This window comes from Myripristis murdjan, chromosome 23 (genome assembly GCF_902150065.1).
Source record: "Myripristis murdjan chromosome 23, fMyrMur1.1, whole genome shotgun sequence".
NCBI lineage: Eukaryota > Metazoa > Chordata > Actinopteri > Holocentriformes > Holocentridae > Myripristis > Myripristis murdjan.
The window spans coordinates 16,262,400-16,313,449 of record NC_044002.1 but is presented as its reverse complement, the minus strand read 5'-3'; the positions used below and the strand labels follow the sequence as shown (position 1 = coordinate 16,313,449).

The 51,050-nt window shown below is 42.3% G+C and overlaps 3 protein-coding genes across 3 annotated transcripts; all 3 read left to right on the top strand.

Moving 5' to 3' along the window:
• The first annotated feature begins 1,323 nt into the window (after positions 1-1,323).
• On the top strand, positions 1,324-19,463 carry pparaa (peroxisome proliferator-activated receptor alpha a). The gene is made up of 8 exons (XM_030045963.1): positions 1,324-1,465; positions 7,520-7,763; positions 9,948-10,102; positions 15,423-15,561; positions 17,810-18,009; positions 18,137-18,403; positions 18,850-19,093; positions 19,219-19,463. Exons 2-8 carry the CDS (start codon positions 7,574-7,576, stop codon positions 19,461-19,463), a joined length of 1,440 nt encoding a protein of 479 aa, XP_029901823.1. The 5' UTR covers positions 1,324-1,465; positions 7,520-7,573.
• Positions 19,464-22,271: 2,808 nt separating this feature from the next.
• cdpf1 (cysteine rich DPF motif domain containing 1) lies at positions 22,272-25,404 on the top strand. The gene is made up of 4 exons (XM_030046025.1): positions 22,272-22,452; positions 22,633-22,744; positions 23,261-23,470; positions 23,912-25,404. Exons 1-3 carry the CDS (start codon positions 22,334-22,336, stop codon positions 23,387-23,389), a joined length of 360 nt encoding a protein of 119 aa, XP_029901885.1. The 5' UTR covers positions 22,272-22,333; the 3' UTR covers positions 23,390-23,470; positions 23,912-25,404.
• A 1,790-nt stretch (positions 25,405-27,194) lies between these two features.
• On the top strand, positions 27,195-29,155 carry LOC115355285 (cyclin-dependent kinase inhibitor 1B-like). Its single transcript, XM_030046024.1, has 3 exons — positions 27,195-27,913; positions 28,449-28,614; positions 29,083-29,155. The coding sequence occupies exons 1-2, from the start codon at positions 27,490-27,492 to the stop codon at positions 28,601-28,603; spliced, it is 579 nt and encodes a 192-aa protein (XP_029901884.1). The 5' UTR covers positions 27,195-27,489; the 3' UTR covers positions 28,604-28,614; positions 29,083-29,155.
• Positions 29,156-51,050: the final 21,895 nt, after the last annotated feature.

Below are 51,050 nucleotides of genomic sequence, written 5' to 3'. Positions count from 1 at the left end.
GATTTGACTGTAAGCCTGCAGGGAGGCTTGTTGCTCTACAGAAGATGGGCTGAACCTGAACCTCTGTCTGCACCATCTCTGCATGAAACCTTCTCAAAGTACAGCGCAGGGTCTGACAGGCATTTGCGCAGCCTGCAAAGTGAACAGAGCAACTCACTGGTGAACAAACGTCTGGATAAAATACTTATGTCTGCATGGTGCAGCTGAAGAAATGCATTTCCAAATGATTCACCACCTGGATCAATATTTCTAAATGCATTCGGTCCAGTTTATAAAAATGTTTTCATTTTGTCAATCAAAGCCTCACCCATCTGCGCTATCCCTTAGACACTATCCTAATATGCTTTAATTATGTCCTGTCAATCATTTTGTGAGAGAAGTTGCAGCTTAGATGCTATACTATTTTAGAATTAAGATTTTTATTTTACATGCAGGGACACTAAGAGAGGCAGAGGAGTGGGGTCATTCAGGCTTTGAGGCAGTTCACATGTGGACTGTGCAGGAGGGACTGTAGCCTCATAAGGAAGAAGTCCATACATTGAGTGTACAACCTGCCAGAGCTTAAAATAGCCCCTGGACTATTCCACGTGCATTCACCTTCCTAATGTGCAGATGATGTACCTGTGTTCAGCCCCAAACTTACACAAAAGATCAAATTTGGACTAACAGCCGTAGTCCTACATAATTTGATATAATATTTAAACATGACAGTCACGTGATCACAGGTGTGCTTTTGTTGGGCTTTATAAAATATAAAATATAGATATTCTTAAAATCATGAGGTTGTAAAATGACTATTAAACATACCTCTGAATGTCTGATTGTCAATTTAAAAAATAATTTAAAAAAATAAGTCACAGCTCTTAGGGCACTTGTCCGCGTTTATTGCCAATGCGAAAAATTAATTATTAAAAAATTAAAGCATACGTCTCCTCCAAACAGACATCAGGCTATGTGGACTCTCTAGCGGCTGATTGATCAGTTTTATAATGGCTTGGAAACAGCCAATCAGTGTGAGTTTTACTGGCCAATTCTGATTTTTTTTTTTTTTTTTTTTTTTTTTTTTTTTGTAAATGGTGGTGGTGGTTTTGTGGGTTGGTCTATGAAGCATAACAATAACCGAGCCGGCAGGAAGTGAGCGCGAGCCGCCGGGACAGCCGACAGTTCAAACCGGGAGGGGGTGGTCGGGGGGGGGCAAGCCTGTTCCAGATCCCTGTGTTCCCATTGGTCCGCAGCATAGGTGTGTCAGGAGGTGTGCGCGCCCCGCTCGCTGTCCATCACGACGTTATTTCCTGCAGGGAATGAGCAGCAGAGTTTGACAGCACGGAGTGAGGCAACGCATCACGTTTTCACGGTGCTGAGGCTGTGCCGGAGCGTCCCGGGACGGCACAGCAGACCTGAGAGGCAGCCTTCCATCCCAGCAACATCACATCACCCGGAAATGCTCCCGACTGCAGCCGCAGAGGTAATTACTGCCTCCTTATTTCCCAAAGCTGTGTTGTTATGCAATTGGGATTAGAAAACATTACGGGAATTTCTTAAAAAACAAAAAACAAACAACAAAAAAAAACTTTCCCATTTTGTTGTGGGATGGGAACAAACTTTTATTCCTCACTCCTGACCTCCACTGATGTTCCTCTGTCCGTCCACAAAGGAAAAGTGTGTGAGGGCTCCTGCAAGGCTACGCTTTATTTGTGTTGTTGCTGTTTTGTGGTGCAACATGTGGCTGCTGACCACTACTTGGGTTATTTCTGTCCAAACAAGTGAAGGGTGTGAAAGCATTGTTCATTGTTCTCAGTCAGAGGGAGCCTCATTTGAACTTCCTGGCTAGACCTCACCTGTTTTTGTAATAAACTGTGATGCAGAAATACACACACACACACATACACTCAGCAAAGTGTGATGAGAACAAAAGCTTTCTTTGCCCACTGTTTCCATTCAGCCTGTAAATAGGCTAAGTTTACATTTGTCTGCCAGTGCAGCAGTAATCTGCATCCTAACTGACACCGAGTGCCAGAGATGGTGCCAGAGATTTTGCCTGATGCTGTAACTAAATATAATAATAACACCAAGTGGAATCTGTGCTGAGCAGGAGTGTGGAGGTTTGGTTTGGAGGGAGGAGGAGGAGGAGGAGGAGGGTGGTTGTTCTACTTAAGTCTCTGTGTTGTACATGGATAATAGCCGTTCCATTTGACGCACACCTGTTGTGCCTCAGCAGATTTTGGGCTGGAGGACAGGATAGGAAGAACATTGTGGTGGAAAGATCAGAGGTCTCTGAAAGGTCAAACAGCTGAGCCTGATTCAGCGGCAAGCACAGCCGACAGGGGGTAAAGACGCACTGTTCAGACATCCAGCTCTCAGATACACAAGGATAAGGAGGCCTGCCAGTGGGGCTGTAACTAATCATTATTTTCATTGTCTGTTTACCTATTGATTACATTTTACATAATTATTGCATCTATAAATGGATGAAGATGCACAGTGGAAGGCGGCATAGTCAAATGTGAAGTCTTAATTTACATAATTAGTCTCAAAAGCAGCCAAAAAACCCAAAGTATTAATTTTATAATGATATGAATGGAGAAAATAAAGCAAATTTGAGCATATTAACATGTTAACAGCAATGTTTGGGATTTGCACATAAAACGGTGAAGTTTTTATCAAAATTATAGTTTGCTATTGCATTTCTGACACTGATCTAAATGATTAATGGTTGCAGCGCTCCCTGCAAGACAGCTCTTGGATCTTTAATGAAAGATGAAAGCGAAGCTAAAACAAAAACTAATATCAGCATCAGTTCCCATGATTGTTTTTGACTGTTTAAGACATTACTGAAGCTGGTGAGTAATTCATTCTCTGTCCTGGTTTGACCTGAAAAGCAGGCGGGCAAGTTTTTTGTTTTTTTCTTTTTTTTCTTTTCCCTGATTGTGAGTCTGTTTTATCCCTCATTGCTTTGCTTTGTTGACTGTGGCCGCCATCCCCCCAGCACAGCTCTTGTTTCCTCTTTTCCTGTGACCCAAAGACAAACCCTCTGTCTGGGATTATAGTTCCTCTGGGAATTATAACACAGTGTCATGTGAGGTGATGGGGAGACGCCAGCCGTATTTGGAGCATGTAAGAAACCAAGGGAGGAAAAGTCAATATACCTCGCAGATCTTTGCAAGAGGAGGTAGCCAGGAAAGCAAGAAGTGAGGGTGATATTTACTTGGACACCACTAGAATCTAAAGTCTGTCTTTGAAATCCTGACACACTCATACAGCAAAGCCATGATATTTTTAAGGTACGGCTGTGGTTAACAGATGAAATCAGTAGGGGTGTGTTCTATAGGAGCCTATTGTATAGTATTATATAGGGGCCATCCACATTGTCCATGATCAGATTACAGACCAGGTGGATCCAGACAGAAGCTGTGACCCCCCCACTGATTTCACCTGTTAAACAACATTTCAAGTGAGAGGGAGACAGAGGCTACTTTTGCACATGTGTCAATGCGACTTCTATCATTCGATCATGCCAGAACACAAGTCTGGATGCATGAGGATCCAATTTTGCTCGCATTGCCGTAAGATCTTAAAAAAATCAGATAGAGAAGTGGTTATACTTGTAATCACATTTTTCCTATTTTGGATGCAGTCTAGGCAAAAATAATATTCAGAGAGAGAGGAAGAGGGCGGGAAATAGTAATGCGGATCCAGATTTAGATAAATAAAACCATAGGAAATGCATAACAGACATGTTCAGTGTCGATACACGGCAGCTTGATTTAGACTAAGATCTCAAAAATCCTGTTAAAGTGACAGCTGTGGCTGCAGATGCACGGGAGGAGATGGGTTAAAGAAAGGTTTGAGGCACAGACACAAGGCTTAATATTTTGTTGGCTCAATATATTGTGGTTCAAACTCTATTTAGCCTGTTGTGAGTTGCCCTAAGTACCCTCTGCGAGTGTAATCCTCAGCAAGGGCAAGAGGTTGTCAGAGGACAGATGTCATGCGTCAGAGCAGAGCTTGGCAGACCAGTCAGACAACAGCTGTGTGGTTCTGCATGGTCCCAAGTTCCCATAGATCCTCAGCCGAGCCCTCCTCCTTACAAACACAGCAAACAAGCTGCTTTAAAACACACACTCAAGCCGTACAGGAACAAACACGCACGCACATTTAAACACACACGCACAGGTCTGTCCCCCCCACCAACATTACACAATATTAGCCCATTGTCAGGACTTGTCCTCTGAAATCCTGCAATACATCAACAAGATAAACAAGAACAAGCACGTTCTGCATTGATCACGTCCCCGCTGCTCTCTTGTACCAGAGTCGGCGCTGTGCATGCTGTTTACCTGGAAAGATAAAGATAAAAAAGCCACTTTACCTAATGCACCATGTTCTTTCTGACCATTAGCAAAATTTTAAAGATATAGATTGCATGCTTTCAGTCAAAGTGCAAATCACCCAATCTCATATCAGCCAGCATTTCTCTCTAACGCAGCTTTACAGATGTGGGCAGCTGTGTAAACTCACATTTTGAGCTGAACATGGCCTCCGCGATGGCTTCAAGTGTCTTTGTGTGTTAGATCGGAAATGTGCCATCAATTTCTGCTCAAATGGGCCAAAAACTTTGGAGCAGCTTCAACACAGATACAGTTACATTGCAACACAGTATCATCGTCTGAATGACATGTTTCTTCAGGAGGGTTGCTGTGACCACAGGGATGTGATCTTTACAGATTTTTGGACACATACCTCACATTCATTTATCAGAGGACACATTCTTGTTTCCCTGCCCTGCATTTTTGTGTACTCGATTACATCTGGATTAATTGAATACTTTTCAGCAGCGTTGTTAATGGCCAAAAGGCACTTTGTTAAGCTGCCATCTGACAACACAGCAAATCATCGGTCCACAGTACGGCAACAAGAACATCTGCCGCTGCGGGTTACTGGAAGTCGGAGAGAGTGTTATAGAACATGAGTATTTGCCGTGGTGCTGTGATGTGTCATGATGGCTCCAGCAGATGTTTTCTACCCCACTGTGAGCAGCTGGGAGTTTGACCAAGCTCCCTCCCACACATAAGATCCATACTGAGATAGACGGACAGGCACTGAAGGCAGAACGAGGGACAGATAGACAGAGAGACAGACAGGCAGGTAGAGAACAAGACAGGTAGAAGGAGAGATAAGCAGTCATATTGCGAGACAGGGGAAAAGACAGACAGAAACATGCAACGACACAGGTGATACATAGACTTAAGGGGGATGGACAAAATATCATAAACACCTTATATTAGAATAGGATCCAATACAATAACCCTGCAGTAAATACCAGTTTTCTGAAGCTCAGAATGCTCAGTTTTAGTCGAAACTGTGCCCCATATGTGTTGATTCATCTCTACGGTCATTTTTGATCAGCGAATGTTCAGCGAATATCCTTTTATACTCGCAATTTGCATAGTTGGCACATGTTGCCATGATTTTTGTCTGATGTTGTCTTTAAAACGCACAAAAATGGCGCTTGTTAGTCCTCTTAACGCTGACACATACTGCTAATTGGTATTCAGCTGCTTTTGTAATCACGATTGAGCTGCTGGAAACTTAATGTCCTTTTCATGTGGCGTTTCTGTTATTTTGTCCACCCCCTGTGAACAACAGTAACACAGGCAGCTGCACAAGTGACTCATTTCTCAGAATAGTCTCTAAAGTCGGCTTTTATCAATCTGATGTTTATTGCAGGGCTGTTGCATTCTTCTGTGTTACACTACAAGGTGTTTCTGTTATTTTTTACCACCGCCCGTACATTGTCATACATTGATTTTAGACTTTGTGGTCTTCAGTACCGCAACTCACCGTGTTTCTCCCCACCTCTCTGTTTGAACGTTATCCAGTAGAGGGAAAGTGAGGTCAGGACCCAGAAGCTATTCATCATACAGTGTAAACACTTGCAGAGCTTGGTGTGTGAGCTCATTGGGTTTTTTCAGTCTGTCATTATAGACTCTCTGGAGCGTCAGGATACACTGATAAATCCGAGTCAGACCTTTGTAGTGAAGTGGGAATGTGTACTTTGGTTGGTCTCAGCAAGAGACAGGTTTGTATTTAGTCAGTGAACGATAACCTTGGTAAGAATGCCCTGGTGTTGACTCTGTGGGCAGGGCTCACTCACTTCACCATCACCTGTATGACATCAGCTGAACAGGCCTGCTGCTCAATGGTGCTGACAGCTCAAGATTTATGCCCATTGCATAAAAGCTGCCTCTACTGTACAAGAAATCCCCTGTCACAGCCTTTGGTTTCAGGTGAGGACTACTGTTAATTCTTGTTTCTGCAGTTTTTAAAACCACAGTCAGTTTATTTAGCGTCCCAGCGTGTTATTAATCATCAATGGGAGGGGGCACAAGGCATCTTGGAGCTTGTCCCACACCTGGGCTTTTGCTTCTGTGTCAATGTCAGCTGCAGTCTTTTTGGCCCGCCATCCAAGTCCCAGAAGTCCTCCTTCTTCAGCTCGACAGCCTCCGCTACAGCCAGCTGGTTGTTTGGCTGCCACCATGCCAGGCATGACCGCCTCTTTTTTTTGGCCACATTGCCTAGCTGCTTCTTCCAAGATAAGGTTTTTTAACAGGGACCATTCTGAGTCCACGTCCACGACTTCCTCTGGGACACAGGAGGGTCTCGCTCGGAAGTGAGAGTTGAAATGGTTCCAGACAGAGTCCTCTACCCAGCCTCCCCTCATTACATGTTTAGGTTCACCGTGTCTGTCCAGCAGCCGTCTCTGCCGCCTAGTCGAAGTCGCCACCAGATGGTGATCAATTGACAGCCCAGCCCCTCTCCTCACCCGTGTCCCGGACATATGGTGTCAGCTCCAATGAAATAACTATAAAGTGGATGGCTGCTCTTGGCCCAAGGTCTCCTCTGCCTGTGCACACTTTAGGGACTCTGTGTGTTCGAACATTGATGGCACAAAATTCACCACCCAAATTATGCCCCTCTTGGTTTTGCAGTTCTTGCCAATATAAGTGCAGGGACTATGAATTTGCTTTGAGGAGACCTCTATTGACCTTATGCAGTCTACCCATTTCTGCCATTGTGTTTGTACTTCTGGTTGCTGGATTTGATTGCAAAAATACAAGCGAGTGTGGATAATCCCAAACAAGAATAAATTAATAGATTAATTAAACAATGCATCATATGGACAGCATTCATGTTGCTTATAAATATACCTTTGATAGGCCCCTACCTGCCAACTCCAAGAAGATTGGGTAATCTAAACTGTCACCCAGCCACCTTGGAAATCCTTGAAAAATGGAAATTGGCTTTCCCATCAATATACAAATGCTCAAATGAAAAGGTTTAGAAAATCATGACTTTGAAAGCTTCCTGTAGTGACTGGTCTGAAAGTGAAGCTGGTTTTATCTACATGCTACACTCCCTGTTTCACTTATTGTTGATCTCTTCATGCTCACTCCCTTGTTTTATTCTTCTAACTCGCCTTTCCCATCCCTCATGTTCTGCCTCCCTGTCGCCGCCCCAGTCTGGTGAGTGAGGGGTTGTTCGCCCCCTCCGGTCCAGGCTCTGGTCCTCCACCATGGTAGACATGCCAGGGGATCTATACAGCCCTCCCTCCCCACTGGGGGACTCCCTCCTGGGCAGCCCACTGTGTGGAGACCTGATGGAGGGTTTGGAGGATATCTCCCATTCCATCGGGGACGGCACGCTGGGATCCTTTGATTTCTCCGAATACCAGAGCACCGGGTCCGAGAGCTCCATCACTCTTGGTGAGTACAATAGGTAAGAAAGGGACAACTGAGTGGATCTGTGATTAGAAACACCATTTTGTATCTGACGTATTCATCACAGGTTCGATGAAACAGCCATGTGTCTCATTACAGCGAGCCACAAGATAACAAATCCTTGCTTACTCTCGTTTTTTAGTCACTTAAGCATCAGCTGTTCAATAGAGAAGAAAAGGCCATGTGATAACATTGTGACTGCGTGGGTGTAATGTGTGGTCAAGATCTACGTCATACGTCCTTCCCTATCTCTTTGTCATTTCCCTGTCATTTCTCTCATTTTGCTGCTACTGTTTACACTGTGTGTGTGTAGTTAATATTAGCGTCACTTCCTTGTTCCATCAAATGGCCTTGCTAGTGAATTCAGAAGAAAGCTATAGTCCTGATTTCACCTGGTAAGATTTACTTGAGGATTCACTTCCAACATAATTTTAGAGTAGTGTTCCCACTTAAAATTCTGTTAAAAATGGCAGAAGACAGAAAAAAAACTCATAATCTCAAAAATAAACATAAAGAAGTCCAGAGCTGCTACTGCAATTATTTGGGTAGATGGTAAAAACTGGAATCCTCAGGTTTTATCATGTACATGCTGTGTTTTTAAAAGAGACACACAAATAATATGAGGTACAGGATCATAAATATTGAAGATTCAGATATTTAACAGCCAGTTCAACACACTCCTGCTCAAAATCCTGCTCCTGCTCCACATGCCGGTGTTTACTTTGGTCTCATTTAGAAACGACTGCTGACAGGTAATTCTAATCTTTCTCTCATATTGCTGCAACCTCCTGACCTCTCGGGCTCCAGTCTGCGATTTATGCTTTTGCTCGAGGACTGTGTGTCTCTGTGATGACAGAAGATTAGATGCAACTCGCTCTCTTTCTCCATTTTTCTCCTAAATGAAATACCATCTCCACATTCCTGAGCGCTACTTGACAAAACACTCATGCCTCCTGTAATTTAAGAGAGATGAATCAACTAAAATTCCAAGTCTGCATGAGTCAATTATGCAACAACCTCGGGTCAGAGGACCGTCTGCCAGAATCCCTCAGGACATCTGGTGAATTGCACTGGCTGTCCAGGGAATTTATCCTGACACCATAAGCTCTGCATGTTCTTTCAAAGCGCAAATGAAAAATCTTTTTTGAGTAAGGTTGTATCTCACTGATCACATGTTTGTTTGATGGGAGTTCAAAACTATTTCTGAATTTAAGTATTTTCTGCTTGTCTGTCATATCATGTAGTTTGACACGTCTTGCCAATCACTTTGAATTCACCGTCTGAGCCATATAATCAAAGTGGAATATTGCATATTGAAACATTTTCTGTGGGTTTTTTTCCTGATATTTTTTCTAGAAAGGCCTTCTGTTCACTGGCATGATAATATGCTATGAAAATTAAAAGACTATTAATTCACCCAGGGTCTGTATTAGTGCTAGTGAATGCTGGACTAAATAAAAAAATCTCCTTGCCAGGGAAAAATAGAAACTGAGATAGCAAAATCCTAACTCCTTCTCAATGCCGAATATCCTTTAGTTGCATCTCTACTCTCACATAATTGTGAATTTTACAGATATGCTCATATCAACTGACCAGTAAGCCTGGATACCTACTATTTTTTTTTTTTTAGGTAATGAAGAGAAATCCCACACACTGTCCCACTTATAACTTTACTGTAGGAGATAACCTTCAATCCAGTAGGGATCTTCCTCAAAGTGGATTTAGACAAATCCTACAATAAAGGTGGGTACAGGTGTGAAAAATTATTCTCTCATTTTTCCCCCTGCTGGGAAACAGGGGGAGATGGGCTATACATTCCTGTGTGCATAATTTGAAATCTAGTTTTTTGGATCACCATGGAATTTGGTGACAGCATTCATGTTGCCTACAGGAAGAAACCTGTCAATTTTTTTGACCCTATGACCTTTCCTCTAGTGCCCCCAGCAGGCCCAGCGGGGTATCTGCGTTGAAAATATCCGGCTTGTTTATTTTAAAGTCGATTATTCTTTTAAAAGCAACATCATTTCTTTTGTGCTATTTTATCAGCGTACGTGTTCGCGCTTTTGAAAAGGTGGATGTCTAAATTTGGATCAAAGCTCTTCAAAGTCTGCCCCTGCTCTCAGAGGGCTCACTGTATTCTCCTCTCCCGCTGCATGTTGTGTGGTGCAGACTCCTTGACCCCGGCCTCCAGTCCCTCGTCGGGGGTGTATGGAGCAGCGCCAGGCCCTGAGGAGAGCTTCAGCCCCCTCACCCTGGAGTGCAGAGTGTGCTCGGACAAGGCTTCAGGCTTCCACTACGGGGTGCATGCCTGCGAGGGCTGCAAGGTGAGTGATTGGAGACGAGAGCTGGCAAAGTGCAGTCACACATTCTACGTGCTGTGCGTGCGCACTCGTACCTGTATGTTTGCACACGCGCTCGAAGGTTGACGTGTTCACTTGTTGGCTTAGTGCAGGACAAGACCTTTATCTGTGTGTGTGTGTGTGTGTGTGTGTGTGTGTGATCATACACACAGATAAAGGTCATACTAAGATGCTGCTTTATGCACAGAGTGTTGCAGTCAAATAGCTCTGATGGAATGTCATGCCCCATCTCGGCTATCCATCAAGACTGATGATTGTTTGTGCTGCAGAGGGAGAGGCTGGTTCTGAGTTGTTGGCCCTGGTGCCATCTCATGTGGCTGTGCAAGTGGAACAGAACTGAACACACACACACACACACACACACACACGCACACACACATACTCACGCACACGCACACACAAATGTACACATGCATGCACGTACATACACTCATGCATATTTGGCTCATGCAGGCGCCTGACGCTGCAGCCAGTGGAAAGTTTCTGAGGCATGCAGCCAGGTCATGTGAGGTGGGGGACGTGGTGGCCTCACTTGACTTATCACCTCTCTCCGGCTTGGCACTGGGCCGTCTTTGGCTGATGTTTACACCTACACACACACACACACACACACAGAAGCATACACACACAAAGCCTATTTTTGGCACAGACAACTGTTGTGTTAATGCTTAAATATCACCGTCTTACGGAGTCAGCTTTGTGAGGGATGATTATCATTCTAATTATCAAAACTTGGCCGCCCTTTTCCATACCACATATCTTATCTGGCACACCTGCACAATTTAATTCAAATTTACAGTGCAATTCCATCTTTATTATCCAATATGGGACAATAAAAATGGTTTGCAGTATATAATATAATATTTAATCCCTTTTTCAAATGTTTCCATCTCTACAGAGGCTGATGCCACAGGCCTGAAATCATTTAGTTCCACTGGATGGTTCTTTTCGGTAATGGGAACAGCAGTTGCATGTTTTCAGGCCCAAGACGCTCTCTGTAGCTGAATCGATTTCCTAAAAATGTAGCGACTTACAGTGAGACCTGTGGGAAGCGCCGTCCCGCAGACATTATCTAGACCCGGGCTCTTTGAGACATTTTTCTGCTCCATTTTTCTGCTGAGACAATTTCAGTCCCAGCTGTGGTCTTCCTGTGATTTACAGTCATTTCAGAGTGACGGCAAAGATGCTCAGAACTATTCGATTCGTTGGCCAGTTGTGTCTGAGTTTGAATTATTTAGGGCTCATCGCCGCTCTGGGTGTCGGGTCATGTGAACCTGTCGCAGCTTTCATCTCCCCCTCCGAGCCGATCACAGGTTGTTGCTGCTAAACTGAGACTCTATCTCCTCTTTCTATTTTTGCTCGTCTTTTTAAACTTCTGACCTTTCCAGTTTCACAGCCACTGCACCCTTGAAATACGGCGTTTGTTTTCTCCAAGAACAAGCGATAAATGATCCATAAGCCTGGAGCGTGTTGCTGAGATAGTTAATTATTTTTAGTTCTGTCCAAGGGAATCTGAATTCTCAATATCCAGATGTTTTTAGGGTTATAAATGGGTGTTCACAGTGGTTAAATTTGGAGAGGAAAGAGGTCAGAGGAAAGAGGAAGGAGCATGCATGTGATGTTAGGTGGATTGAGGATAAAGATGTTTCATTGGCTGCTGGTGTTCTTCCTCCTTCTGTGATGTTTTTTTGCATAATCACTCCCTTGCCCCTCAGGCTCCAGCTGGAGAGAATCGGGGTGAATTTTTCTCTCTTCTGGTCAGGCGCTTTTGTCTTTTTCTCCTTTGTGATCTATAGGGAATGAGGAAGATTGAGGCTAACATTTCGCAATTATCATTTCCCCATCCAGATCTGCTGCTGATTGTACAACTCCTGGTATTTGCAGTGTGTGTCTGTGCATTCGTGAGCACCGACACAGTGACTCAGCTCGCATAAGAGCCCCAATGCATGTTTTATTTATTAGAATGACTACAAAAATATACAGGAACTCGTCTTGCAAAGCCAAGCGGCTGCCTGACTTGGCACGCGGCCCCAGACCACCGCCTTCGCTATCACGTGTCGGGCGATGGCACAACACCATTGGGCGCAGCACACGTGAGAGGTGTGTTTTGACAGGGCTCCGCTCTCGAACTCACTGACTGAGGATGGTTGCGCCAGAATGGAAAAATCCTGCTTGTGATAGGTGGAAGTCACATTTCTCAGTTTCGAGTTTCCATGCCTGACAGACTCCGTGTGTATCAGTTTCAGGAGCGGGAATGTGAATGGGAGTCTGGTGTGATGCTGTGGTGTCAGATCTGTGTGATGGTATGACACATCAGCATACTTCATCACTGTTTCAGGCTTGTAAATGGAGTTTATGGTAAGCCATGGAATCCTGAAAACTTTATTCCACAGCGGGGCTGAGCAATTAAACGAAATACTGAAATCGCTGTTTGGCCGAGTGCAATATCCAAATCGCAGGAGCTGCAATTTTTCTTTATAAAAGTAGAATGTATGACAAAATAGGGCCTCATAAATGAAATAATGTGTTGCTGCAGAGATGCCGTGGTCTGCAAATTGTACTCTCCAGATATAAGAAAACATGTTTGTTTGATTCAGACCCCAGCAAATCATCACGTCATCATGTTTTTTTTTTTGTTTTTTTTTTAATTGAAAATGAAAGTTATGATGCATAAAAAACATTCCCACCAACATTGTGAATCAGATGTTTTACCATATAATTCGGCCCTATTCCAGACAGGGAAATTTAATACATTCTTTGTACGTGTCATGGAATATCATGGCCTTTTGTCTGCCTCAATATAAAAAAAAAAAAAACAGTAACTAGTTATTCATCAAATGTAATATTATTTTCCACTGTGTTCACATTCTGTTCACCGCACAATAAAACAGAATAATAAACTTTCATAATCAGACCTCTGAATCAGAAGTGTTTAATATTTTGGTTAAGTTAAAAAAAAATGTCCTGGAAATTAGGGCTGTGCCCGACTCACAATTTCCAGAGTCACTCAGAGTCGGCATTTCAATACAACAAATTGACTATTTGTGCCCCCCCTCCCAACACACACACACACACACATCTTCCCCACTCTGACAATATCCGTTTGGCTGTTTTCGTCAGCACTGGCTAGCGGTCCTTATTTTTCCTCCACCAGCTCAGTGGGCGGCATCAGCTTTTGGCACTTGCATGTGACGTGTTTTCATGTTGATTGCGGGCAGAGGGGCGTCAGTACTTTCCTCCGCAATTCTCCAGATAATTAATCCAACTGCGCATCCACCAGTTCTAAAAAAAAAAATTATATTTTTCCATTCCCTAGTGCAATGTATTCCCAGTGCATTTTTAAGAGAATGCTTCTTGTGTTATTGTCCCATTACAAAGCCTTTAAGTCTTTAAAAAAAAAAAAAAAAATCCAACTGCCTAACTTAAAGAATCTCAATCTCACACGGATGATTTGACTCGACTCTCAGGGGTAGCCCTAACAGAAATTCAACATTTCAGTCACAGAGAGTCATTGAAACATCAGGAATTTTTTTATTTTATTTTTTTTTTAAAAGAGAGAATAAAGGCAGGGGATGACGTGCAACCCAGGACGCTGCGATCAGGACAAGGGGAACCTGCTCTACCAGGAAATTTGACATTTAACGTAGAGCGGGAACCCAGTAGTGATTAGAGGAAGTCTTCAGTCATGTAAAGCTCACAGGTTTGAACACCACAACAATCAGTGTGTCTTATTGAAGTGCCCCTGAGCAAATCACTGTCTGAATAATAGATTCCTCAATCGAAATCTGTGCCACTGTTTGCCACTGACATTCCCTGTTTGCCCTGAAGGCAGCAACGCACCATAAATCTGTTTACTTACCTCTCTGGTCTTACAACGTATGTCTCACAGCTTTATATCACAGGAAAATACGATTTGCTGGATGCATCTTCACACTCATCGACATGCAAAGACATGCAAGCTGTGCACTCATACATCTGTTTTTTTTTTTCCCTTTTGCTTCAGCTCTGTTGTCGTGTCGGTGATGACTATCAGATGGCACTGCACTGCTTGCTTTGGCCTTCAGAGTTTTTCCCTTCGCCATTTTCACGAAGATTACACTCAGCCGTGCCCACAAAACTACAGTTTCTGGTGAAAGAACACGAAAAGATGATCCATGAATTTTCCACGTCAGCTAGATTGATGTGTGACACGTAGCCCCTAACCACATGTCATAACTGCTCTCGTCGCGAGTGGAAGCCAAGGCCTCTGCCTCTGTAAACGCTCACAGAGTCGAGGAGTGAGTCAGACATATTGCGCAGCCATGTGGACAGAAATATATTGCAGGAAAGTTCAACGCGCCCATTTGTCAGCGAGAGGTGAGGAATGTCCTGACAGAAATCCCAAGTGTTGAACGCCGTCCAGTGATGTATGTGTACGTGTGTGTCTCATGCGCTGGCCATTGTGGGCTTGCTGTGCAGTATCTGTGTGTGTCTGTGTGTGTGTGTGTGTGTGCATGTGTGTGTGTGTGTGCATGTGTGTGTGTGCGTGGGATGCCTTACAAATGTCCTGTCCAGTTCTTCCTCCACAAGGTCAGCCTTTGTACCTTGAAGCGCATCTCCCTTTTGGAATAGATGTCATTCCATTGTGGGCCGCAAACCAAAATGTAATGTGACACCCGTGCCACCTATAGTTAAACTGCATGTGCTCATGGTATTGTAAGGCGCTGTGGACCAAGGTGTATGACAGATGACATGCACAAAGAGACAATAGTGACAATTGTGATCAGATTTTGCCGGTGGATACAAGATCGCCTCGCTTGAGCTGAAGCATCAGGATGCTACAGTTTATTTTTGCAGCCCTCTTTGCACATGAGCCTTCAGATCAGACTTTTTTTTCTAAATAAAATAAGCTTCAAATGGACTCTCCAGTCATATCTCTGCCATTTGGGTGTGCTAAACTGTATGAAAAATGTTTAAACGAAAGGATGGAATCACACACAGTTGCATGCAAAGTTAATTTCCTTTTTTATGCAACAAAAAATATTTTCAAACAATGATTAATAATGACATAAAAAGGAGTAATAGCTGCATAGAATCAATAGCAATAACAAGAAAGAAAAGAGAACTTAAAGGGACATCATGTCAGGGCAGTCAGAGCAATTTTCTGTGGTTTTCAAAGTGGACTTACTTACTTGCTTACAGGCCGCAGTTTGACTCCTGTGGATTTTCCTGCTCTGGTTGTATTTCATCTGGTTTAATGTTTCACTTTGAGACAGCGTTTTCTAACTCTCTCTGCCTCGACCAGGGTTTCTTCAGGAGAACCATCCGGCTGAAGCTGGAGTATGATAAATGTGAGCGCAACTGCAAAATCCAAAAGAAGAACCGCAACAAGTGCCAGTACTGCCGCTTCCACAAGTGCCTCGCCGTGGGAATGTCCCACAACGGTAACTCCTCTGTTTTCACAATCAAAGACTCAATCAATCAATCGGTCCGTCTTTATGTATATAGTGCAATGTCATGCAGCGGCTGTAGCCCGGTGTGCTGCACATGACCAAAGGACTATGCACCAAAAACAAAAGCAAGTGATAGTGTGCAAAGGCACGAAAAAGCAAAACAACAAATAAAAATAATAAAATTCGGGATGTATGATATTCGATTTTATGTGATATACGACCCTTTCCACCTCTTTTGGCTGATAGCCGATATACAGACATATTTTTTTCCACCTTATTGCAGAGAACATCAAGTCTCTCCTGCAGTGGAATTAACATTTTAGTATGCCTGCTCTTATTTTGAAGGCCCACTGCAAGATGCACACCTAAAACACAGTGCTTTTCAAAATGTGAATGTTCCCTGGGCAAAATAAGGAAACGACTTCAACTTTGGTTATGTAAAACTTGCCATATTTATTTTTATTTTATTAATAATACGCTCTTTCAAACAAAACCGTAAGATTCACCCAAATCAAACAGGCTTGCATGATGCTCTCCCCGAGGCAATCACGACAACAGCCACCACCACAGATTGGCACGGCATAGCGGCAGAGATTTTCATTTTGGGCCAATACCGATATTTCATTTTAAAGCTGATATTGGACGATACCAACGACATGTCGATATTATCATGCATCCCTAAATAAAATCTTAAAATAAATCCCAAAACTGATGGGGAACCGATGCAGTGACTGTAGAATAGATGTTTTATGTGCCGGTCTTCGTTGTAGCCGGCCAACAGCTTCTTTAGGCAGACCAAACAAGAGAGCATTGCAACAGTCCAGCCTCGAGGTTATGAAAGCATGCGTAGGTTTTTCTGTGTCAGCCTGAAAAATAATGTGTATTTATGCTGCAAATCCCCGTCAGCGCTTTATCTTTATTTTTCTCCTTTGCAATTCTGATTCTGTGCTCGCATTGCTTTCGCGTTATGCGACTGAGGAAATCAAGCTAAAAGGCGAAAATGCGAACTGATTTTGTTCTAATTCAAATTATCGCTTTAAATGAGTATATTTAGAGAATTGCTGTAATCATATCACAAATACAGTGGCCATTAAGTCATAAAAGAAGTAATGACACGGTGACATAGTAGCTTTTAAATGACATGTACAGTAGTTACATAAACCTTGGCTCGCAGTCCCGGTTGTCCTCATTTGACACAGCAGCCACGAGGTTTTATCATGAAATGTGTGTGTTGTAGTTAAGGGTTTGTGTGTTATCAAAGTCATTATTAGCCCGCACAACAACAGTGAGCGTATCCTTGTGTCACCTTCAGTGGCAGTAGGCCAGCCTGTTTATATTGCTCGGGGTTTTTGCAGAACGCTGTCCTGAAACAGCCTGCTTGACAGTGAGAAAGCGCAGGCCTGTGTAAACCCACATCTGGTGTGTTATCTGTAATGAATGCCAAAGGGGGTCAGTGGGTTTGTTGAGGTGGCCTCAAACTGCACATACATCAGAGTCAAACAACTCGGAGCCAAGTGGAAGATGTTGTGTTTTCATGAGAGTGGAGGGAAAGAGCAGAATAAATGCATATGCATGTGCGCCTCGAATCCATGCGTTTGTGTGCAAACACACACACACACTCAGACCGGCTGCCGAGAGGGTTGTCTTTTGTCAGTAACACATACCCACCACATAGCTGTTTATTATGCATGGGAGCAGACCTATATTTCCATATGAACTTTCACTTCAACATGAGATAGAAGCTATTTGAAAATGTATTCGACATTTTACAGCCTTAAGCAAAAATATTGGAGGCTGAAATAAGATGGGTTAGAGCTGAGTGCTGTATCGATATTTTGTCAGTACTGTGATAAGATACTAGATATCAGATTTTGGATATTGCAGTAACATGATGCAGCATAAGTGTCAATCTTTCTGGTTTTAAAGGCCTGCGTTTGAGTAAAATGATGCAATTTTCTGAACTTATTTACCTCTTCTAGTTGTAGCTCTTGTAGCCTCAACCTGCAGGTCATCATATCCACATTACTAATGACTGTTTATCAAAAATCTGTTTTATCAAAAATATCGTTAGTCATCCCTACAATATCCTTACAATATCAAGCTATTCACTCAAAGATTATGTTGCCCACCCTTAATCTGTGTTGCTAAAATGCTGAGTTATAAACTTTAAATATGTGTTTCTTACAATGAATGTAATTAATTTTCATTTCTTGGTCCATCCACCCACACCCACCTGCAGCCATCCGGTTCGGTCGGATGCCCCAGTCGGAGAAGCTGAAGCTGAAGGCGGAGAGGCAGATGGGGGAGAGAGAAGTGGTGAGCCCCACGCTGGCTGACCACAAGATCCTGGTCAAGCAGATCCACGAGGCCTACATAAAAAACTTCAGCATGAACAAGGCGAAAGCACGGCTCATACTCACCGGAAAAACCAGCAAGCCGGTAAAAGAAGGGGGTCATGGAGGGTCACCTCTAGCTCAATATGTCTAATATGAAATCAATGAAACGTGAAGGCCTGATAAGCCCAAATATAAGCCCACATACCAAAACCCCCTCAATCTCTCCACAGCCTTTTATCATTCATGACATGGAGACGTTCCAGCTGGCGGAGAGGACCTTCGCGGCCCACCTGGTAGATGGCGGCTGTCTGTGGCCCGAGGGAGGCCTCCATGCTGGGGAACTGGCTCTCGCTGTGGGGCCCGGGGAGCTCCAGGACAGGGAGGCGGAGGCCCGGCTCTTCCATTGCTGCCAGAGCACCTCGGTGGAGACGGTCACGGAGCTGACGGAGTTTGCCAAGGCTGTGCCAGGCTTCCAGAGCCTGGATCTGAATGATCAGGTGACGTCAGATGAGGGGACTGAGTTTATTCAGTCTTTTATACTTCAGTTTTTCTGTCATTGCATGTGAGAAGGTGCGGATTGCATGCTTAATTTGTGTGCAGTGCAATAAAAATGCAGTGGAGAAAAAAGTATGGATTAATTAATAGGTTTGTAGAGAGAAAGAATAATCACTGATTTTCTACAATGATACAGTATGTTCTTACTTTAAAGGAACAATTCACACAAAATATATGAAAAAAAAGATATTCATCCAGATTAGATTTTTGGTTTTCCAATCATCACTATAGAATTGGGGTGGATTGGTATTCCTTTGTGGCGCTTAAACCACCACAACCCAAAAATTCACATATATTTTTTTTAAAAACCAAGCGTTTTGGCCATGCACCGGCCTACTTACCTGCCTCAGATCTTGACTTCTTCTTCCTCTCCCTGCCCTGCACGTAGGTGACTCTGTTGAAGTACGGTGTATACGAGGCCCTCTTCACCCTCCTGGCGTCCTGCATGAACAAAGATGGCCTCCTGGTGGCCCATGGTGGGGGCTTCATCACCCGAGAGTTCCTCAAGAGCCTCCGGCGGCCTTTTAGTGACATGATGGAGCCCAAGTTCCAGTTTGCCACGCGCTTCAACTCCCTGGAGCTGGACGACAGTGACCTGGCTCTGTTTGTGGCCACCATTATCTGCTGCGGAGGTAACCGGTGGTTTCAGGGAGAATACTAAACGAATGGTCGATGATAGATGGAGTCTTCCCTCTTCTCCTTGCCCTCCCTCCCACTCACTGATCTCCATCTGTGCCCTCACCCTCCTCCTTTTCAGACCGTCCAGGCCTGGTGGATGTGCCTCCAGTCGAGCGGCTCCAGGAGAGCATCGTCCAGGCCCTGCGGCTCCACCTGCTGGCCAACCACCCAGACAACACCTTCCTCTTCCCCAGGCTGCTGCAGAAACTGGCCGACCTCCGCGAGCTAGTCACCGAGCACGCTCAGTTGGTGCAGGAAATCAACACGATGGAAGACACATCGCTCCACCCGCTCCTGCAAGAGATATACAGGGACATGTACTGAGAAGTTACCACATGGACATACACAGATATGCAGAGACATGTGTTTAAAAAAAAATCACCAATGGTTACTGTGTAGCAGGTATTTAGTATAAGCTGGGTGTACATAAACATTTACTGATACTATTATGGATATCAATGTACTGTATGTAGCTTATTGTGTGGTGTCAGTGGGTGCACATGATGTTTTCTGCAGGAGTTTTTCTTGAATGAGTGGAAATGCGATAGTAGGAGGTGTTAAGACCACGTGACACTAAAATGCTCCTTTGGAACAAAACATAAGTCAAATTCTTTTAGGGGGAACGGCAGCTCCTGCAGACCATGTGGCCCATCAAACCACTTCACACTTTTTGAAACACATGCACAGAGACGTTACAGCATTTCAGATGCAATCATGTATAATTCAAGTTCCCAAATGGTGTGGGTCAAGAATTCTCCGACATGAACAAATAGTCCTTGAACAGAGGCAAATGGGGGTAATTGCAAACATGCATATATTTTACTATTTGTGTAGACAATCAAGATTCGTGTACTGTAAGTGATTCCTGCAGTCATGCAGCGACATCCGATATTCACAGTGCCTGTGAGCAATATTGCACTCAGCAGTTAATCCCCTCGCTAATGGCACACAAACTGATATGTGAGCTCTTAGCATTGAGAGGGTGTGACTAAAATTAAGCAAGTAAGAGCAGTCGTGGTAGCTCTCCGTTCCCCTAATGAAGAAGGTAGAAAATGACCTCCTAAACATCCCTATCTCCCATAATTTCTCAACCTTGATCATACACTATAATTTTATTAACTCTGCTAACAGGGTGAATTCAGGTAAAAGCCATTGTCCCTTATTGATTTCCCTTATTACATCTATAGATTCTGCAAAAGGGACTGCAACTCAAGATCACCGATATGTCCCTTATATTTTGTAGATTCAGTGTTTATGATCAGTTGAAAGGTCTTTGGGTATGGTTAATATGGCTGTCATTCCTTTTCAAATCCACGTGTGCCTTGTCAAATGTAAAATTTTCTGTGGCTTGTTTGAGGTCACTGGGTTGAAACATCCAACAGCAGTCAGGAGACGCACCATAACTCCTCACTGTGGCTGAGTTTCTGCTGTTTTTACCACCGTGTGAGTTTATGTTAATCACACAGATACAGATTTAGAGTAGCTTTCTCACCATACGGGTAGCTGTATAAACATTTCATGTATTGGACCAGGGAATGTACCCGCATAGTATTGAATACTGCCTGCTTTGTTATTCAAAGTGCTGGCCGGTCATGAGATCTGGAATGAAGTGAAATACTTCAACCACAGCCAGGAACAGTCGCTTAAAAACTGTTTTGGCCGTCCGTCATCTCTTCGTTTTCCTCCTTCCTCGTACTAAAGACAATCAAAAGCCATTGTTGTATTTCACATTTTACCTTATGTAACCATATTTGATGTTTTGTTTTTTAGCGAAAGGCCACAGAGTGCAATAACATGTTTTTTTTTTTTTTGTTTTTTTTTTTTTTTTACAAATCCTGCTGATAATACTCAAACACAAAAATGTTGTTTTTTCCAGGAAAAGGCCAGTATTGAAGGACTTATTTTGACCACAAACACGTCTTTGACTATTAAGCTAGTTCATGCTTTGTTTTGTACATATACTAAGAATGTGGTGGCCAGATTGAAAGGGTATCAGGACACAAACACTGCAGTCTCTCACAAAGGTCAGCCGGGGCGTCTCATGTACTGTATTTGGGTAAACAGATTGTGCCTTTAATGAAGTACTAAAATACCATCTTGCTATCATGAAATTGGTGACATTTTTTTTTTATTACATAAGCAATATACAGCAAACAATTGTCCAGTATCCATTTCAATAAATTCAGGCAGCTCAGTGTTATATGGTAGCCTATAATAAAATGACCAGTTTAACTAAGTCATATTTGTATTGAATTAATTCAATGGCATGCATTATGATGCCATTCTAGCCTATTCAGCTCATCTGGGCACTCAAATGTAATTAATCACTTATTATCTGAGGATTTGACTGTTTTATAGTCACTGTGCATCTCTGATATGTTTATTGGATTGCCATTTTTTCTGATATGAAAACATCTGTCAGCATGCATATGTCTTTAGGAACATAAACATGACTTATCGTATGATTATACCTCTCCTCTGACGTGGGTTTTCAGGTACAGTGCTTGCTTGAAAAAATGTTTGAAAGGATCATTCATTTTCTCTAATGAAATAAAAATAGTAACTTTGGTGAGTTTTGGTGAATGCAATATCTCAGTATCTCTCCTGTTAGCTTTTGGGTCAATCTGACTCCATTCAATGTTGAATGTCTCTAAATTCATACATAAAAACTTTTTCTTGCTTCATATTTAATGACTTTTTAAGGGGACAAGTGGGTAAACATAAAAATAACATGTCCTGCACACATTTGGTATGAATCAGTGCAGCAGTGCCAGAACCACTGATAATTCATATGACATGTGGGGGCAAAAAACTTGATTCTCATAAGAGCTTTGATGCATAAGAGGTGTGAGTGTAGGTTATGTTTTATTTAAAGCGCTATTCAATAGTCAACAAGACATAAAGTACCTGACACAAACTTGTGTAACAATTATTATTATGATAATTATCTGGAGGTTTAAATTGCTGGGATCAAATGGACCTCGACTGCTACAAAAAAAAAAAAGTTTTTAAATTTGAAAGCAATAATAGGAAGAATATTTCTTTTTGTAGCAGCCTCAACTTGCATAGTGGTTTTGAGCTGTTGCTCCCCCGATCCAGTAGGTGGCGGTAGAGCTTCATAAATATAGGCTACCCTGCAGATGGAGTCGACATAAAACCAGGAACAGCCAACTTGCTGCTCCTGTTGTTGCACGATGGAGCAAACTACACAAGATTATGAACCCCCTCAAAAGATATTCACCTGTAATTTATGTGGTTTAGCCACCCCGTTCACCTACTACGGCCAGAAACCTCCCAACACCAGAGCCATCGTGTAAGTCCTGATAAAATTAGCCTGTTGCTACCAAGTGTTTGTAGCGCTCTCCGGCTAGCTATGCTAATGCTAACGCCGTGAGGTAGCGTGTGTAAACGATTTTTGGAGATTATTTTGACGTTTTAGGCATGGAAACGTGATTGTGGACTGTTTTTCGTCTCCTCTCCTGTTGTGCGGCAGGCTGCTGGAGGAGTGTTTTGTCACCAGGGACCCGTTCAATCCAGACAAGGAGAAGTTTCTGGTTTTAGGGTCAAACTGCAGCCTGTGCAGCAACACCGTGTGTGTCGGAGCGGTAAGATGTCCTACAGCTGCACACTGTCCTCCACAGAGTTACTTCATGACTCCATATTACCGTCCAGTGCATGATTAAGGTCCACAAGCATTGCTGTTGTCATCCTGCTCTTGGGAAAATGACATCATGCTTGATAAGGGGTGTGTGTGTGTGTAGGAGGATGAGGGACATGCATGAGTGTGTGTGCGTGCCTGCTTGCAAGTGCTCCACTTGCTGTGTGATGGCATTTTATCTAGAGTACACAAGCTCCCGAGATAATAAAAAAGTAGGAACAGAGGAACGGCATTTAGGAGCATGATTGCCGATAATAAATGAGTATGCCCATCCTGGCTTTGAAAATCAAAATGTGACATTTGTGATGATGTCAAAGTCAGCATACCTGCACTGAGTTTCATAACCCTGATTTCTTGAAATCAGTTAGTCCATTTGGTAATTGTTGAAATACAGAGTGAGAAATTCAACTTTTTGGTATGTAACTTTATAACAGTAGCTGGACTTTGCTGCTTCTGTGTGCAGGACTGCAGTCTTTTCTACACCAAGAGGTTCTGCATGCCATGTGTGAACAAGCACCTGGACCAGTTCCCTCATCAGATTCAGACTGAGCTGGCCAAGAAGAAGCAGAGCTCCAAGGCTGCCGTCCCCTGACACCCGGGCCACACGTCTAACCCGGGTCCCCAGCTCACCACCAGAGGCCCACATGTACTGGTGATGGTGCTGTAAGAGACGGTCAGTGTCAAATGTGTTTGTGTTTCTTGCCAATACGTTTATGATACCCAACATTGTGCACAACATTTTGGAAAAAACACTATACCTCACCAGTATGCATGGCACGGTGCTCTTACCGTAATCAGCACGTAAAACATAAGCTGCACTTTTTACCGAAATAACTTTCCCCAGAGACTAGGAGCCTTTTGAGGAACTCACTGCATTTCCACCGCTGAGACCAGGAGCTAAATGAAGTTCTGGGGTCATTATTTTACACCCTTTCCAAAAGTATAAGAGCTTTGGGGGTGGGGCTTACAGCTACACCTAATGCTGGCTGCTGATGGTGTAGAATTGTTGCGTTTGTAAGGCAAAGTCGGCTAATGCAATGGTACAAAAAGACATTGTGTTAATGTTGTCACAGTGAGACAAAATCTAATTTTTTTTTCCCAACATGTTTTTCAGATGAAACGGGCGGACACACTGATCTGCAGGCTGCAGCGACTGATGTGTCTACCTCTGTTTTCTCTCATGTGCCAGCGGACAGTTTGCCTAATCTTTGCGGGGTTTTTGACTGCAGTGGAAAGGCAGACATCAACGGGCTGAAGCAATCTCCTAGTTCTGTGAAAGGTAGCCCCTGGGGCTGAGAGTTGCGGGTGCCTTGGCTGTAAACACGGCTATAGAAGAGGCTGTGCTTATGGGTGAATATAGGGTCAGCCATGGAAAATGAGCACCAGCCACAAGCCAAAGATGCAGATAAATGTTTCTGGCTGATCAGTTCGGCTGCTCTACAAGCCCGCCAGGTTGCATTTGTTGTGCTGTAAGGTTTTGCAGAAGCGAGCGGCAGATGTCACTTTTGTGCCGGGATCACCTGTTGGGCCTTGGTTGCCGGCCCAGAATAAATTTCCGACTTGTGGCAATTAAAATGTCTCCCATTGAGCAAAATGATGTCATGTGTACGGGTGATTGCACTCTAGCACTAAATTTGACAAATTTCTCTAATAGTAATATTTTTAGAAGTTGGCAAAATGTCAAAGGACTGGGCTTTGCTACTACAAGATCGTCTGGGAAGTACTGTACAGGACTTTTATTATGGGATGAATTTGGCTTTTCCCTATATTAATTTCTGGCTGTGATTTCAAACAAACATTGTGTAATCATAAGCATCTGGTAATAAAATCACTATATGTGCAGCTCTTTTCCAACCAAAGTGGAAGTAAATTACACAATGTGAGGAACAAAACAAACACCAATAAACAATCTGCAACAATAAAGAGAAGACTTTGACTGTCGACACCCATAGCTCATTAAGCCCTCCTCAACAACAACAAAAATCATGACTCCCAAAACCAAACTAATAATACAGTGAGTTTAAAATTACACGAGTTCAATACAAGCTTGTAAAATGATATTTCAGTTGTGATGTAAAAGAAGATAGAGTTAATGTCTTTCCCTCAGGCTGGCAGCTCACCCAGACTGCAGATAAGTGACATAAGAGAATATTGTGACCAAGCAGACTGATTTTTTTTTTTCTTTCTACCCCAAAAACTCACGGACTTGCACACAGGCTGTCTTCAAATTAGATGTGTGTACTTTCCACCAATACATACTGATTTGTTAAAAGTGATGTGATCTTTTCCAGAGTGCATTGTTGCTCACTAATTCTGTTTTTCTATGTGCCTCATCTTACAAAGCTATAAAATCACATGGACTGTGACCTTTCTGCATTTTTGTGACTGTTAGACCAGGACTAAATGCATTACACACCATTGTATGGTTCTTGTTTTTTTTTGTTTTTTTTTAACAGACTATATCAGCTCTGTTTTATCTCAGTATGGATGCATTTTACTACTCAACATTTTCTCCTTTTTTTCATTTTGTAATTTCTGGAAGATTGTACCATGCCATACACCCAGAACACCCAGCCAATAAAAATAAAAACAACCGACCAAACAAGATGAAGGCTTTGTGTTTTCTGTGATGAATTATGTAGTTTGTTCAGTTTCCAAGTGTGTGGATGCTGGTTTGTTGTAGAAAAATGAACAGCAGCCTATGAGGCCATTCCCCTTTCTGCACAGTCAGTAAAATGAGCTCTGATATCTCCAACTGTGCCGACTGTGTGCAGACAGCAGCAGGAATAATGTGAAGGAGAGGGGCAGCCTAGACTCCTGACACACACTTAAACCCACGAGCATTATCCTTTAAGCTTCTCTTATGCATGTGAGCTAAAGCAAATGTTATTTTTTTCCCCCCATTTTTGTCAAGTTCATCTAATCGGTTTGATCACCACACGATCTGAGACATGGGATCCCTCCACGGAGCCCTGCATGTAGTGCGCAGTAATGTAAATGCATTATACATTAAGTGCAATCCCAGCATCAGCATTGATACCACAGATGTCCTCGCTCTATTTATCACGAGACGCTTGACTCTTTTCAGGGGTTAATTGAAACAGCATGGCCTGGACAGCAGGCTCGGTGATTTGACTGGCAAATGCTGCAGAGGAATGCAGGGTGACACCAGACAAGAGTTCAGGAGCCCTGGACATCATGAACTCCAGGGTCACAAGTGTGTGTTTACTGCTGACAAGTTCACACACTGGAGGCCTTCTATACCAGTCTGGAAAGTTTGGTGTACATGGAAACATAATTGGGTAATTTCCAGGTTTTAAAGGGCATTTCACAAAAATGGGAAGAATAATGTTCAGTCTTTGTATGAATGGGAGACACATTTCCTGTAAGTGTAGGCCCATTTCACAAATTGTCAAGAAATGAAAGTGGCATTTCAAGATGGAAACTGTAAGTACGACATTTAATCATCTTTTTTTGTCCCCGAAGGAACTGTGCCACTTTTGATGCCCCAGTGCTGTCAAACATAAGCAATTACAACCAAGCACGCAACCAAGCCCTTGGCACCACTGCCAAAGTTTGACAGCGATAGGCACCATGCCAGTGATGACGCCGGCGCTTGTATTCAGGAGCTGATGTCATCCCAGTTCAGGAAGCAGACTTGTGCCTAATCAAGGGGTCACTGCTCCTTTTAACCTGCACGCTGAAAGCTCACGTCGGTGTCCCTATGTCCTTTTACAACCTTGAGGCTCAGCTGAATAGTTTTACACTGATCTAATCAATCTGCCTGGCAAAGTGTGCTTGAGCCACTCATGTGATGCCAGGGCAGATCAGAGGCAGTTTGTCAGCACTCCTCAAGCGAGCCACCTGCAGATTGATTGATTTGATGGAATTAGCATATAAACCTCAGACTGGAGCAAGGCTTAAACCCACTGTGGTGGTGGGAAATCTGTGAATAGTGAATAGAATCAACAACTGTCTTCCAATTGTTTTTTTTTTATTTTTATTTTTTATTATAATAGGCATTTAGCTGATATTCAGAGTAGATCAGTGCTTGATAACATGTAAATTACAACTGAATGAATCAAACCTGTGACCTTTTGCTTCTCAGTTAAGAGTGTATTCAGCAGGCCATCTTGCTGCTGATCCTCACAGGCCTGATAAATTACATGCTGTGAAAATGAAGTGATAAAACAATGCCGTGCACTTTGAACTACAACACTGCTTTTTTTGTGATGCATGTAGCTCATCAAGCAGATTAATTTGGCCACATTCAAGTGTAAAGTTAATGCACCTCTGGCTGCTGCGGCTTTGTTCAACTATAAGAGCACTATGGGCGGTCCTAGTGCGAAGACCAATGAGTTCCCTTCTCTGTTTAAATAGTCCTCGATGTCAGTTTTCTTCCTTCACTCGCAGCTCCCTCCTCTTAACGCCATGTTGGCTGTTGTGACTTGACTTGTTTTTCCTCTGCCCTACTACGGAGTTGACAGGAGTGGCCCTTTTTAAACCCCCCTGCACTTTGGAGACGCTTTATTTCGCTTTGCGCGTCCGTCTTTGGATGATACGCGCAGAATATGCACGCATAAGACCTGTGACTTTGCATTTGAAAGGAATACTGCTTGGAAAAATAAAACGAGGTTTCTGAGGGCTTTTTTTGATTGTTGCTTGGATTTTTGTTTTTGTTTTCCGTGTCATATGTGCAACAAAATGTCAGATGTTCGCCTTTCTAATGCGAGTCCGACATTGGAGAGGGTAGACGCGAGGCAGCCAGACAACGCCAAACCCCCGGTGTGCCGAAACCTTTTCGGTACCCCTGACCCCGAGCAGCATCAGAGGTATGTCAGGGCTGTAATGCACGAAGCGCAGCGGGTTTTTGCAGAGCGGTGGGATTACGACCCCGTTACCGACAGACCGCTCTCTCCGCGCACTTGTGAATGGGAGGTGGTCAGCGACCCAGCGGATTACTATGTCAGACAGCCTCACACGCGCCAGCGTCCCCGTGGAAATGAGGACTTGCACGCTGATAACGACCCACATGATGCCGAGGACAGGACTGAGAGGCAGCCGGACCCCCAGGCGGTCAGACCGGGTTCGCGGAAAAGACCTGCAGGAGTTTCAGGTGATTTACCTCACATTATTTAACTTGTCGCTATTTTTTTTTTCCTTCTTTAATTTCCTGTGCAGCACTAGAAGATGCACAAACCAGGGTGCATGATTTGTAAACAGTGGTTTGCGGAATTTAATGTGTAAGCCAAGCTGATGGAGCGTCCGAAAAAATCCGCCCCTGCCCGAGTGTCACTGAGGCACCGACTCTGCGCTCTCGCCTCCCGTTTCCCTACAGGGAGCAGTGAAGTCTGCTATTGTTCAGGGCGATGCCGTGCACTGCACCTGGATGTTCTGCACCTCATAAGAAAGCAACACTTACATGCGGATTTGTAAGGTCCCAGAGGCGCGTTAGGTTACACCGCAGCTTGCTGAACAATGTGCCATTTTCCTATTCAGAATTTTACACTAACCTCGGGCTATCACGAAATCTCTCGCGGCCTCCCAGCGGTTGGCAGCAGCCCGCCGGGGCTGTCAGGTGCCGAAGGTGGACGTGCAGCTCGGCACGACTGCTGTGTAAACTCTCTGTCTGTGCGCTTCTTTTCTGCCAGGTGGCTGTGCGAGCGAGTGTCAGAGTAAAAGGTTGCATACCGACGAGGATGACGATGACGATGATGAAGATCGGCGACACTGCCCAGGAGGCCAGACAGTGACATGTGGGGAGCTAACACCCAGCAGGCCAGACAGCAGGACAGTACTACATTGAACCAGGATGAGGTTAGGACTCAGTTTTATCACTGTTTACTGTGTGATGTGATACTGTGGATTGCATGGCATACTGACCCTGAACCTAGAATAAATTATGAACTGCCAGACAGATTCTAGATAGAAAGTTTTGTTTTTAAGCCAGCATGCATGTGCCACACATGTGTAGTGTGAGCTTTATCTGGGTAAACAAATTGTTCCCTCCACAGCAATGTACAGTAGCACGTCATCAGCCCTTGAAAACACTTGCAGTTTGCATGGTGGCTTTTACTGCCTGCAGCCCTTCATGCTATAACTGTTTGTCCTGTCATAACTCGGTGTGTGTGTGTGTGTGTGTGTGTGTGTGTGTGTGTGTGTGTGTGTGTGTGTGTGTGTGTGTGTGTGTGCGCGTGTGCATGACTGCATGGGAGATATCAAGCATGAGCAACTGCTCTTTCAATTGCACCATTCAACAGCCTATTTCCTCTTTATGTCCCGCAGAGCAGGGAGTCCTGTCGCTGGTGGGATACTGTAGCCTTTCTCAGCACCTGACACAGGGAGAGGAGAGAGAAAATAAAAACGCAGCCTGTTCCTGAGACGGGAGGAGGAGAGGCTGCACAAGCACTGAATATGTACACTATCAAATTTTGGCACTCAGTTTAATTAAATTGCCTCAAAAGCAGCAGACAATGTAGCAGTGTGCAAATGGATTTCTTTTCCTTTTTGCTCAGTTTTTTTTCTACTACCTATGTTTCAGATGTAGCACATAAAAAAATGTAATATGCTTTTCATACTTATGTTTAAATGTTTGAATAACAGTGTGAATTTGACTCGGGGAATTGCAGTGCAATTTCCAAAAGAGAAATATTTTGTTAAAGTGGTCATTTGTATCCTTATTCAGGTAATTGATGTAAGTTAAAAATGCAGATTTCAAAAAGTCAGGGTTATGTGTGGAAACAAATGTCTTCACTTTTTTGTATGGCTTTATTTGTCCCAGTGTTCATATCTTGTTCTGAAGGCCCTGTGGCTTTGGAAGGTGGTCACACTGTAGGTTGAGGGTTAATGTAACTGGGACGAGCCTTGACAGATTAAGTTTACATGCAAATAATGTGTCCTTATCCCCCTCTCCCTCCCCATTTTTTCTGGGTTATCTTGATAATTTTATTTTGAGGGATAGATATTTGCCAAAGTTTGTGCCTTTATAGTTTTGGGGGGGTGGTGTGACTTGACTGCTAAGCAATATCCAACCAAATTTAGCAGTATTTCTTTATAGGCCGGACTATTTTTCTTTCTATTTTAAGTTTGATAAGTAGTATTTTCATGACTTATAGGTCATTTATCCCCCTGAAGTAATACATGGTGTAGTCCAGGTTAACGGATATGATGCAGGCCTCGTTCAAATCACTGGGCTACACATTATGCAAACACAAATATGTGAATCAGTCAGCAATTTGTTTTTTTTGTGGTGTGGAATTCATGTGGAACATGCAATTGCACTATTATGAATTTCTCAGTTTTTTGAGGGTAGAAAAAGACAAAGTTACACTGCCTCACGAGTTGGTGTAAAACTTTGAAGTGTACCTGTGTGTATAATTTTTTTTTTTTTTTATGTAAAAACACTGAGAAAATTATACTAACTTATTTATGTTGAGCTTTTTGTGGGTGTATGTATGGCTTTCCAAAGTGACATTTTTGTGCAGTTTTGTAAATAAATATTTTCATTATTTTGTTTTTAAGATAAATAAAAGGTTGCAAAGCTGAGCCTAATAATCAATTTTACATCATGTATGTTTTTTTTTTTTTTTTCTTTTTTGTATTTTTTTTTCTTAAATCTGCAATTTGATTAAAAAGCATTGCTGGTGTAATTAATGCGCTCATTTATTTGGTTGCAAACTCTACAACCACTCCTCCTCTCCACCCTTAATACACACACTCACTCACACACACATACACACACACACACACACACGCACACCAAAGTTTTAAGTGTAAATTCATACACTGTTGTCACTGCAAAGCCTTGCAGAGGCTACAAAGATCTGATACACAACCCTGTTATTAAAGGCTTTAAATGTTTTGGGCTGTACAAACAATAACAGACAATAGTGAAACAATATTATAAATCAACCAGCAGGCTGTGAGTGCACATCAGAAATCACAAATATTACTAGAGGGAATTCTTAGTCTTAGCCGCTCTATAGTCAATACATACTTTATGGTATTTTAATTTTTAATCATTTGTTGTATTTTGATTATTATTCCATACTTTTATTCAGATGAGTGCAGTACTCTACAGTGGGTGTAGTGACCTGTGCATGCTCAATAGCATACACATGTATTTTTTTTAGCCCCTGTGATTTTTCTGTGATAGTCCTATAGGATTCAGATTCTGTCTGTAATATTCTGTAGTGACCTTATTTTACATTGTGGAAATGTTTTAAAATCCTATGGTATTTTTTATGATATTCCTATAGTTTTCCTGTAGGGACTTGCATTGGAAGTGTAGAATGTGTTACTGTTTTATAGTGTATTTATATTGCCTATACTATTGTGTTTTATGGTACTTTTAATCTGATATGATATATCTATATCATTCCTATAACATTGCAGTGGTGTGATTACACTGACTCATTTTTGCTGCAGTTTTCCCCCCCTTCCTATGATATCACCACTATGTAGAGAACTTTTACTGTGTTATTTTGTCTCCCTCCAGAATTAATCATAGGATGACTACGGTTGGAATCAAATCCATCACACTCTGTGCAGGGAGGCAAATTGCACACACTGCCGCTCACTATGGCAGCACATCTTGAGGGCAGATTTAATGTACCACTGTGCTGGCTGTGGTGGATCGTCTCACTGCGCTCCTCTCCTCAAAGTTGAAAACAACAAGGGCACGTCCTGAGGAAGAAGAGAGGGGGGGTGAAGTGAAAATTTAGTTATTGGCTTTCCCTGCCTCCAATCAGAGCGGAGAGAAGGGAAGCAGACCACTTAGGAGGCAGCCAGTCAGAGCGCTGTGGGTGGGATCCCGGGACAGTACAGGCTGTTCTTTTCATAAAACACACACCTCCCAATTAGTTTCATTGGCTGCCTTTTTCCTGTTGATACCAGCGCGTGTAGGAGTCAAATACATACAGGCTTCAAGAGACAGAGAGTCAACCCTGACGAAAGAAAAAAAAAACCCTTATAATATTCCTTATTGTGTGTCTGGTGTCATGACTAGTGAGTTTACTATGACCTTAAAGTGCCTTAGTATAGTATCTTGACTATGATAATCCTGAAAAAAAAAAAAAAAAAAACAGGATTTTAGAGTGTATCTGCACTACAATGAGTTTATTATGCTTTATGGATTTTTTTATTATTATTATTTTTTAATTCCTCTATCATGACAAGCCTCCTATGACTAGCTTTTATGTGGTGCAATAAATTTGACCAATAGCATAGCTGCTTGCTGTTTGACAGTTTCTCCTTGTAACTTTATTTTGAAATGCTGTGCTATTATTTCCCTAAGAAAGTAGAAAAAAGTAGGATATTTCAGTGTAGTAGGATATTTTATGGTTTAGCTTTTAGTTTTATATTCCCAGTTAAAAGAGTCAAGTAGATACCAAAGGCCTTTTTTCCCAGGCAGACCTCATATACAGGCCCAACTAAATTCAATAACGCCAACAATTAAAATGCATTAAAAGTGTCTGTGGATATGCTTATGTTTATTGCACAGGATGACAGGAGCAATTGCAAAAGCAGCATTTCATTCCTCAGGGGAACAATACGCTCTTCCAGCCTTGCACGGCTTTGGCACTGACTTATGAGCAGCTCCAAAGCAGTGTCACTGAAGTCAGCTATTATTATATTCAATTAAGTCTGATTATATTTTTAGGGACGCCATTTTCATGTTGAGGTTGGAGAGGCCAGAGAGGTGTATTTCATGCTGTCAGCATTACTTTTTTTTTTTTCCCCCGGTCTTGCAAACTGAATTTCTCCTGGGACAATAAATCTCATTGTGTTACAGGATATTCACAGAAAATTTCACACTACATTACAATTTGCACATCGCAGTTTGCATGTAGTTGTGGCAGTTAGTGAGACAATAATTATAGTATTTCGCCTGGATGCAGGGAGAGGTTCATTTAAGGACATCGTTTTTTTTTTTTTTTTTTTTTTTCTCCCACTAAGGCTACCTAACTCAGACACAGCCCAAACCCCTAACAAATTATACAAAATTACATGTTTTGGGAAGTCAGACTTTGGTTAGTAATATGACTTCTTTTAATGCTTAATAAGCCTATACTGTTCCACGTCTGATTCAAAATGATACTACATTAAGGAAGCTAACAGACAGAAAGAGCCTTTGCACTTTTATGCTTCAACGCAATCTTTCTAATAAGGCAAATCTGCAGTGGAAGTGAGTGGAAAAAAAAAAACAAACCTCACTGATTGCAGCTGGTAGGCTTAGAAACCATTTCTAAGAAATGGAAAACCTTCTCCAAACACATTTTACTTTACATATGTTTTGTAGTGATCAGCCAAAGTGGATGTATACCATACAGAGCACACAATCTTATCTTGTCTGGCTACATCATGCAGAAGTATTTCACTAAAGAAAAACGAGTTTTATGTTTAAATGACTCATGGTAGTACAATCAACGAAATAATGAGAGTGTCTTAAAGGAATGCTCCAAAAATAGCCTTTTTCTGACTTACCCAGACTTACCCAGACAAGATTGTGACTGTATCCACTGGTTCAGTTCCTATAGGTAGCACTTCATTTTAGCTTAGCATAAAGACTTGAAGTCTATGGGAGTCATTAGCCTGGCTCCATCAAAATGAAAAAAAAAAAAAAAAACCTTACAGAACCTCTGAAGCGGTCTTATTTACACACATGCATTTGAAATATATGTCTTGGAATTGTTTTTTGTCGTTTCAGGAGAGGTTTTTTATCCTTCCATCTATCATGATCATTCTCTCACCGCTGAAGGTATAGGAAGATTAGGAACAAATTAACTTCTTCCAAAATGGCACCCCTTCTCTTTTTTCAATTCCAAGACATGTATTTCAAATACACACAACACATTGTGTAAATAAGATGGCTTTGGAGTTGCTAAAAGGTTTATTTTTTCACTTTGACAGAGCTAGGCTAACGACTCCCATAGACTTTAAGTCTTTATGCTAAGCTAACATGAAATGCTACCCATAGGAATTGAACCACTGAACGTACAGAGGTGAAAATGGTATCGAGCGTCTTGTCTTAGTCTGGGTAAGTCAGAAAAAGGTTAGTTTGCCCAAAATGTTGGAGCATTTCTTCACTGTTTTTTTTTTTTTTTTTTTTTTAAGTGACAACAATTCCAGGTCACTGGTCACTGGGACATCATTTTTCCCCAGATTTCCAGAAGGTTACACCTCCAGTATGATGAAAACAGCCCCATGAAGCCAAATTTGGGTCAAAATGGCAAAAAAAAAAAAAAAACTGAACTGAGTGGTCATAAGATGATCCAGCTCTCCATGACAGGCACATACTGTATATCAGATCAGTGCATTAACCCTCTTAATGCGTGTAAGGGAGTGTGTCTGTGTGTATCTGTGTGCACTCTTATATTCATGAATATGTAGTGATATACTTCTACCTCCCCTTTCGAAGTTTGCACTCTACACTGACTGTAACAGCAGATCATACTGTGACCCTGAGATCCAGCTTCTAAGATTAGGATCTGGCCGGCCCGGGCCTGATGGAGCCCAGAACCTTCAGGTGGTTGCAATTACATTTTGCTCGGTGTCCATGTAAAGGCAAACGACCTGGCTGACGGTCCAAACAGATGTTGAAGTGAATGGCAGGCAACAATATTCGAGCTGACGAATGTGGAGGCCGAGATGAAGAGCTGGATTTCAAAATGCAACTCATCCATTGTGGGGTGAGAATGTATCACCTTCACTTTATTATTCATTATCCCTAAAATAAGGAGGAATCAGTCCATAATTATAGCTACAGCATGGAACTTTTACATATAAATAAACATCTGTTACCAAGTCGGTGCAAAATGAGTTCACACAGTGATGACTAATGAGCCTATCGCCTGCTGGGTTTTGCATTATTGCTGATATTGCAAAGTTTTTTTTTTCCTCCCGTTTTTTCTTTGCACATGAAAACTGAAAGGCATTCCTGAGAACATTTTATTTTGGAGGGAGACAAATCATGCAAAGCTGGGAATGTTTCGTACTGCAGGTTTAAGACTTGGTAGGCAAGGCCATGTTACCTATTATGTTACCTACTGCATATCAAGAGGTACACTGACTTTTTAGAGGTTTTTTTTCCCCCATTGGTTACCTTTCCAGATATATGATGAGTGGAATGGCACCAAAATCATCGTCAAAATCGTAGATCTACCATACATCCGGGGAAAAAACTTTGGCACACCTTTTGTCAAGTAAGCACCAGCAATTTGCATTATCCAAATTATGAAGCCAGATGTTTTCGTAATCCAAAACCAGTATGGATTTTATTCTATGGCCCGTAGATTCATACCTTCTGAAAACAAAATCTGAATCTGCTTCATTAGTCAGTTATGGATCAACATGGCAAAAAAAAAATTGTTTTATTCCATTTGACTAACTTCTGTCATGTCCTGAAGTCTCATTGGAGCGGCGATCTAGTTCTTTATTAGAGTGCATTATTTGTTGTCCTTTTTCACCAACCCCCTTAAACAAGCCTTAACCTCACCTTAAGCCAAACTGTATTATTAATGTAGGTTTTTTGGAAAGTCTAATATGCTATCCAGCTAGCGGTAGTTTGCTGCCCTGTCCAAATTCATCCTGGTCATCCTGATTTGTACTGGTCAAAAATTTCACCAGCAGTAAGTTGAGGGTGTCTATAACCATGCAACGTTGCCAGTAGATTCTGTGTAATGCAATATAACAGTCCAGATGAATAAAATAACTATTATTACGGAGAAACAGTCCTGGAACACAGCTCAGTTTGTGAGCATACTAACGCTGTTGGCTGAAAACCTTATAACCCCAGTTCTGTTGATTTTCATGTTTTAACTTGCACTTAACGATCACATGGTCGACTATAAAATGAGAAAATGAAACCCATGTCAGATCAAATGGATAAACTCAAAAACACACGGCCTTAAAGGCGAAAAGACGGCCGTTTCCCTCAGTTGTTGAAAGCCTGACATTTTTGATATGCAGTATTGTCACCCAGCAGCAGTGATGTGTATCATATTTCAAATGATAGCTATCCAATGTTGGGAAGCAGCTGTGTGGATGGAAATGGAAAGAGAAAGGGAGACGGGAGCGCCACGCTGAGATGCTTCCAGACTGTGTTTGTCAAATCCTGCAGAAGGGAGGGAGGTAAACCTTCAACCTCAAGGTGGTGCAGGAAGAGAGGCAGCGGCACTTATAACATCCCATGATGAGGAGATGACATCACCACTTTAAAGGATTTCAGCGTGCTCTGCCAAGGCATGACCTCAAAACCACGGCGGATAGAGGGTACCGGTTGTGTGTGTGTGTGTGTGTGTGTGTGTGTGTTGGTGTGCTACCCCAGACTGACCCTGTTCATTGTTATAGCTCAGCAAGAAATGTACACACACACCTAAACACATTCACATGCACAGAGCCTCTTGCCGACCTCTCCTTCATTACCTCCTAATGTGAAGTATGGAGTTTTTAATCAGTCCCTGCACACAGAGGTTCACCACGGGCCGTCCCGAGTTTGCTTCCAAGCCAGGAAAACACTTCCATATTCCCAGAGCTAAATTAGCAGGCCCCTAATTGTTGCAGCAGATAACGAGAGGAGAAATGGGTCATAAAAGTCTGACATCTTGGAGCTGGCGCTATGAATAGACATTCAGCAGAGAGCCTACAAAGCATGAGCTCACAATTTGGCAATTCCTCTGGGAAGGGGGGCTTTTTTTTTTTTTTTTTTTTTTACGAATGTCTTATTTTATTTTGGAAATGCAACTTCCCCATCTGTTTCGTGTTGTTATTAATTCGACTGATTTTTTTTTTTTTTTACTCTTTTATTTTTCTGCTTCTCTCTGCCTGTCGGTCATGTGCTTTTGGCAATAGTTGGTCTCTCTCATTTTTTTTAAATCGAGGTGTACAAGAAAGAGGAGTGCGAGAGAGAGAGAGAGAAACCAGAAACCAAAAAAAAGAAAGAAAGATAAGAAGAGAGAGAGGCCAGGTAAATGGAGGTAGAGCAGAAGAGACAGAGAAAGGTGAGAGGAAAGACAGGAGACGCTCCTTGGCCGTGTCTCGCTCCAGGCTGGCCAGAACACGTCCAGTGCAGGATGTAAACAAACCAATCTGCCAATGTGAAGTTTTTACACATTTTGGCTCCGCTCTGGGCCGTGTGACTCATGCAGCCTGGTTATGTGACCTCAGAGGCTCCCCGGCCTGTTACGTGTGTTTTTGGTTCGCTCTGCAGCACGGGTCACTAGGAGGGTCCGGGACCGCTATGTTCTCTTCTCGAGCGGCCCGCCTCCACACACTCAGACGCTCACAAGCGCACACACGTACACAAACACATACCATATATCGGAAAAAAACATCTGCCTCCAGTAATTCAAGAACAAAAATAATGAGGGAAGTGTTTTTTTTTTTTTTTTTTTTTGAGCAGACGAAATGACTTAAAGGAATTCATGATCAATGAGATGAAAAACCTCTGCTAAAAAAAAAATTAAATGACACTCAAGACTACAAAATGTTCCACTGCAACAAATTACACCACTTTTCAGAGGACAGTAAGTCCCTGGCTGTTGAAATGATAACATTTTTAAAGGTGGGAACCTCAGTATTACTCAGATATTGACAGATGAATGTCAGGTAATCATTTTTTTTTTCCAGAGTGGCTGTATAGTCTCATTTTTACTAGATGAAAAGTGATGAAATATCCTTGCAAGTGCCGAGTTTTCAAGTTTTAATAGCCCCACACACACAAACACAAACACACACCCCACCTCTGCCCCTCTTCCATGCCTTGGCGGGTCACATGTCTTTGATTTCTCTCATCTGGCCCCGAGGGTTTGATGACATGCGTGCGTTCGGGGAGAGGGAAAAACAACACGGTTGGAATAAGGCAACAATCAACTGCTGAGGTGACCCGTGCTCCAGCTAATAACCTGAGGCCATGTCTGTTCCCCTACATACATCACGGTTCAGGCAGCTGGGACATGGCACGCGAGACCCAGCTAGCCACAAAGTTACCCCATAGTGTGTGTGTGTGTGTGTGTGTGTGTGTGTGTGTGTGTGCAACAGGGTAAGCAAGTTTAAAAACTCCACCCCTAGACTTCTGTTAACACTGTTCAAAAACAGCCACTGGAAATGTAGTGCACATTTCTGGCTCCATTTGGTTGCATGATGGTGTATTTTCTCATCCATGTGATTAAGTGGATATACGCAGACAATATCTGGTCATGACAAAGTATTTGGAGTGCAATCGAGTCAGTGGCAGAACATTTTTCAAGCATAAATGTTGGATTTTGTTAATTAGTTTTTGTTAAGTTTTTCTCAAAAAGTCACCATTTTGTAGAAACAGAGTCATATCCATCATGACAGAGTCAGAGATTCCACTTTCTCCACCAGCAGCAGCCTCAATAGACCAGAGTGCAACAAGTTAACATCCAATCTCAGGGGGGTTGTTAAAAAGCATTCTGGGAGATGTAGGAGATCAATTCCTGAAATATAAGAATGAGACACAAGTTGAGAGAAAGTGGGTATAACAAAAAAGTAAATTGAAACATAATCATGGGTGGAATTTTCCTTTAATTACTTGCAGGTTTGCTCTTGTGCACACTGGTGAGTAAGTATCATGGCAAGAGTCCGAACAACCATGCAAATTTATGTGTTTACATGCACGTAAACACACAAATTTTTCCATTATCCAAGTGGAACTTGTCTTAAGTGTACATATTGTTCTGTGTGAATGTAAACATGGTATCGCCAATTTTTTTTTCCCTCCAGGAATCAAGGAAAACATTTTTATTTTCAGATCAGGAACCTAGAATCAGAGGTAGTCTAAGGTGCCTGTGGTCCAAGTGGAGAATGTCACAGGTTTGAGGCTGAAGAGACTCATCCGTATTGGTTTTAGTGACACATGGCATAAATTATTTCTTTGAAAGGGGGTCACTGAATCAGTGCCACTGATGTGCAGCGTGTCTGCCTGTATCTCACCTGAATTAAACATTAACAAGGGTGCTTGCAAATTTCGAAAAAGGTAAACAGCTTTCAAATAAAAACTGGCTCCGGGTGATCTCTGAACAGTCGTCCCACCGGCTGGGCGGTGAGTAATGTTTGACCTGAGGACAGACGTATGGCTACAGGAAGTATCAGCGTTCGAGGTCATGGTGAGGTCAAACCAAACACCTCTAATGTGTGTGATTGGTCCTCTGATTGGGTGACACGGGGCCGCAACCCTCCGAGGGGTCGAATGTGAAAGGTTAAAGTGTGCCCGCGCCCTACGAGGGGTGGCATGGAAAACGTCTTCTCATGTTGCAGCTGAAAAAAGAGGTCGCAAGAGGGTCACAAAGGAGGGCCAGTTTCTTTGAGATCCAAATTTTATAACTTACTGTTTTCCCACCAAGTATCCGAATATGTCATACTCTCCTTGTCCTTTGGCAACAATAGTGGATGAAAACAAAAATAGCAGACTTTATGCGTACTTCCTGACAAGACCACATCATGCTCTGCGTCATAGCAGTCGTCAGGCAGGAACGGGGCTGGAAACCTGCAGAGCAGACAAAGTAGACCAGTATGGCAAGCCAGAAGGGACAGTACATGTAGTTTTGGTGCTGGTGCTTATTGCTTAAAATAGGAAAAGATGAGCGGCTTGTCGTACTTGTGCAGGTTTTCTGTAAGTAACATCTAAATGTGTTCATATAGTGAGCAAAAATCAGGGTGGTGTGATGAAAGGTTATGCAAAGAAATGATGTCATTGGAAAAAAGACGGGTGTTTGTGTGGCTCATTTGAGAGTGGCCTCATTGTCAAATTGATAACTTTTAACAACTGAAAATGAGGGCAATCTCAATTGTCTTTGAGTATAAATAGACCACAGAAGTGTCTGAGTCTTCCATGGCACATTTGGGCCTTTATTTTTTGATTTTATGTTTTTTTTTTATGGCCCCCGTTTGCCAGTTATTTCATCCTTTGCATAATGTTAAGAGAAACCACAGGGTAGATCTGTTTTATGTGTTTCCTACTTCATCTGCATTTAAATATGTATTTGCTGTCAGGCTGGAAACAAGTCCTGAGACGTTAATGTCAGTGTCAGCCACTGCAATGCTAAACTAGTTCATGCTAGAGATTTTTTTATTATTTTTTTTTTTATTTCAGCTTAACATTTGTTCCATGTCAACAAATACAGAAACCCACACTAAATGCAATAAATATTAAGCAAAGAGTCAGCATCGGCCTCGGACCTAGTCTGAAGCGCTAATTTTGTTTCTTATTTTTTATTTTATTTTATTTTTTTTTACAGAAAAATGAGCCCTTGCAATGTGAGAGTCATCACTGTGTGTCTTCTCTCCACCACACAATTTACAGCGTCCTACTGATATTCTTGACAGCTCTAATTGTGTGTGACGTATGTTTTTCCCCCTATACCAATAAAAAGACAAGTTGTAACTTTTGGAGCTACATATTTGAAATAAGCATGACTTCAGCTATGCATTATTGAATTTCTATAAAGTAACAGGATTATGCCCACAGTACGAGCAGCTATCATTAGCTGCGTACATGAGGTTGACTGAGGGCAGCAGGCAGCTTGTTGAGGACATTGCCTCTCGTTGGGTTTGACCTGAGTTCCTCCCTGCTCCCTCGGCCCTGCAGAGGCGTACAGCAACAGCCCTCTGATTGAGCTCATTAGTTTCACCTGTGTGGGTGAGTATTTAGGTTGGACTGTTTCCCGCTTGCTTTTTTTTTTTTTTTTTTTTTTGGTCATTCGACTCACTTTTGATTCTGTTTGCCCTGCTCTTCCACTTGCATTTTGTGCCATGTTCCGTTCCAAAAGCCATCTGTTCGATGCTTTCCCAAAAGTGTGTATCTTTGTTTTTATTTTCCCATGCTGGGAAGACATAATAAACTATGGCATTCAGCTCCTCCCTCCGACTAGAGCTCCCTTCCTGCATTTTAAGTTCTCACCTCAAGAGCGGTTTCTCCCTGTCATTTACAGTATCTGTCTTAATTTATGTCTACCTGTGTTTTCTTTTTTTTTCTCAAGGCTGTGAACATCATTATGGATCTTGCACACATTAGCAGTATCTGAAAGACCTTTTAGAGTTTGATGTGCAGTAGTATTTTGGATTATTGTATGTAGAATATACATGTTTTGAGCAATTTTCTTAACATTTTTTGGCCTGTAGATGAAATTCTGCTGCAAAGCCACTTGCAGTGAGCGAGCAGGTGTCTTCCTCAGTGAAAAGGATCACGTGTTGATGGGATCTTTTTGGCTGTGGGACAGCCTGTGCAATTAGCAGCACAAATACATGACGGGACATTTGAAGGTAGAGCATGTGGTAGCATGTGAGTGTCACCGCTGCCTCTGCTGAGGTGGTGTCTGGTGGTGGCTGGATATTCGAGTGGTTGTGTTAAATGTCAAGAGTCATTTGACTGAGAGACAGGGCCTGAGTTACAAGATGATACCACCTCATTTGTTTCCCTCCTTTTTCTCTTTCTTTCTGTTCTTTTAATTACATATTGGGCATGATAGGTGAGGGCGCCAGCCAAGGCCATGATTTTGGGGAGCAGGGTTGTCTGAACTACTTGCGGGATCACTGGTAACACCAGGGAATCGACCTATCCGAGGGGAGATAACCTTGCCCTGTGGATGACCTCACAGGGTCTGTGTGTGTTTTGACTGTGGCTAATAATGCATAACCCTAACTGACAGTTATATTCAGGCCTGGTGGGAAAAGGCCATGAACTCAGTTACCAACAGCTGGAGATGGAAGGTTTCTTGTTTCTCTCACATAACTCCGCCCCCAGCAGCTCTCTCCTTTTTGTTTTTTTTCTCTATCTATCTGTCTGTCTGTCTATCTATCTGTCTATCTGTCTATCTGCACCCTCAGTGGTAATCTTAGCAAACTTCAAGGACCATGAGACACACATTCTGCTATTCAAAACTAAACATGGCTCTTGATCTGAAAATAACTTTTTTTTTTTTTTTTTAATTCCTGAAGAGAAAAAAAAAAGTCATCTTGGCAACGCGATGTTTTAATTTGCACGGAACAATGTGTAGGCTTAGGACGCGTTCCATTTGGAGAAACCCTCCGCTCTGCTCTTGGCCGAACAAAAATGACTATCTCATCTGTGCGCAGTCACTCAGAGGAGGAAATAAGTGAGGACTGAAATCCATCAGGGGCCTTGTAGCTATAAGGGACCTGGGTTCAAGGCCCTCATATGAGCCAGCATCCATCCTGCTGAGGAGTCCTTGAGCAAGAGTCCCTTTCAAGTCCCGGGGCGCTGGGCTGTAGCTGACCTTGACCTCTGACCTCACCACAGCATTTCAAAACAGTGTTTTGAAATGCTACCAGTACCTCTAAGGATCAATTATAGGAGAATTCCACCCTTGGACACTCTTAGATATTATCAGTCCTGAGTTTTTTGGGGTGTTTTTTTGTGATGACTGGACTTCACTTATTTGTCGCACCCACTTTCCCTCAATTTGCCACATCTGAGAATGCTTCCCACATGTCCCAGAATACCTTTCAGCCGCTCCAAGAGAGCAGGCATGGACTTGTTGCATCCAGCTGTTGGTTTTTATAGGTGTGTGGGAGCAACAGCGTTAATGGCAGCATAATAAGAGCAAGTTTTGGAATCGTGAGAGTTGAGGCCTTTACTCTGAAGCAGCATGTCTTGTGGCTGCACTGCATTCTGGTCCGTTGAGGCTACTGCTGGTGTCTCTGGCTCCTTTACAGTGAATTTCTGGACATCAGTCTGAAGTGGTTGTTGCTTGATTCTGAGTGACTAAGACTAAACCCTGATGTTTGCCATGATGTGTTAGCCATAATGTTTTACAAAGCTTTTTGACGTTAAACTGCATTGAAGCTGCACTGGAAATATACTGACATGATGTGACCTTCTCTACTTGGCAGATAAATTGGCCAGTTATGTTAGGGGTAAGACACTTACATCCCCAAACAGCGTGGGCCCAAAAATGTAAAATAAGTTTTCTTTACTTGCACAAAGTGTCTCACTGTTGTTGTTGTTTTGGGGGTTTTTTACCATGAGGGGATTTTTTTTAATCATTTACACTCTGATTTCCCCTTAAATAGCTTCAACATTAGAGAAAAACTTTATTTTTAGATAATAATGGGACACATTCTGTATCTGCTGGTTGCAACACTTCGCTGAAGCTGCATCACACTCACATCAAGTTGAATATTTAAACTCAACATGTCGTTTCACGGCTGCAGCATTACATCAAATAGAGAATATCTATATGTCTTGTGCATAATTTTATACACATTTCCCTGTAGTACAGCGGGACATATTTGGTATCTTTGGAAACCTTGGGATCTCTGCTAGAATTTAAAATAAAGCTCTGTGGGTTTGGACAAAGCTCAGCCTCACATCATGCATTTGTAACGATGAACCCGCCGACGGGACGAGAGCAGTGATAGTGAAAACTGAAGTTTGCAAATAATATGTTCTTAATTACGACGGGCTAGACTTGCAGTACTTGCAGAGGAAAGGAAGGTCATACACATGCACAGCCCACGCTCAGGCCTGGAAACTGCCCGGTGCAACCACAGTTTTGCGCTGTTGGCCACCGAGCAGCTCCTCTCAAATAATCAGGAGTCCGGTTCAGTGAGAGGAGAGTGCATCTCATTCGCTTCCTCTGCCCAGATTTATCCTGGCTGTCTCAGTTCACCCAGAAAGATGATTTACAGATGTTGAAACCCGGCCAGTGCAGCATCAGCACTATTGTTGTGCAGCATGATGTTTAGTATCAGGGTTTTGCTGGGGAGTGAACACAGAGTTAGAGGCCGTGACTGGCTGGCAGGTTTAAAATAGGTAACATGTCAGCCTGCAAAATAGTCACTGCTGCAATCTTATCTTTCTCCATCATGGCAGGACCACTTCATTTCCTCTATTATTATAATATATGTAGTCATCTGATAACACTCTCCACTGGCTAAGCTGAAAGGCAGGCTACTGTCTATGTGTATTTAACCATAGCAGAATATGAGATATGGCTGTCAGACTTGTTTTTTTTTTTTTTTTTTTTTTTTTAGACCTTTATCTGATGTTTTTATCTAGAATAACATACATTGAGTGAGCAGCTTAAGGTTCACTGTCTGACTTCAGGACACTTTGGCGGTTGCAGGGGCTGAACTTGTGACCTTTTTAGTGACACGACATCCTTGGCAACCCTGCAGTCTCTGCAGATTATTAGATTATTGTCACTTTTTGCAGCATGCCATGGGTAGGTGTGCATGGCACAGTGAGAGATGGACAGATAGCGAGGGAGACAGACAGACGTTTGCAGTGGTGTGTATCTGTGTGCATGTGTGCATGTGTGTTTGTGTATGTGTGTGTGTGTATGTGTTAGGGCTGTGAGTGAAGAATCACATCTGCAGGCTATTTTTCTGAACGTTGGTGGTGTCAGGGTCACTATAACCCACTCAACCACCAGGCCTATGCACTTTCTCTCTCGCTCTCTCTCTCACTGATACACACGCACACACACACACACACACATACACACACACACACACACACGCACACAAACACATCACAAAGCTACCCACACACTTTCACTCTTGAAACAGCTCTTTTATCTGGTTTCTACTTAGAGACTAACATTTAAAGCCATGCGACGTATGCAAAGGGGACATCCGGAGTGTTTTTGCATCTACAGGATCAAACAGGGGCACAACCTGCACCCACGCCTGCAGACGTGAACCACGTGTGTGTGTGTGTGTGTGTGTGTGTGTGTGTGTGTGAGGGAGAGAGAGAGAGAGAGAGAGAGAGAGAGAGAGAGAGAGAGGGTGGAGGAAACAGCTATTTCTAACAGAAAACAACATGTCTATCTCCTGTGAAACCGCAAGGCAAATGTCACATCCAGTGCACTGCTGTGGAGAGGAAAACCACCGAGCCAAGTTCTCACAAATAAACAAATAAAAGTCACCCACTTTTAATCGTTACTGAAATGAAGACAGACCAAAAAAATATGACGGTGTTATTAAGCATTATATGATTTGTATGTTGCAGTACCATAAAGTGATTGTGACGATGGCTGTCTGAAAGCTTATGTGTGTGTGTGTGTGTGTGTGTGTGTGTGTGTGTGTGCGTGCATGTTGGCGTGGGGGGCGGAAATGTCAAATATGCATGTGCTATTTCAAATCAGTCGTCAAGAAAAAAAAAAGCTGCAATCAGCTCGGTCAGCATGCCTATCTCTCCTATGGACATTAACCATCTGTTCACGATAAATGAACACACACACACACACTACTCCACTGCAGAATCAACAACACACACCTGCGTGCATTTGGTCTGAATCCAGCAGCATGGCTCTTTTATGATCGATCATCCTGTGATAAGCTGTAATGTTGATATGTCGGTCGATTATTAACCATAATTAAGGCCTGGGATCACATGAGTTGGCCTGTTTACGTTGGGTTTGCTTGGAGCGCGGTGGCACAAAGGGCAGTGTACACAATCAACTGACAGTTGGACAAAAAAAAAAAAAAAAAAAAAAAAAAATCAACTTGCGTGCCGTTTTTGGCAAGGTTCACAGTTCAAAGTTCATTCATTCAGAATTCGTGAAGCTCTTAAATTTTTATAGCATAATAAATGTAGAGTCGGTTTTGGATTTATCATGATTTTTGAAATGCAGTTTAAATTTTCTTTTTCTTTTTCTTTTTTTTTTTTTTGGGTTTACTCTGCGTGGTCCTGTCCCATCTGTGCTATGTTTATTTATCCTGTAATTTATTGCGCTGTGCTTATCTTTCTAGGGAAGCTGCCAGGATTTACACAGGTCGTACGAAGACGGAAGCTTGAATGCTTACGTGTAGAAATTAATTCATCAAACTGAATGGGTTTTTCCCCTTAACTGTATTTATTCAATCATTTTATAGTATGTTTTTTTTTTTTTTTTTTTTTTTATGTGTCCAAATGATTGTGTGCCCCTATACTGGAATTTTGAAGTATCTGAAGCTGCACTGGTTAATTTTGCACTGGTTGAAATTCAAATTTAAAGTTAAAATTTCTGACTTTTTCTCCATTTATTTATTTATTTATTTATCTATTTATTTATTTATTTATTACATGTATGTGGCACAGTTAAAGATATTTTAAAATCAGGTGTACCACACCTCCCGAGTTTCTTCTCCTTCATTCAGTTCAAAAAAGAACAAAACTATTCCTGACGTCTAGTTTGACATATAAAAAAAAAAAAATGAGGAAATGTAAGATACCATTTTTGGCATTAAAATATCGCTTATAGTTTTTACCGGTGCAATTTACAATTGACCATATTCTCATGGAATAATTACAACAATTTGAATTCAATAGTGACATTAGCTGGCTTATAAGTATGTATTCTGATTTTTCTGCTTGTGTGTTTTATTCCTGTCACCTGATCTTAATTTCCATTGTTGTGTCTTTTCTCGTTGCATGTGCTCTTTGAAAAGCACTTTGTAATGCTGGTTTTGGTAAGCGCTATACAAATACACACAACATGATGTGAATACAATACCCGCTGTCTGTGAGGAAGCAGGTGGTTCAGCATTTTGCTCATGAACACTTTGACATCGCTGTTGACAGACGACGACTGTTGGAGGCATCAAACCTGTGACCTTTTGCTTCTGGGACAGTCCCTATAGCCACCAGTGTTATTACCACCATGCAAATGTCTGTGTGATCTGAGACCCAGCTTCATCTGCCTGACGCTGGCACAGGAGAGTAACCTTTTTGTCTGCGAGTCACAACTTTTTCCAGCCACTTCCAATAATTTACCAGCCAACTAGAGGGACTTCAGAAGTTATCGCCTACCTGCCAACGTTCTTTATAGGCAAATCTACCAGTGGTTGGCGTTAATTTCCCACACTGTCTGTCACCCTGGCCCTTTTTCGCAACTGAGCGCACTCTGAGCTTCCTTTATGGCTCCAAGGAGGACTGTAAAATGACCCATAATTATTATGTAGATGAGCGATGAGGTTATGTCCTGAGGTATATAAAAATATCTTTATCTGTGTGCATGGTAGGTAATGAGCAGTCATTATGATAGGGGCTGTCTGAGATTGCATACTCATTTGTAGCTCTAGGGACCCACTCTGCAGACACACACACACACACACACACACGCACACACAGGCATGCACTCACACACGCACACACACACACACGCTGCTGGTCGTTTTCTCTCCACAAATGGATGAAAGGAAGGAAGGGGAAAGAAAGAAGGAGAACGAGCAGAGCGGATGGCTGAAACCACAGCTTTTCACTGGGGAGGGAGGAAGGATTTGGTGGCTAGCGAGAGAGAGAGAGAGGGAGAGTGAGAGAAAGAGAGAGAGAGAGAGAGAGAGAGAGAGAGAGAGAGGGAGGAGGGGAGAGCAGGAACTGAAGAGAGAGAGGGAGAATGGGTGTGCTTGCCAGCCTCTAAATCAAACACGCCAACCCGAGGGTGGAAACCTTGAACCCGGTAAAAGGGAACTGTGAATTTCTTTTTTCTTTTTTTTCTTTTTTTATCAGTGTGAGATCTCTGTTTTTTTTTCTGATTGGGATTTCAGTGCCTCATTCAATAATCACCAGTGGCGGATGTAGATATTTTTACATGGGGTGGCGAAGGGCTGGCATGGAGTTTCGGCAGGGTGGCTTAGGGCCATTTTGGAAAGATCATCTTAATTAGTTACTTAAATTAGTTTAATTGATTGAGATTGGAGGTGCAATATAAATAAGTGCTTACAGCTGCTGGCACAAAATCCCCTCAGTGAAACAGAGAGTCCTCAGAGAACCCGTGTACAGAAAGCAGTGAGTCCAAACATTGTGCCTTGGTTTTAACCTGTCTAATTTATATTATGTTACATACCAGTCTAAACCTGTAATACCAACTACCTGCACTGCAAAACTAACTCCTCTTTACATCAGATCTCTACAAATAAATCATCATTCTGTGCATTATCTTGATTTTCTTATATCCATAATATGTATGTATGTATGTATTCACTGACTCACTCACTTACTTACTTACCTCCCCACTCTGAGTTGGTAGGTAAACATATTGACGTGAAAAAGGCATTTAGATTGAGAAATTATCAACATCTATATATTTTTGAACATGCTGAAACAATATTTGAAACAATATTTTACATCATTTTATTTGATATAAGGGCTCTGAAATAGCCAATGTGTGACCTCCATGTCTGTATTTCATTCAGGAGCTGAAATAGTATTTTTATAGTGGAGGTTTAACATTGGAGTCCGCATGGCATCAGTTAACCAAACATGGTGCCTGGGTGAAATGAGGCGAATTGTAACACAATAGCCGCGTTTCTGTTTGTCCTTGCTGTATCTTCTGGAAAATTTAATCTAGTATTCCTTGGCTCTGAAGTAGCCTTTCCATAAAGTTTCATGTAAATCTGTCCTGAACCTTTCGAGATATCGTGCTCACAGACAGGCAGATGGATATCTAGATTCGTACTTTCGTGTTTTCAGATAAGATTAGGTGCTTGCTACATACAGTGGCTTCAAAGCTATCACACTCTTTGTTTCTGGTGGTAGGCCAAGGTATCTAGAACCGGTTCTAAGTTGGTTCCAAATGTACAAGAACCACAAAATCATTAAAGACGCAACGTTCAGGTCTGCTTATCAGATCCTGTAACACAATCGGTTTTGCATGTTTGCCTCAGATGCCACCGGCCGTGCACGGCGCGAATGGGACGTGCGCAGTTTAGACGTGCAGAGTGAAAAAATGCCTTCGTATCAGCTGACTCAGGTAAACAGAGGTGAAAGCAGGCTGGTGCTGTTCAGTGGCTGCATTGAGCTCATGCTAATGCTCGCTCTTGCTGTAGCTGACTGGCCAACGTCTAAGCTGTGGGCTTTGGCAGTCGATTGAAAAATCTCCAATCTTACTTGAGAGACTAAATAAGTAGAATAAGGAAAATACCCATCAAAATACCCAGCCCTATTTGGCAGCCATATAAGAAGACTGTATTGTTTTACATATATTCCCTCTGAGTAAAAAAAAAAAAAAAAAAAAAAAAAAAAAATTCTTCTCTGCTTTTTTGTAGTGACTTGCCTTTGCTTGCCTAATATTGATTGACAGTTTAAGACAGGACCCCTGACTGGCTGACTCATCTGCTCCATCACCAGTTACATAATAGGAATAATGACAACTCTGTTCTACATTTTTAAAGAAATTATCAGATTGCCGTGCCCCCTCAAGGGAGGTCTGCGGGTGAGTCGTGACTGATCTGCCTGTAGGACAGACCGGTTATGAATAAAGCATCTTGATTGTTTCGAGATAACCTCACTTCACACCAACATGGAAGTGAAAATCACCGTTTGAGAATCTTTTGGATTGCTGTCGTCATGATTGGGAGCATTTCACGGTTTGTAAATCCACTCTCGCAGGACCACCAAAGCCTTTAGGGAGCCAATCATCAGCCAGTCAGGAGGCCCTTCTCACAAAACCATCCATCACTTTAGTAGCCCTCAGGGAAACCCCTCTCTGTATTGGGTCAATCTACAAAAGCAGGGCGGGGTTTTATCACTTCTCCCTCTGATGTGCAGCATCGTTAAAGCATGAGGAAGAAATTCAGCCACCTTTGGGCGGACCGCTGGCCCACTTCAAAGGTACAGGAGTAGCACAAGGTCAGCGGTCAAACTGTCCGTCTTCCTCCCGGCAGCCGTGCAGTCAATGGCCCAAAGAGAGGACTGACGGAGCGAGATTAGTGCGGATTTTATTGCCATTATCCGCGTTTTCTAAAGGGGAAAACCCGGCCTAAAGATACCACTAAAGCTCCGTAGACACTGTGGGAGGCTGACGCTCACGCAAAGAAATGTCACACCTGCATAATGTTATGTATTGTACATTGCATTGGAAAAAACTCGTAAAACAGAAAGTCAATCCTGGAGATAGCTATGAACCGATACCAAAACCCACTTCACCCATTACGGGCAAATGAGGGAGGACGGAGGAGGAAAGAGCGAATGTCCTGAATATTGCGTTTCCTCTCTGTGAAACTGTGCTTTGTAGCGTGTTCTTATGTTTCTCTTAAACCAATAAAACAATTGTTCACAAAACTTTCCACAAACCAAGAACACAGCCTTGTTTTAAGCCTAACCGCCATTCTTTTTTTTTTTTTTTTCTTGAGACCATCCAGTGGGTTTCACAAAGATTTTTTTTTACGAGCACCACGGAGCTGTAGAATTTTCCAAATGTATAAAGGACCATAAACCCTTATTTGCTTTGCAGTATGAAAATCACCAAAATTATAACTGCAAGGTTTTCACATGACAATAGCTGTATGTGAGCCATAAGACAGTTGAAACAGAAATACAAAATACAGTGCATCTGCATCAGATTTATGGCCACTATATGTTGTATTTCGTCTCAGATTTTGATGATGGTAAATTAAAAAAAACTTGAGGGCACAGTATCTGGAGCCGATCCACTGACAATAAATGAGAGGGGAATGTTGTGGACAACAGAGTGATTTATGAGTGAAATATTTACGATTTCTGCTACAGAAGTGTTATTATCTCTACAAAACAAAGATAAAAGTGTTAGATCAACTTTATGTGAGTGTATGAAAGAGCTGGTTGCTTGTGTGTCTATGCACACACACACACACACACACAAACTCACCACAGTTTCACTGAATTTGAATTACCCAACTTGAATAAGATGTGGTCTCCTCATTGAGTTGGACTTCCTCAGCTCGTATGAAAAGTGTATTTTTCAGGTTGTCAGATACAATCAGACCGGCCGGTCAATGAAGCCAGTGATATTTTTTTGTGGAAAGTCCCTGATATCTGACCTCACTGTGGAGACGGCCAATTGAAAAGAGAATTTCCCTACTGAGGTCAATAGAGTTAAAAAAAAAAAAAAAAAAAAAAAAAGGTAGCCAGACTGCTCGTTTTGAAACTGGGGTGAAACATTTAACTTTTGACTTTAACTCAGGGAAATTATTCATAAGAGCCAGTTCTCAGATTACTTACTGTAAGTGACTTTGACCACGCGAGCAGGAGTGTGTACAGATTCCAGTTTGTTGGTTTTCACTGATTCAATTTCTGGGTGAAAATGTCCGAGCCAGACCATCGGTGCTTCAACATGTGTTTTCTGCTGTATCAAGTTGTTGTTTTTTGTACTTCTCTATTTGTTGTCACGCTGCTTTGGCCCTAACTTTACTGCTGGCTTGTAGCATCGGTAATCTAGGAATTGGAGATTATCCTGCTGCTGCAAATGGTTTAAGTCACTCTGCATAAAAGCATATTAAGTAAATGCAAATGTAAAAAAAAAAAAAAA

Excerpts from the sequence above, each read along its gene's own strand:
- pparaa (XM_030045963.1), top strand. The coding sequence starts at position 7,574 with ATGGTAGACATGCCAGGGGATCTATACAGCCCTCCCTCCCCACTGGGG. Across the intron at positions 10,103-15,422 it reads ATGCCTGCGAGGGCTGCAAG|GGTTTCTTCAGGAGAACCAT; the intron begins GTGAGTGATTGG and ends TGCCTCGACCAG. Across the intron at positions 15,562-17,809 it reads CGTGGGAATGTCCCACAACG|CCATCCGGTTCGGTCGGATG; the intron begins GTAACTCCTCTG and ends ACCCACCTGCAG.
- cdpf1 (XM_030046025.1), top strand. The coding sequence starts at position 22,334 with ATGGAGCAAACTACACAAGATTATGAACCCCCTCAAAAGATATTCACC. Across the intron at positions 22,453-22,632 it reads CCCAACACCAGAGCCATCGT|GCTGCTGGAGGAGTGTTTTG; the intron begins GTAAGTCCTGAT and ends GTTGTGCGGCAG. Across the intron at positions 22,745-23,260 it reads ACACCGTGTGTGTCGGAGCG|GACTGCAGTCTTTTCTACAC; the intron begins GTAAGATGTCCT and ends TTCTGTGTGCAG.
- LOC115355285 (XM_030046024.1), top strand. The coding sequence starts at position 27,490 with ATGTGCAACAAAATGTCAGATGTTCGCCTTTCTAATGCGAGTCCGACA. Across the intron at positions 27,914-28,448 it reads AAGACCTGCAGGAGTTTCAG|GTGGCTGTGCGAGCGAGTGT; the intron begins GTGATTTACCTC and ends CTTTTCTGCCAG.